This window comes from Miscanthus floridulus, chromosome 10, assembly GCF_019320115.1.
Source record: "Miscanthus floridulus cultivar M001 chromosome 10, ASM1932011v1, whole genome shotgun sequence".
Classification (NCBI taxonomy): domain Eukaryota; kingdom Viridiplantae; phylum Streptophyta; class Magnoliopsida; order Poales; family Poaceae; genus Miscanthus; species Miscanthus floridulus.
Genome location: NC_089589.1, coordinates 11,132,286 through 11,204,374, shown reverse-complemented (window position 1 = coordinate 11,204,374; position 72,089 = coordinate 11,132,286). Strand labels below are relative to the sequence as shown.

The following is a 72,089-nucleotide window of genomic DNA, read 5'->3' as shown; positions in this document are numbered from 1 at the left end:
GCTCATCATCTTTTGTAGAATAGTCAACAGCAAGCAATGCATCTTCTTGTGCATTTGTAGTTGTACCATGGATACCTTCCTCAGTTGATAGTTCCCTCATCCTCTGCCTAGTCATTCTAGTGGTTTGCTCTTGTCCAACAGGTGGCATGACTCTCTTTGAGCCTCTTGTTCTGACAGTATTCCTGATGGTATTTTTTGACAAAATGCTCCTCTGCATGGCCTACATAATACAAGGAAAAAGTTACAACCAGCAACCTGCAAAGCCTCATTAGGCAAAAAAACAAGCAGAATTTGCTAATAACCTCCTCATCTTCACAGTCCTCACTCTCCTGACCTGTATACAGCGATCCAGAAACTTCATTGTCTTCACCCTTTCTCTCCACAGATGTATTGTTCACTATGGGCACTAATGTCTTGATACCAAGCCTCTCCAGCTCTCGGTTGTTTTTCATTATTTCTTCATTCCTTGAGCGCTCATATTCAGTAATAGGCGCCTCTGCAAAAATCATTTGAGAATAGTTAGAAGGTTGGAATTTAATGAGATTATATGCCTCTGTAAAACCCAAGAGCCTACATATATGCTGCTGCTGGACAGGCTCTAGAATCTTTGTTGCTGCTGCTGGATTACAGAGATAAGCTAACTGTATGCTGTTGCTGCTGCTAACTGAGATATAATTGCTTATACAACTCTCTGTGGGAACGGTAGTGCCTTATTTGATTGAATTCAATGTGCAGAGACGCTGCAGCGAATTCGTGAGAGGACCAGGATCGCAATGCAGGACCCCAAGGTGAAGTCATGTAAGAATTATTGTTATTGTTTACGTGGTCTGCTGTATTTACTATATTGTCACATGCTGATTGCTTATTGTTAGCTGTGTGTTTGAGCTCACTACCTCATAAGCTTAGCATTGTACGCTAATTCAGACAAATCTTCCCTCCTTAAAAAGATGTTACCAAGCCTCATGCTAGTCCTTTTACTAGGAAATGGTGCCTCTTCCTGGCACTGTATAATGTTAGTCTAGGCCTTGTAGCCGCGACTGCTTGGTTGACTGAAGAAATACATTGAAACTTCCAAAAAAAATAAGAGTAATGTTTCTACATGCACATATGATTAACATATGCTTGACTTGTTGAATCTTTGTGCACCAAAATTAAACTTTTTGAATGGGAGGAGATTACGAGCACAGCTGTGGAACTGGGGACTGCCCAGCAATTGTTCTGTCAGTGATCTGATGGTGAATTATGGGGGCCAAGTCATTTTACAGTACATACTAGAATTGGACAAGTTAACTGGAGCAATTGTTCTGGCTAGCTAAAGCCACAGTACCAAAATTCAGAGATAGCAGATAAGTCTAATTGGTATTGCTGAGTCCCAGTGATATGGCTAGTACTAACTGGGCAAGGCTTGGCTTAGTTTGGCACGCGTGGGGGAATGGGGGTTGGGGGGGGGGGGGGTATGAGAGGAAGTTGGCTGAGAGGGGTTTATCCGTTAGATTCAGACTACAAGCCACATAAGTGATATCTGAAAATATGATACAAACCAAGATGCACAAAAAAGGAATTAGCTAGAAATAGAACAAACTGTGATTAAGCACCAGGAATAGAAACATGATTTTTAATCAATGCAAAATTTTGACATGTTTAAAAAGTTGATAATGGGAACATCCAATCCATCAGTGAAGATAGCGAGTTTCTTTCAAACTACACACTACAGTGATCTTCATACTGCTAAGCTGAAAATGCTTGGTGCTAATATAGGTACCAATTTTAAAGGTGATCCATTATATAGATATCAGAAACAAAAAGTTCCAGCCTCCCAATCATACTTATTTAACACAGCTAGTGCATCTCAGCCCCTAGTAGAATATTGTAGCCCTCACTTGTAGCCATACAGATTAAACAAATAGCTGTACAAATAGCACTCACTTGTACCCATACAGATTAAAAAAATACAAATAAAAAGACCACACTCGCAATTGTATGGACTACATTTACAATTTAACAAGAGGATACACGGGCAAAAGGGGACTATTGAATAACAAAATCATTTGATTGGGAATTTTCTAGCAATTCTTCAGTGATAAGGTCTTAAGACAAATAAAGTGTTGAGTTGTGATCCAAATTCAGTTATGTATAAGATAAAGGCTAACTTCTGCCGGAGCGAAGCGAGGCCCGTCACCGGGAGGCTTGGGACGAAGCGAAGCGGAGGCTGAAGTTAGCCCATCATGTGTTCCCTACTGCACCTAGGGACGCCTGGGGGGTGCGGGGGGCGGAGCCCCCCGTGGTACGGATCGTCGCCTATTAGGGTTTTCCATCTCTATATTGCCTATCGTTTATAACATAAAGATGGTAGATGATGAACCTTTCCCATTGTTTTCCTCATACATGGTGAGCAGATTCACTACGCTAAAAGTAGAGGCAAACCTAGAACTGGGGGATTCACTTAAATCCCACAAAAAAATCAGAGAAAAAAAATGAAAGGGTACTACCACTACGGCACTACACAAGTTCACGCAACAAGCAACTGAAAATCCTAACAGTAAGTCAAAAATTTCAATAGATTTTCAGGAGTTTGTTTACCTCTTAGTTGCTGGCTGCTTGCTCCAACCTTCCGACCAGGAGACATGGTGCTCCCACCTTTCGAAGTGGCGCGTGGAGTGGGGGGAGGGGGTCATGGCTACTGGCGGGGGAGCGAGGGGGGTCGCACCTTTTGACAGACGGTGCCTGTTGCTTGAGTAGGCGTGAGGAGTGGGGGCGGCGCCTGCTGGGGAGCGACGCCCGCTCGGGTCAGGCGGAGTGAGGGGGCAGCGCCGTGCTGCGTCGGGGTCAGGCGGGCGGGCGGAGTGAGGGGCGGCGATTTAGATTTGGGAGAAATAGGAAGCATGTGGCGCCGGCGGGATAGAAATAGACGGCGGCAGGAGAAAATTTTGGGACAATTTTCACCGGGAGAAAGAGGGAGCGCATGGCGTCGGCGGGAGAAGAATGGTGGCCGGCGGATGAATTTTTTGCGCTCGGCGTCGGCGGATGAATTTTTTGCTCCCGGAGTCGGCGGGAGAAGATGCAAGCGTAGTAGCGGCGGATGGTTTTTTTTGCTTTGGGATCCAGAGAGCTAGGGTTTAGTGAGACTGCTGGGCCTAATGGGCTGTTTTTTAGAACATACAAAAATTAAAGGTTTATTAAGCTGCTGGGCCTAATGGGCTCTTTTTTAGAACAGAAAAAAATTAAGGATGGAAAAGAAAAAATATTGAAATCTCATAGCCGCGAGTAAGTCGCCTATTTTTCACGCCAAAAGTACACGCGTATGGCTGACAGGATTTGAACCTCCAACTTGCAACCTCACGTGTAGCACCCCTAATCACTCCACCTCAAAGTCATTTGAGACTAAATAGATGATATTTTTCTTTAGTAGTCTAGATATTGTTGATCTCATCGAGATATAGAACATTTGGTTTTAGTCGTTTCTCCATCCAATGTTGTTTGGATAATTCAAGAAAATTGTAATTCAAAATATTATATGTGAAGTTGAGCTTATCATGTTAAAATTCAAATCATAAGTTGCGACGGTTGTCTATTAGCATGTCATGACAAATTGCAACTCGTCGTAATATCGAAACCCTTTGGTTTACGACGATTGCTTCTAGATCTTAGTGACGGACATATAATTGTTGTCGTAAAATCATACTCCCACCAAATAACGTCGTAAAACAAAAATGACTTAGCGACAAATTTAGCTGTCGTCACGAGAAAATCGTCTTAGAAGGTCATACTTCTTGTAGTGCTACTTACAACCGGCAGTGATGTACCCCAATCACCGTCGGTTTCTAATTAGAACCGACAGTGATGAGGTCTGGTATAAAAGCCCGCCCCCGCGCCAAATGTTCCCAGCCCCGCGCTCCTCTTCTTCGACGCCGACGCCCGTGCACCGCCCCACGCCAGAGCACCCGTCCACCTCCCCCACGCCGCCGTTCCCAGCCCCGCGCTCCTCTTCTTCGACGCCGAGGCCCATGCACCGCCCCATGTTGGAGCACCCGTCCACCGCCCCCCGCGCCGCCGTTCCCAGCCCCGCGCTCCTCTTCTTCGACGCCGACGCCCGTGCACCGCCCCACGCCGGAGCACTCCCCACGCTGTCCACCGCCCGACGCCGAAGCACCGCCGAGGCCTTCAGGAGCGCGCGCGGACAGCTGCTTTCCCACCCCCATGGTGAGTGCGTGGCTCACTGCCCGCTAAGTGTTAGATGAAATGCCCCACGGTTGTTGTCTTCCCAATAGCAGCCGATTCCTATTCGATTGAGTTACATGCTGTTACTCATTGGTTTAGCTATCCTTATATGTACATGTTGTTACATAAACCAGTTAGTTTTTCCCTGAAAAGATTATGCTACATATTGATTTGTTGAGGACCTAGTAATCATGGCCCTAAACTGTTTAAGAACCATTGGTGTTATTTGCATGTTGTCGCAACAAATTATTCCCTCGAGTCACAGCTAAGTGATCTTTTGCGCTGTGTGCAGTCTAAGTATTTAAACATTAATCATCAACACCTCTTGACATAGTTAGATTGAATATGTGACAATGACATGAGCATTTCTGTCTCGAATAGTAGTTGCATAATGTTAAGGGCTCTCTCTCTCTATCTATACACAAACTACTGACCATCATACGAAGATGCATGCATGCATCTCATCTCTATATCAAGTGCACTGAATTCTGTGCTAAAAGACATACGCACCAAATATGGCGGTTGCTAACAATGCCGGTTGCCTCGCCGTGTTGCTCGTCGTCGCTGCCACCTTCATGGCACAGCCACAGGCAGAGGCTCCTTCTCCGTCCCCTGCAGCCGCAGCGGGAGCAGGCGGCGCTGCTGCTTCCCCCGCGGCGCTTGAATTCCTCCGGCAACGCTGTAACCCTGGCCCTAGAATCATGGAAGAGAAGTACGTGGGCTACTGCTACGACTCCCTCCTCCCGCGCGCCGGGTCCTTCAACTGCAGCCGCCTCAGGGTCGTCGGCGCGGCCGTCGAGGTCTTGGTCGCCAACTTCCGGTCCCTGCTCGCGGAGCTGCGGCGGCTCAAGAGCACGAGCGGCGGCGGCGGCGCGGCGTACAAGCTGGGCGAGTGCATCGACCTCGCCTCGGCGATGTCTGGCGAGAAGGTGCCGCCGGATCCGTACCTGGCCCGGGTCAGGAGCCTCGCCGCCTCGGGCGACGACGGCGCGGTGCAGACTCTGATCTGTGGCTGGAGGAGGACGTACGTGTTCACGAGGTACGAGCGCTGCGAGACGGACGTGGAGAAGATCCCCAATGTGAGGACGCTGCTGCCCACGATGGCACTCATGAACTCCTCCATAGAAACGCGCTTTGGTCTCGTCGAAGGCTACGAGCAATAGTTTTGATGCATGGCGGATGATCCACGCCTCTACGTTCTCCGATGATCCCGCCGATCCCAATCGTGTCGCATTCATGCACGGTTCAAAGTCGACACAACTCACAGCATTTTTTTTTACTGCATCTTCGTTCCGGCGCCCTCGTTGAACAAGGATAGAGTACTGGTGTCAAATAAATTTGCGGACAAAGTTTGAATTCGAGTACCTTTATATTTGTAAATGGATAGTATATTGGATGGCGATTGGAGGGGAGGACGTGCTGGGGCTGTCGAACGCAGTTTTTTTTACCACTACAAGAGCAAGGCTAATAATACAGCTGTAAAGTTCTTTGTAGCCTTTTCTTAGCCCACTCATATAGTAGTTAACTCTTTACAGTTAATACATGGTCCACTTGTCTCTCTCACAGACTTTCTTGGTTCTTGTGCCCAAACCAGCTGTAAGCTTACAGTCCACTTCTCCTCTCTTTCCTCCCCTCTCTCCTCCACCTTAGCATTTAGTCCGCTTACAGCCTACTATTATACTTGCTCTTAGGGCATGTGCTCTTATGCTGTGGACATCCGGTGATTATCTATGAGCGGCCATGGAGCTTAACCCAGGCATTTGATTGGTTGCTTTTTTGCAGTGGGGCTCGCTTGGTTGCAGGCTTCTGCAGTCGTGGGTCCCACACGGTCAACTATAGGGTCTCACTAGTTTGTGCCAGGCAAGGCGAAGTTGACCATGGTGGGTCCTAGCATAATAATAAAGATAAAGGAGCTGTTTGGTTCGGTGGTTTTGCGGGGTGATCTGATCACAGCGCGAACAAATTACGTTACTTTTTGTTTGTTTAATGTTTAACGTGACCGGTTGCCAGCCGCGCTTTCACAAACTCATTCCCGCTCGATTTGGACGGTTAAGGGTTCCGGTTCCAGTTCCAGCAGTGAACGATTGCTCAACCAAACAAAATAAGTACGGTTCAAAATTATCTTTATTTAATTCCGCAAAAAAATGATATGATTTGATATGATTAATATATCTTAGAAAAATCATATCTTTTTTGTGGTATTAAATAAAGATAATTTTTATATGAAAATTGTAGACCTTGACGAGATCTACAGCTTTCTAGTTTTGAGTTTTCCCATTTGAAGTCTTTAAGATACTAAAAAAAATTTAATGACATATTTAGATCTAAGGAGTATTTTTGACTTTTCACAACTACAGTTTGACACCGTTAGATCCTAATCTGACGGCAGTGGCATGGAGAGGAAAAAAAATTGAAGCAGTGGCGCTGAACTTTTTCAGTGACTTATAGGGAATTCCAATCTTTTTTAATGACTCACAAGGAATTCCCTCTTTGTCGACACAACTCTGAACCAGTGGTGGACGCAGCCGAAAAATATACGTGGGGTGGAGAGACAACAAACTTAACAATAATAAAAAAATTTGTAGTCATGTGCCATATTTATATTGGAAACATATAATTAGAGCAAAGGCAAGTACTTAATTGGCATAGATAAAGCCATAAAGATGGACTAGTGCTACCTCTCTCAATGAAAAATAAACAATATTTGTGCTAAATAATAAAAAAATTAGTATATCAAATAGAATAAAATAGCAATCTAGCGTCTGGCCAATTAAAAGAACACAATTTTTTTTAGCAAAATTAAAAGAACAGAAGTGCCGAGCAGGCCTGCACAGGAGGAGTGGGCATCCGTGTGATGAGCACTAGGCCTGTTGGGCGCGTCCGACATGGGCCAGCAGCCTAACGCTGGCCTGGCCCACGTTTTGGCAGTTCTGGGAAGCCCAAAACAATAAACAGCACTCGTCTTCAACCTCTGTCTGGCGGCTGAGGATCGTCGCAGGATTTCGACCCAGCGACCTGAGCGCGAGGGGAATAGGGGGTGCTCGCGCCGGCGGCCCGGCGCCTACCTGGGGCGGCCGCCCCACCTCGCTGTTAAGGATCTGTACGAGCCAGCCCGAGCCCAACCAGGACTCATCGGCCCACCGCCCTTTTCGCTCCGCCGTGCGACGGTGCCCAGCCCTGAGCCCGAGTTGGGAGGGAGAGCGAGATGCCGCACCGAGCGCGCCCGATGACGGGGCTGCTGGTGTTCATGGGCGTCAACCTCGCGCTCTTCAACACCATCACTCCCGTCTACGACTTCGTCTGCTACCTCCCCTACTGGGAACGAAGGGTACCAGACGAGCCCCACCCTTTCTCCTCATTCCTCACCCTCCCCCATCGCAAAGCTCAGTGCTTTGGGCTTTAGCCTTTAATCCTCCTTTACTTTACTAGTCGCAATACTGATACTCTCCCCGAGCAATGCTTGCTGCCACGGCTTTAATTGGCCGCACTCGCCAATCCATGTTGTATGGGGGCGTGTGCGTCATCTGTTTGCAGGAATGTCTGTGTGGCCAGGGGGACTGTGCCTTTGCAGCCTTTTCCCTGGATTAGGATTAACATTACCTTGCGTTTCTTAATTGCAGACCAAGAATATTTGTGTTGATTTAACTGGATTTGTGGTCTTGTGTTCTGTTTCCGGTTGTAAATGTGTGTCACCAACTGTTTGCTGAAATGCCTAGCTTGGGATGAAAATGATACTATCCATAGTTTGCACGTTATTGGAAGCTATAGCTCTGTAGATTTCAAGGATCATACTTCAGGAGTTCTTGTGATATTTGTATCAGAATTCAGAACAGTACCATTTTGTGGACACCTTTGTTCATCTGTGTACTCATTTCTTTGATTTGATATACGCATGTTATAAATTCAGTCATTTAACTTCGTGTGCAACTATATAGAGAGAACGCCGCCGAAGGGAACTTGAAGCTCTGCAAGCAAAGGGTTCTCTAGAAACTACTAACTGAATTCTCCTAGGTAAGAACAAGCGGCCCAGTTCCTCTGTTCCATATTTTTATTCATTCTGCCACATGCAAGAAACATGATCTCGTGAAATAATTCAACTCAGAACCTCTTCCCTGCCACCATATATACCATTATTTTTGCCACTGGTTGTCTCAAGTATCAAGATGTTCCTTATACAATCTGTGGAAGTGTTCAATGCAATAGCTACTTTTTTATGTAGAGAAACATTCCCGCATTGTATCTTGTGATGATTCTTGATCTGTCTGGACCATTCTAATTTTCTCAACTTTATTGATATGTTGACATCATTGTGTGTTCTGTCATATGGTTTACCTTATCAGTAGATCTTGTTGCATGTTGTTCATTCAAATGTGTCATCTTTTTTTGTGCAAGGACAATGATTGAGAATAATAGATGCCAGCTGTAGGCTTATGAAATATGCACTTGCTGAATCACCATCCTATTGTTCTGTCTCTAGCACTAGGACATCATGCTTCTGTTTGGTGCAGGACTTCCTGACTGATTAGCACGCATCATGCACTGGTCCATGTCTTTCTCAGTTCCTAAGTATGCAGAGCATTCAAATCCCCTGCAATCAATAGCACAATATACACAACCATCCATGAACTAATTCACAAAAGTAACTCCATTGCATTTGTGGATAGATGTACAAATTTGCTTGTTTGAGCTGCTATACACATTACACATTTGCTGCTTCACTATAGGACTACGTCTCGCCTCTTCTTGTTCATTGGCTCGGCACCAGCTGTCCCTTTCCTCATCATTGCCACAAACTCTGAATAATCTATCCTTCCATCCTACATGTGCAAAAGTAAACTTAAGTCTTCTGATTTAATAAGAAAGTAAAAACACATATGCTCAGTATGAGGAACAATTAGTCATGACAAATTAGTCATTTGATGCAGTGTATTCTATTTTTGTAACACCGCCACCTCACAAATTGATATGATGCTGTGGTTTCTAGTCTATTATGTCAACTAAAATTTACATAATGTTTGTTCCTTACATTGTCAGAGTCGGCATCTGAGATGACCTCTTTGATTTTGTCGGCGTCATACAACCCTTGCTCCTTCAAGGCGTGCTCAAGCTCTTCTTTAGTAATGTACCTGTGTGAGATAAATGAATTATAAGTGTTCTTATATGATATATGTCGTCCAGAATTCAGGTATCCGCTGTATCATTTTAACGTTCAACTTACCCACTGTTATCCTTGTCGAAATACTGGAATGCTGTGTAAAGGTGCTCTTCTCGATCCAATTTGTTCATGTGCACTGTTGCGGTGACAAACTCGTCATAGTCAATTAACCCGTTGCCATCAGCATCAGCCTGGAATTTATATAAAACATTTCAAAAGGGATATTTTGAGATTACCTCTTCACTTTGAAATGAATCACATTTTTTTAAAGGAAAATTGTAATCTGAAAACTCACTGCTTCCATTAGTTGCTCCATTTCACTGTCTGACAGCTTCGGTCCATGCTTTGCCAACCCGTGTTTGAGCTCGTCAAGCGTAATGGTCCCACTATTATCCTTGTCAATGTTCTTGAACATCTCCTTAAGTCCTGTGATCTCCTCTTCGGATAGGCACCCAGCTATGATCTACATTAGTTCGTCAAAGGGCACAATGAAAATTTTGCCTTGTATATAAGCATTGTTCAGAAGTTCTATATGTGGAGCTCTTATCAGATATGTACCCTCAATGCCGCTTTCTTGAACTGGTTCATTGCCCTGAACTGCTTGAGCCTGCCGAGAACAACATTGTCAAGCGGTGTATCAGGTGCATCGCCATCTTCTTTGATCCATGGGTGATCTACAAGTTTTTCAAATCCGTGTGTTGAGGCCAGCCACATTGAATATATATCCATATGCGCTAGCTGCTCATGAACAACATATGACGGTAACGATTTGGCTACTTACTGAGGACCTGGAACGCCGTAAGCCGCTCCTTGGGGTTGATGTTGAGCATCTTCTTGACGAGATCCTTGGCTCCCGGCGAGATGTGCGGCCATGGCTCACTGGAGAGGTCAAGCTGCCCTCGCAGGATGGCAGTGAAGATGCCGTTCTCGTTCTCTGCCAATGCAACGCGAGAGTAGAGCTTAGCTGAGAAACCATGTATCAGATAGATGAAAGGTGATCGCAATCTTCTCGACGACGGAGACCTGCCCAGAAGGGAGGCACGCCGGCGAGGAAGATGTAGAGCATGACGCCGACGCTCCAGATGTCGGCCTCCGGGCCGTACTTCCTCTTGAGCACCTCGGGCGCGATGTAGTAGGCGCTGCCGACGATGTCCCTGAGCAGCTCGCCTTCCTTGAAGAAGACGGAGAGGCCGAAGTCGGTGGCCTTGAGCGGCGCGTCCTCGTCCTTGCTGAGCAGCAGGAAGTTCTCGGGCTTGATAGTCCCGGTGCATCACCCCCATGGCGTGGCAGCCGTGCACGATCTGCACGATGGTGCGCAGCAGCGCCGCGGCGCCGCGCTCCGTGTACTGCCCCTTGGCGATGATGCGGTCGAAGAGCTCGCCGCCGGCGCAGAGCTCCATGACCAGGTGCACGCTCTGCTTGTCCTCGTACGCGCCCCGGAGGCCTACGACGTTGGACTGGCCGGAGAGGTGGTGCATGATCTGCACCTCCCGCCGCACGTCGTCCACGTCCTCCTTGGTCGCCAGCTTCCGCTTCGCGATCGTCTTGCACGCCAGCTTCTCGCCGCTCGCCTTGTGCGTGCACAGGTGCGTCACGCCGAACTGCCCGCGCCCGAGCTCCTTCCCCATCGAGTAGGTCGCGCGCACGTCCTCCATGGGGCGGCCCAGCACCGTGCCCACGGCCGCCGTCGCCGCCGCCGGAGGTTTGCTGCCGGTGCTGGCCCTTGCGCCGGTGGGCGAGGCCGGCTTCGTCGTGCCTCCTCCACCACCACCAGGCGCCGCGGACGACGACGACGGCCGATCGTTGTTCGCGGACGCGCCGCGGCTTGGCGCCTGCGCCTTTGGTGCCGCCTCGGCGGCGGCGCCGGCCTCTCCGGCGCCCTTGGAGCAGCACTGGCCCATGGCTGTGGCCGGGAACGCGTGCTGCCGCCTGCTCCGACGGAGGGCAGGCAGCCACGGACATGAACGGCGAGGGATGGAGAGAGGGAGGGAGCGCGAGGCAGAGGAATTTTTGCCTAGTTTGGAGATGCATGGTTTTGGTTGATTTTTCGTCTCGGGACTAAAAAAAAAGTTTTGAGTTTTTGAAGGGTAGGGAGGGAATGGCGGGAAAGAGAGAGCGCGCGGTAGGGTGTCTCGTGACAGATATAGCTGCTTGCTGTTTCTGGCAAAACTGATCAAGAGCACAGCACTTTCAAAGTGTTTGTAGGTGTCAGCAGAAACAACTTAGAGTATTTGCAAACATCAGGACTAAAAGTCAAACAGAAGTTTCTGCAATTTTTTACAAGTTGCTGCAATTTGTCATTGGTAGACTGAAATCTGAATTCGTCCTAAAATCTCCTCTTCCACTAATACTCATCTCTGTCAAATACAGATGGTACTCCTCTCATTTACAATAGAAATTCCATTTTTCTGCATTAGATGTGATGCATTTCTCCTGAACTTCATGGCGAAGAGCTAAAACAAGCCCTTCCATGATTGTCGTGTGGATGTATATTAGATTATTAGGAGTCCTGAGTGCTGAGAACATCTGCAGACATCTCTTCAGTTGGTCCTGCTGTTGTAGGTCACTGCAGATTTCAAGAATGCCTGACACCTGTTAGGAATTCTCTAGTGCAGAATGTAATTGTTTCTCCGCAACAGTCACGTTGGACAGGGTTCTCTTGAAGCTGTTTACAGGTCCTCTGGATGCATTTTTGCCATAGACACCTGAAATTTCCATTAGCTGATGGTTACCAAATAAGCAGCCACAAGACAAAACTGGATGGACTGTAACCATTCCAAAATATTCTTGAACTAAAATACTATGTATGTTAAATTGATGTTACCAACGATCCATACATACCAAGTGCGTCTTTCATCAAGTTTGAACGGCCAAAATCTCCATTTCTTACACACTTCTCCATCAATATGAATAGAAATATTTTAGTCCAGTGTTCATGGTGGAATTCCAGTCCATTCAACCCAAATCCAACACCGGCACCTATGGCTTTGACAAATGCTTCTTTGAGGCACCAACACATATAGAAGAACACAGTAATGTACATTATGAATTTGAAGTAACACTGCACATCATCATTAACATTGATTTTGGCTCAACAAGTTAATGACCCCGTTCGCTTCGCTGAAAAAACAAGCCGAAACACTGTTCTGGCTGATTTGTTGTGAGAGAAAAACACTGTTCCGGCTGAAAAAACAAGCTGAAAAAGACGGATTATAAGAGAAGCGAACAGGGCCAATGTGAAAATATGAATTGGCAACAATTATTTTATTTAATCATGTCCGTCAAGATTCAAGCTCGAGACCTCTAACATGTATTGACGCTGAGCGGTTTATTCCAAAAGTCTAAAATGATAAAAAAAAGGTGGACAATTCACTTACTTAACAGTTAGTAATCTCAACCAAAAATCAGAATGGCATCATGCTTATCACTGAAACTACGGCTTAAAGTTTTTATAAATACAGGACTTACTTTGTTTTTTAAGATAGGAAAAATTGAGGTTTCGTTTGACTTTTCTGCTGTACTTCAGGTAGAATGAGGAGCTCTGGAAGAGGCACACTTTATTGGCAAAACCGCAAATCCAAATTTCAAGTCACATACGGCTCAACTCATTCTAAAATTGGGACGACTCGGACGTCCGGCCCGATGACACATCAGGACGCAGCTCGAGGCCATCCGATTCGAATAACAGGAGCCAGTCCGATATCAGCGCATAACAGACGGCGAGCGGAGGGAAGCGGGAGAGGGGCCTAAGGCCGGCGCTGGTGAGGCCACCCCTGAGTCGCCCGTTGGGGACGCTCGGGGGATGCGAGGGTTCGTCTCCTTGTGTGGTTTTGGAATCTTTCTGCCACCGGGTTTTATAGTTAAGATTTGTTTGGTCCATTCAGATTGCGCATTCTCTTATGCACTAGCTATATGGCACTCTTTTTTCTAAGACACCATATTTAGGTTCTCTGTTTGGTTCTTTACCTTAGCTCGCGTACCTCGCCATAGCCCAACGCGCCTAGCTTCAGCTATTGTTTTGCTCGTTACCCGAGTTACGGCGCGCCAAACTTTGCCTTAGACTGTCTTCAATGAAGAGACCCAAACCCAAAATTGGTCCGGCACAGTACTTTGCCTAGCCGAATCCATCGTCCAACAGCAGACCCAAAGACCCGACGCATTTTGCCTGCTCGCCCAAACGCTACGCAAAAAAGCGTCTCCTCTTTCCTCGCTACGCAAATCGCCGAGCTCGCTACGTAAATGATACATAATTAATATCATTAGATAGATCATTGAATCTTTTTTATAATAAATTTATATGATACAAATGTTGCTAATATTTTCTATAAATCTAGTGAAACTTATCGACACGTAAATTATAGCGATAAATATTTAGAGACAGAAGGAGGACCTCCCAATTGACAAAAGTTTGTTTGGGGACACATCAATCTATCTGATCAATAATGACTCGGTCTCCCAACTGACAAAAGTTTACAATTCGCAGCAAAGGGTAAAAAGAAAGAAAGACAAAAGTTTAGGGGACACATCAGTCTCTCTCATCACTCAGGTCACTCAATCTCCACGTCCGTCTCATGACTCATGAGGCTCCCAGTCGCAGGGAAGATTCCATCCAGCACGCGATTACATTAGCAAAAATGCAAAATTCATTCTAACATTTGGTGTTCTTTTGTTTGTACACTCTCCGTACCAAAATAAATGAGTAAAAAAAAATGACTAGATCCGTCACTCACTCTGCTTCCATTAGGTCCGTCGTTCCTCGCTCCCTGTCCCATTTGTCTATCGTCTTGTTCCTCACTCTCACTCTTGTCGCTTTGAGTTTTTTTTTAAACAAACCGGCAAGAGAGCAGGCCGCTTCGCTTTGAGTTTGGAGCTACAGAACATTTGTTACCACCGCATCACTCATGTTATGGCTTAGCCAACAGAGCGTGTTCGTATCACAAAACGCCTGCCGCCGTGTGTCTTGCCTTTCACTTTTTTTTTAAACTCACAATATGTGTACACATAGTCACTTATTTAAGTTGAGTCAATCTCTCCGGTTAGTTTGCCTAAATGGGATTGATTTTTATTGCGCTAGCATTTACTCCCACATCGTGTAGTTCTAGAAAATTTGAAGTTTTAAGAATGAAAGATTATCCCAAAAAATTGATGTTTTAACACTTGGACACTATATTGGGAAAGAGTAACTCCAGTAGGGCATCCACTTAAACTCCTATAGCTAAACATGGATGCCAACTAAAAAAACAGGTCCAGCACGCGCTGGCCGATGCCCCGCTGCTCCGCCGCACGCTGTGGAGAACTGTGACCCGCTCGTCTCCCTTGCGTCCTGGTCTCCTGGCCACTCGTCTCCCGTGTATGTGTGGTGGATGAGGGGAAAACAGATTTGAGCCAGTGACGAGTGGGTCCCCGATGTCATTGTCTGCCGATTTCGATTTGGGGGCCTTTGTTTGCGTGGTGCTATTGGAGTGGAAGCAAAATTTTGGACACCTAAAAGTAGAAATAGCACCAAAATAAAAAGTAGGTGTCCCTGCTCAAGTTGCTCTCGTGTCAACTTGATATTGCGGCTTGCATGCCTACATGCATTCCTTTTAATTATCGACTTGCTGAGCACTAGAATTCATAAACACTCAATTAAATCCAAAATAACTAGCTCATTGTTATTGTCACAGGTAATGAATTATACTACATTTCATTGCAACAACAGACAGGCATGTTTAATCTTTTTTAGTATGGGTGGAGTACACGTCATCGGATTTGCCTATACAATATCACTGCGACGTATGGAACTGCAGCCTTCAGAGAGAAAGCTAGCTGAGAGAGAAAGCAAGGCAAGATGGCCGGCGGTGAGGGCGAGGGCGAGGCTGCGGCGCCGTTTTTTGAGACGAAGCCCCTGGTGTACTTCGACGGGTGCCCCGGTTGCGCCATGGAGATGAGGAAAGGCGACGATTAATGCATCATGATTTACAAGCATGTGTAGCCATTATTGGGAGTCCAATTAAGAGCTAAAACAGCACCCAAGACTAGCAATTTGTTGCCACAATTGTAATTTATGATTGGTGCAATGCATTTGTTATGTATGAGATGGATGGAGCAACATTGCACAAAACAAAGTATATCAGGAAAAACTAAAAGGGCAGAAAAAACGAAAAATAACATTAGTATTATTCTATTTTGTGTATGTAACATTTGATTTTTTTTTGTGACAAAAATGAAAGCATGGTAATATGTTGATGTTGTTTGTGCATAGCTTTTCTTTTACGATACAAATGTACATCAATACAACTTTTTTGCAGTTGATGTGACTGCTGATTTGATAACTGAAAATAACCATAGCATTAGTGCTAGTTCATCAAAACTTTTCAAACTTACTAGATTATTTAGTTAAGTAGTGCAAGTTAACTATTACAACTTCTAGCATGGAAAATCAAAGGCCCTAAGCTCCCATTTCTGTAACTGGAATGATACATTTTTTTAACTATTCATGATGAACAAGGCAAAGAGTTTCTATGTTTGTAATGTTGTTATATATTAGGAAAAAGAATTCCAAGGACATACTCATAAATCTTTTCATCTGGTCTTCTTGTGGTAGATTATTGTAGATATGGAGAATGCTAATTACTCTTGTAATGTACAACTTGCTCCAGTGTCCACAAAGTGAAAGTTTCCTCTGGAATAGGCAGCACAATATGTAATTCGTCCTCCACATTGACCAGATAGAACAATTTTTTTGTGGCTTCTTACTATATCCTTTAGATGACCTTTTGCTAGATATAGGTGCCTACAACATCCATTGGTTATGGTGATTAAATAAGCTTCACAAGACCACAAATGGTATGGTGTTGTCCATTCTCTCTGTGTCACAAACAAAAATTTGGGTTGACAAAAAAATACCTTTTTTGCAAACATAGTTGAATCCTAAATCTGCTCTTTCTCATAATCAAGTTACCCCAAATGGCCCACCCAAAATTTTGGGTTTAGACAAATATATAGATCATCACCACCAACTCCCCGCTCTACATAAGTCCTAGGGCTAAGGAGAAGAGGACTTTAACCATTTACTCTCTTGCCCACTTCTCTCTCAAACCTTCCCTTCTCTAACTTCGATGACGAGAGATGGAAGGGAGAGCTAAGCAGAGGAATTTTTGCATAGTTTGGATATGGTTTTGGTTGGTTTGTAAAAGAAATGTTTTCGGGTTCAAGGGTGGCAAGACTGATCAACTGTACTTCATTATGAGCAGACTGAATTCATCCTAAAATAAACCTCCACTTTCACTCATATTCCTGTGTCAAATCTCTAGATGGTATTGCTCTCATTTACAAGAGAAATTCCCTTTTTTTGTCGACGTATGGCACGCCAATGTCTATCCCCATGGCACTACATGGCTGCAGGAATGGAGAGTAGGCCTACAAGGCGCTCCCAAGCCAATAGAAAGACCTTCTGCTCCTGGTATGGTCTTCTGTCATAGAAAACCAAAGGCTATAACGCCACTTTCTGTAATAGAAGTGATGCATCTTCTGTAAACTTCATGATGAAGCTGTAAAACAAGCCCTTCCATGATTGACATGTGGCTGTATATTAGATTATTAGGAGCCTGGAGTGCTGGGAACATATTCAGACATCTATTCATATGGTCCTGCTGTTGTAGGTCAATGTAGCTTTCAAGAATGCCTGATACATGTTAGCCTGTTACTCCTGTGATTGTGTAAGTTCTTCCACTGTCCGCAAAGTGAAAGCTTCTTCTGGACTATCTAGTGCAGAAGATAACTGTTTCTCTGCAATAGTCACACAGGACAATGTTTTCTTGAAGGTGTTTATAGCATCCTCTGGATCCCCTTTTGCTATAGATGCCTGCAATTTCCATTAGTGGATGGTTAGTAAATAAGCAGCCACAAGAAAACTGGATACTGTACCCATTCTCTACGCTTGAAATATACTTTTAGAACTAGATTACTGTGTGTGTGAAGTTGATGTTACTAATAACAATTCATACATACCAAGTGTGTTTCATCAAGTTTGAAAAGCCAGAATCTCCATTTCTTAGACACTTCTCCATCAATACAAATACAAATGTTAGTCCAGCCTTCATGGTGGAATTCCAGTCGATGAAACCCAAACCCAACGCCAGCACCTACTGCTTTAACAAATGCTTCTTTCAGACACCAATACCTATAAAGAACAGAGTAATGTACATACTGAATATGAAGTAACAATGCACATCATCATTAACATTGACATGATTTTCAAACAATAAGCTAATAAAACTCATCCGAAAATCAGAATGGCATCATGCTTAGCACTGAAAGTACAGGTATACATTTTTTTTTAAACAGAGAACTATTGCTTTAAAGATGGGGGGAAAAGGTTTCTTTCAACTTTTCTGATGTAGTTCAGATAACTGAATGAGGAGCTGTGCAAGAGGTACACTTTATTGGCAAAAAACGCAAATCCAAATTTGAAGCCACAGGTAGCTCAACTGATTTGCAACATCAGGAATATTTCAGCTAGTTATGAAGAAATTTTAAAAATAGTACAGTACTTTGTCGTTATAGATATGGCATAGATGATTTCCCGGATCCACAGATATATGTTTAGCTCCCAACATATATGAGGAAATATACCGTGACTGAACTGCGGATTCTGTGAATGCATATGCCATCTACCAATAAATTCCTGAACAAACATTGTACCTGTAGAACTCTGTCAGCACGTCCCTGGGAGTGCCAGCACCAACGATGCAGTTCCACTCATGGTCAGTAAGGTACGAAGAGAAGTTGCTGACGAACTCGGCAGCGGTTTCTCCCTGGGGCTCAGAAACAGACACAATGTCAAGGCCAACAAGGCAAAGTGGTTCCGATACAATGCCAACGTAGTCCCCCTGGTGCGAGGTGCTGAAGTTGAAATTCGGGAAGTCTGAACAATTATTCTGCTGCAAGATGAATCAATCCAGTAGTAGGTCAGTGGCAGGATGCAACTGAGCAGACAAAAACCTGCAGGGGTGATGCCGATTGCATATATATACGATGGAATTAAGGAGAATTTGACAGATAGTGCATACAAGGTAAGGTTTCCCCTCGGCTGTGCGGCGTATGTTGATCTGGTGGAACGAGATGCGGAGAAGATGGTGCACGAGCGAGTACTGCAGCAGACGACTGACGAGCGCCCGCTTCCTGTCGTCCTCTCTCACGAACCTGCAAGCGCACGCCTGAAACGAGCTCAATTCGATGTCAAGCTAACTGCACCGTGTGCAAATTAGTGGCGCGAACAACAGTGAGGTTGTGAAGCTCCCATCATCAGAGGAGGTGAGGACGGACAACTTATGGGGGCAGCAGGTACGGTACCTGGCGATGGCGGGGCGCTCGTGCGGCGGGAGGAGGGCGGCTGCAGCGTCGAACTGGTCGGGGGAAGGCCGCCAGCTGCTGATGTCGACAAGCCACCGCCGCACCCCGCTCTCCTCCTCCGTCATCCCCCAACCCCAGGACCGGCCCAGAGCGGAAGAGTCGTGGAAGGGGAGGAGCCGAGGAGGCGGGGGAACCGATGGAGTCTACGACGGCGACGGCGCCCGCGGCCGGCCTGCTGCTAGATCGGTCTCCGGCCGGAGGACCTCCTGTCAGGCTTCGCCGGCCCGGACCGCGCCGCCGTAGTCTCGCCGGCCTTCCGCGCCGCGGGCGACGCCGTGTGGTCCCGTCTCCTGCCGCGCAACCTGCCCCCGCTCGCCGACGGTAAGCTCCCCGCCGACCCGCAGTCCAAGAAGGCGCTCTTGAGCCCCCGCCTCGCCGGAGTCCGTCGCCGGAAGGACGAGTGTTTTTTTTTTTCGATTGCGGAAGGGCGGCGAGTGTCACGAGGGATCGGACGCGGAGGGGCAAAACGGACTTTTTGTGTTTGTTGCCATGGTAGTTAGTGTTGGTAGTACGTGATATCCGCGCGTTGCTGTGGGGGAATCATAGACATAGCTGGGCAACGGGCCGGCCTGGCCCGGCACGGCACGGGTCCAGGCCAAGCATGGCCCGCAGGTGGTCGTGCCGGCATGGCACGTCGTGCCTCCCAGGCCGTGCTGAACCGGGCGACAGGCCTGGTCAACGGCCTAGGCAATTTTTCGAGGCGGGCTGGTCTGAAAAGCCCGAGCGTCTTAGTAGGTCGTGCCGGCCCAGCAGCCCGACGAGAGGGGAACGGAGGCGTCGTCGTCGCCTCCAAGCCGGGCGCGGGTGGCGAAGGGGCGGCCCTGCAAGAGGAGTCGGCGTCGCCGCGGCAGAGCGCAAGCCCGTAGACGGTGTCGGGGACCTCGCTAATGGTGGTCGTTGCGAAGAGCTTCCCGGACGAGGAGGCGTTCATGGGGAGCGTGGCGGTGAGCCGCTGGATCTGTTCCCGCAGGCGTGGGCGTGAAGACGAGGAAGAGGAGGGGTGCGGGTGCGGCCGCGCGACGGCGTGGGGGAGAGGAGGGGTGCGGCCGTGCGGGCGTGGGGGAGAGGAGGACTGCGTGGGGCGGCGAGGAGGGGGAGGGGAAGGGAGTTAGGGTTCGGGGCCGGGGGTGGGAGCGTGGGGGCGTGGGGCTGCGCAAGGGAGAGCCAGCCCGTGGCCGTGGCGTGCGGCTCCGCTTATATATGAGGACTGAGGAGGGGGGAGGCGGTAAGCCTGGGCAAAATACCCGATACCCATTACCCGTAGCCGAATTACCCGAACCCGGACCCGAATTACCCGAACCCGAGGTACCCGATACCAAATTCGGATAGCGATTTTGATTACCCGAAATTAGTTTGGGTAATTCGGGTAATATCCCCCGGTACCCAAACTACCCGAACTACCCAAAGATTTGTTTTTGTCTTTGTATTTATCATATGTTGTTAGCTGAACCATTTAACTTATCACTTTATTAGAATATAATTCTCTCTATTTGAATGAGTGACTGTAATATATTATTCACTACAAATTGCTATTGAAATTCTATACAAATTGCTGCTGAAATTATGTATAGATCGCTACTGAAATTTAGTGTAGTTTGTTGTTTTCTGTAAATTTGGGTATATCGGGTAATACCCGAACCCGAATTATCGGGTACCCGAATTTGCGGGTAGTGTTTTTTCGAGGGTAATATCGGGTAGCAATTTTCATTACCCGAATTTTGAATTACCCAAATTACCCAACCCGAAAAAATCGGGTAACCCGAACGCCCAGGCTTAGGAGGCGGGGACAGTGGGCTGGGTCGGCCGCGCTGGGCCGCGGGGAGGGGAGGTGGAGTAAGGAGGGGGAGGGGGGTGGCCGGGCCGTGCCGTGCCAGCCCACGGGCCTGAGCAGCGACCCAGGCACGGCCTGCACTCTCGGGTCGGGCCAACCCGGGCCCGCATGTCACCGGGTCGTGCCGTGCTCGTGTCGGGCTAAAAAAGCGGGCTTCGTGCCGTGCCGTCGTGCCTCGGGCTGCATGCCCAGCTATAATCATAGTGTTATAAAGGAGAACATGATTTATGGTGCTTGAAACTTTATATGCAGTATCCATCATGATAGCATAGAGAAGAGCGGTAGAATTAAGGAGAAATTTCAAATAAACAATGGATAATAATGTGAAATAAATTGAGAAAATAATATCTTGGTTCACTTTTTTTAAATCATTCTAAAAAGTTCATCCCAGTTTAATTACAAAACAAAATGTGTTATGTTCAGAGATTCACATGTGGCATTGACATCACAATTGTGTGTACTGATAGACATGACAATAAATTGTAAGAGCTTTTGAGATACTAACTATTGGGAATCTGTGAATGTCTATGTTGCCAGCATTGAAACACTGAACTTGGTGCAATGATAAATTCTAATGGCATCTTCGGTAAGTAATTGTTCTTCTGTACATGCAGAGGGAAATACCCCATTGTGAAATAATCCTTAGCTTCTTCTGATTTTGGCATAAAATATCTAGTCACGAAAGACCATGGTCCATCTTCACTAACTGAGAAATCCGGACAAAACATCTTCAATTGAATTATTGAAAATGGTTAGTTATCTCATGATTAAAGAAAAGATGTATGTGACATAAGAAAAAAGATCCAAATACCCCCGCGAAGCTGTAACTCTTGTAGGAGATGAGGAAAAGGTAGTGTATGAAAGTTTTTCAAGTGCAAGAATTAGAACCATGGCAATCACCTGCTAGAGCTTATCTAGTGCAAGTAGAACCATCGGCATCACCTGGTGAAGTTTATCAGGTCAGGGTCAGAAAAATCTTTCACGGACTGACCTGATAAGCTGGAAATTGCACAAATGAGAATAAAAATTGTACCACCTAAATATGAAAGCAAGAATTATAGAAATCTAAATTACTAATGACTGACACTGATAAGGAACTCCATGTAGACCTGCTAGCAAGATATCACTGAGGGCACTCGCAATGGTTGGCTCATAAGCTAGCTCTAAGCATTTCTTTTATATTTTAATAGAAGAGAGAAAAGTTGGCTCTTGATAAGAGCTAGACTCGTACACATATTATAAGAACGTGTGAGAGTATTATGTAGGTCTAATTATACTATAAGTCATTATTAAAAACTAATATTATTAGAGAGGTCGGCTTAGAGTTAGCGGCTGGCTTTTACTGTTGCAGGTGCCGTGAGTAGGTCGTGAATATCACCTGTGCTAGTTTGGTGCAGCTAGCGATCTAGCCTTCTGCAGGTTTCAGGATGGCTACGTAAGAGACAGAACAAATGACTAATGAACATGCCTTGCCGAATTGTCATTGAGAAGGTTCAGAAATAAGGGAGGGGACCTCTGTACGTGGAGAAGATGGACAGACGGAGGGAGACCGATGGGTAGATATGAAAACGGATCGGATACGGACGGATATCATCAATATTATATTTGTTTTCATATTTCTGTCTGGATTTGGATTCGAATACGGATAGTGTCAACTATATCGGATATAATACGATTGAATATCGACATCATAAATATGCGATTTGAGTATTCGGATACGGATACGGTATCAGATGTTAGATATCCGGACTCAGATACGGACAAATCTCAACCCCTCTAAACGGATTCGGTTTCAAATATGGTAGAAAAATATCCGTACCGTTTTCATCCCTAGGCGATGGGCAGAAACGCAGAAATGACTGTTCAGTTTTTAGATGCTTCAGTCACGTGCATTTATGGCCAGTGTGGGGCGGTAGTAAAAGCCAACATGCAACAGCATCAAGGTGAACAGAAAGAGGTGCGCTCACGGTCCAGACCGTCTTCAGCGGTTCCCCGATAGCCCAATCCTTATAAAACTATCATATATTAGGACTATACTTTTTTCTTACTCCAACCCTAATACCTCTTTTCTTTTTTTTTTGACCACTAATATTTTTCTCATCTCCCCTCAAAGGAAAGGGAGATACAACTCCTCCAATACCATGGGGATCATCTCAACTATCACTTTTCAGTCATATTTTCTCTTACACTGCTGTGGGATTCACATTTCATATAGATATTGGGGGAGACATATTGGGGTACTACTGCAGCAACTCCCCCAATATTAACAAAAGATGATATTTGGTTTCCCCAATACATGTATATTGGGGAACGGCTAGAGATACGTCTAAGGGTTGCGGTGGTGGAACCCCTAGATGACGTGGCTTCACAAAATCGTAGAAAAATAGGTTAGTGGGTACTCCTATTTAGGTATAGTAGATACATATTATTATATTAACTAGATGCATGCCCGTGTCATAAGTTTATGTCTACGCCTACAACGATGTACGTGGTAGCAGCTTAGACAAACTTATCTAGAAATTTATAAATCTAATTATATAAAAAATATATAAAGCATGTTTAAATTTTTTTATCATCTATACTATGACCCTGTTCGCTTCGCTGAAAAAACAAGTCGAAATACTGTTCCAGCTAATTATTATAAGAGAAAAATACTGTTTCGTGTTGTCTTGGACTGCTGCTTCCACGTATTGGAGATGTGCTTCGGGGTGATTACAAAATCATCACCTCCCACTTCTCTCAACGTCTGTCTTGCAGCCTGGATCGGCATGGCTGGCTAGGGCCTTCCCCGGGGCACGGTGCAACATGGCCTCTCTCTTGACCCGTTTACATGACGCGGTGGCTTGCTCGCCCACGCGTTCGGTCGAAACTAGCAGCGGTGAGGCGGGCCCGTCCATGCGCACGATGGCAGGAGGCGGCGCGCGCGCAGTGGTGACGCACTTGACTTCCGGAGGAGCTCTTGCTTGCGTGTTTCATCACTCGAAGGAGCGGAGCAGCTGAATGGTCTTAACGGCGAGAGGAGCATAGTGTTAAAAAATTCTACAACACTTAGTAAAAATGTTAGATAAGTAAACTGATGAAGAGTGTCACGCTAGCCTAATAAAAATGCAAATCACTTATCATAATTCTAGTGACTATGATCTCTAAGCACACAAAGGTTATGTTCGGCTTACCCCTATATTCAGCTTGTTCGGCATCTTTTTTCAGCCGGAACAGTGTTTTTCTCTCACAACAATTCAACCGGAACAGTGTTTTTCAGCCAGTTCAGCCAAGTTTCAGACCAGCGAATAGGGCCAAAGCATATGTCACTACACTAAGTTAGTGTGCTCTCAAAGACTAACTAAAGAGCCATACTAATCACTAGACCTGACGCAAGCTTGCTCTCAAAACTAATTACACTAAAGAGCGAAACAACACTAGAAATGTAAATAAAAGAGAGGGGATGTGATGGTTATACCACCGTATCGAGGAATTGAGCCAATCACAATATGATCACAATCAATCACAATGAATACCAAAAAAATCATCGGACAACGATGATATAAGATTTTCTACCGAGGTTCACTTGCTTGCCGGTAAGCTAGTCCTCGTTGTGGCGATTCACTCTCTTGGAGGTTCACGCGCTAATTGGCATCACACGCTAAACCCGCAACCGGGTGCCGCACAACCAACACAAGATGAGGATCACACAAGCCACAAGCAATCCATTAGAGTACCTTTCGGCTCTCCGCCGGAGAAAGGTCAAGAACCCCTCATAATCACCACGATCGGAGCCGAAGACAATCACCAACCTCCGCTCGACGATTCTCGTTGTCCTAAACTGTCTAGGTGGCGGCAACTACCAAGAGTAACAAACGAATCCCGCAGTGAATCATGAACATCAAGTGTCCTCTAGATGCAATCACTCAAGCAATGCACTTGGATTCACTCCCAATCTCACAAAGATGATGAATCAATGATAAAGATGAGTGGGAGGGCTTTTACTAAGCTCACAAGGTTGCTATGTCAATGCAAATGGCCAAGAGAGTGAGCTTGAGCCGGCCAAGGGGCTTAAATAGAGGCTCCAACTAAATAGAACCGTTGGCCCCCTGCACCTCAATGTCCACGGGGTGACCGGACGTGCCGATCAAGATGACCGGACGCGTGGCACCCCAGCGTCCGTTAATGGATCAACGTCCACGTGTCCCTGTTTAAACCACGGCCGCCCGATCTCCATAGGTCGAAAACTCCCGCGCGATCACTTGAGTTTCGATTGGACGCGCCGATGACCATCCTGATTCTCCCGCGCTGCGTTAGGTCAACAGAACCGCGTGTGCCACCAACAGATGATCGGACGGGCCGATCAACTCCTCCTCCTAGCGTCAGGTCAACTCCAGAGAGGTTCTAGAGTGCCCAAATGACGATCGGACGTGTTAGATGCAGCTCGACCGGACCCTGCCCAGCGTCCGATCAGTTCTCATGTGCTCATCAAATTTCGCGCCCGACGTCAGCGTACGTCACCTATGACCGGACGTAGGCCCTACGCGTCCGGTCACAATCACTGTGCTGCGTCCGATCGGTTTCTAGACACAGCCTGAGTGTGCTACTCCTTTTTATAATTGACCAGACGCACATTGCTGAGTTCGGTCAACTCATAGGCCGAGTTCGGTCACTGAATTTCAGTAACAATCACCTCCTTCACTTCATCAACTTCTCCACCTTTGCTCAAATGTGCCAACCACCAAGTGTATCACCTTGTGCACATGTGTTAGTATATTTTCACAAATATTTTCAAGGGTGTTAGCTCTCCACTAGATCTAAATGCATATGCAATGAGTTAGAGCATCTAGTGGCACTTTGATAACCGCATTTTGATACGAGTTTCACCCCTCTTAATAGTACGACTATCGATCCTAAATGTGATCACACTCGATAAGTGTCTCGATTCACCAAATCAAAAAGCTCCTATCAAATTTCACCTTTGCCTTGAGCTTTTTGTTTTTCTCTTTCTTCTTTTCCAAGCCGAGCACTTGATCACCATGGCCTCTCCACCATCATCATGATCTTCACCATTGCTCCACCACTTAGAATAGTGCTACCTATCTCATAATCACTTTGATAAACTAGGTTAGCACATAGGGTTTCATCAATTCACCAAAATCAAACTAGAGATTTCAATCTCTCTCTTTTTGGTAATTGATGACAACCCTTTCACAAAGATATGAATTGAAATTCATTTGAATCCATGTTGCTTGCCCAAATATATTTACCATATGTAAAAGGATATGGACAAGTTCCATAAACCCCATTGGTAGCATTTGCTTCCTCTATATATGTGCTAAGAGTTTGGATTGAAGCTTGCACATATACTTAGATAGGAAATATAGAAGTCAATGTCTACCAAATGATGCTAAGGTATAAGAGATGGACCTTTGAAGTGTGATACCAATCGGAGTGCACCAAATATACTATCCTTAGCACCATTAGTAACTAGACATACACAAAACTAGAATATCCGGTGAGATCAACATTAGAAGCAATGGTCTAGTTTTCACAATATAAACACAAGTATAGTTACACAACCTATGCATGCTAGCTTATCATTTCATCATTCAAACCTACAACTAGCATACACCACACAAGCATGGAATTTAAATTTAAAACTTATGCCATGCAAGCATACATATGAAATGCACATCCAGATGCATCAATCAAGTTTATGAGCTTGCTCCCCCTACTTGTGTGCTCAAAATTTTAATTGGTCCATTTCCTTTGTCATATTTCTCTCCCTTAGTGATTACTTCTCCCCCTATCATTTATATCTTTGTTCTTCTCCTCCTTTGTCATCAATGATCACAAAGGTTCAATTTTAGATAGGTTAAGATAATCAATGTCAATCAATGGGGTGAGGATCATTTTTCCAAATTTGGTCCAATCTAGAACACTTGCCAAAGATATTTTAGTCGGTTTGATCCAAGGACAAGCTTCTTTACACCTCATTTCAAGGGTTATCTTGTACCATGTTGAGTTAAATACTTATACCTCATTTTTTAGATCAAACACTAGGTTCACAAGCCCACAAACATGTCATATGCTACCACTAGATCATGTCAAGCATAGAAGCAATAATGGTACCATACAAGCATCGAATTCATTTGTTTTTCATGAATGAGCCTATAAGACTTGAGAAATAACTAGATGCACTAAACATGTCCTTAGCAAAGGATATATGCATTCCAATCAACTTTTACCTTGGTTGCTCGAAGGAGAGGCATGTCATATAAGTGGGGGTGGGGTGCATCAACACATATTTGAGAAATTCAATATGTTCAACTCGTTTCTTAGCTTGCAAAACCTTTTCTCATCCAATGGCTTGGTGAATATGTCGGCAAGTTGATCTTTGGTGTCCATACTCTCAATGCAAATGTCCCTTTTTTGTTGATGATCTCTAATGAAATAGTGGTAGACATCAATATATTTTGTTCTTGCATGTTGAACTGGATTGTTGGTTAGCTTGATTGCACTCTCATTGTCACATAGCAATGGTACTTTCTTAAACTTGATTCCAAAGTCATTCAAGGTGGCCTTTATCCAAAGAATTTGTACATAATAACTACCGGCGGATATGTATTCGGCTTCGACGGTTGATAATGCAACTCTATTTTGCTTCTTTGATATCCATGAAACAAGTGATCTTTCCAACAATTGACATGTGCCCGAGGTGCTCTTCCTTTCAACCTTGCATGCCACATAGTCAGAGTCTGAATATCCAATAAGTTCAAACTTTGCTCCTTTGGGATACCACAAACCAACATTTTGTGTATACTTTAAGTATCTTAATATTCTCTTTGTAGCCTTCAAATGACTTTCTCTTGGTAAGGCTTGAAATCTTACACACATGCACACACTAAACATGACATCCGGCCTTAATGCAGGTCATATAGAGTAGGCTTCCAATTATAGACCGATACAACTTTTGATCCACCATGTTGCCACTTGCATCAGTATCCAAATTGTCATTTGTTACCATAGGTGTACTTATGGCCTTTGCTTCATTCATGTCCAAACTTCTTGAGCATATCTTTGATGTACTTGCCTTGACTCACAAATATACCATTCTTCAATTGCTTGATTTGCAGACCAAGGAAGTAACTTAACTCTCCAATCATGGACATCTCAAACTCATTAGCCATCATCCTCCCAAACTCTTCACAAAAATCTTGATTGGTTGATCCAAAGATAATGTCATCAACATAGATTTGCAACACAAACAAGTCTTTGCCAATATTCTTAGTGAAAATAGTGGTGTCAACCTTGCCCATCAGGAACCCTTTTAAGAGTAGAAAGTCCCTCAACCTCTCATACCATACTCTAGGTGCTTGCTTCAAGCCTTCTTCAATTTATACACATGGTTGGGCTTCTTGTCATCTTCAAAACCGAGAGGTTGCTCAACATATACTTCTTTATTGATGTAGCCATTGAGAAATGCACTCTTGACATCCATTTGATAGAGATTGATGTTGTGGGCACAAGCATAGGCTAGCAAGATTCTAATTGCTTCCAATCTAGCAACTGGGGCATATGTTTCTCCAAAGTCAAGACCTTCTACTTGAGTGTAACCTTGTGCTATCAATCTTGCTTTGTTCCTTACTACTATCCCATCTTGATCTTGCTTGTTTCTATAGATTCATTTGGTTCCAATCACATTGTATCCCTTAGGCCTCTCAACTAGTTCCCATATTTGATTTCTAGTGAAGTTATTTAATTCTTCTTGCATAGCATTCACCTAATCAACATCCATCAATGCTTCTTATATCTTCTTTGGTTCAATGGATGACAAAAATGAGAAATGCTCACAAAATGAAGCCAATCTTGATCTAGTTTGCACACCTCTAGAAATATCTCCAATTATAGTGTCCAATGGATGATCTCTTGAAATATGAGTTGGTTGGAGTATTGGAACATTGTTGCTTGCACTTGCTTGATTATTTGATTGAGATGATGTACTAGCCACTTGTTGATCTTGTACATTATTATGAGAGCCACTTGTACTAGCTTGATTTATGTCAACTTGCACATTTGAGTTAGAGAGCACTTGCACTTGATCATCTTCATCATCAATCACTTCCCTAGGCCTCAATTCACCAGCATCCATGTTCTTCATAGCATTTGAAAGTTGAATGCCTCTAAAATCATCAAGATTCTCATTCTCATCTTGGGAACCCATGGTTTCATCAAATTCAACATCATGCACCTCTTCAAGAGTACCACTTGCCAAATTCCAAACTCTATATGCTTTGCTTGTAGTGGAGTATCCAAGTAAGAATCCTTCATTACACTTCTTATCAAACTTTCCCAATCTAGTGCATTTCTTCAAGATATAGCATTTGCAACTAAAGACCTGAAAATATGCACTATTGGGCTTTCTACCATTCAAGAGCTCATAAGGTGTCTTTTCCTTCAAAGGGTGACAATAGAGATGGTTGCTACAATAGCAAGCCGTGTTGATAGGTTCGGCCTAAAAGGATTGACTCACATTGTACTCACTCATCATTGATCTTGCCATATCAATGAGTGTTCTATTCTTCCTCTCAGCAAGGCCATTTGATTGTGGAGTGTACTTGGCCGAGAATTGATGTCTAATTCCAAATTCATCACACAACTCATCAATTCTAGTGTTCTTGAACTCGCTACCATTGTCACTTCTAACTCTCTTGATGGTTGTTTCAAACTCATTGTGAATGCCCTTGACAAATGATTTGAATGTTATAAACATATCACTCTTGTCCACTAGAAAGAATACCCAAGTGTATCTAGTGTAGTCATCCACTATCACAAAGCCATATTTGTTTCCACCGATGCTAGTATATTATGTTGGCCCAAACAAGTCCATATGCAACAACTCAAATGCTTTACTAGTGCTCATTATGCTCTTCTTAGGATGGGTGTTTCCAACTTGTTTGCCGGCTTGACAAGAGCTACAAAGCTTATCCTTCTCAAACACAACATCTTTTAAGCCTCTAACCAAGTCATGCTTAACTAATCTATTCAATTGTTTCATTCAACATGACCAAGCCTTCTATGCCATAACCAACCCATGCTAGGCTTAGAGAACAAGCTTGTTGACAATTGAGCTTCACTAGTATTGAAATCAACCAAGTATAGATTCTCATATCTAAAGCCTTTGAATCTCAAGTTAGAGCCATCTACACTTATGATCTCTACATCATCTACCCCAAATATGCATTTGAATCCAAGATCACACAATTGAGCCACGGATAGCAAATTGAAGTTCAAACTCTCAACTAGCAACACATTGGATATGCTCATATCATTGGAGATTGCAATCTTAGCAAGCCCTTTGACCTTGCCTTTGCCATTGTCACCAAATGTGATACTATCGTAACCATAATTGACATTGGTGTTGATTGAGTTGAACATTCTTGCATCACCAGTCATGTGTTGAGTGCACCCACTATCAAGAACCCAATGCCTTCCTCCGACTTTATAATTTATCTACAAAAGAAGATTAATTCTTTTTAGGTAGCCAAAATTGCTTGGGTCCTTGAAGGTTAGTGTCGGTGTTTTGGATCACCGACTAGTAAATTTCTAGTTTGCGCGTCTGGCCCGGATGGTGTGCTCGGAGGACACAATGATTATACTGGTTTGGGCAAAACATCGCTACGTCCAGTCTGCTACTGCTCATGTTACCAGCACTGTTTGTAGTAGGGGTTACAGATGGGTGAGAGAGGGAGCGAATCCCAGGTCTCTGGTGGAAGGATTGAAAAGTGCTGAGAGTTTGTTCAGCTGCTCAGCCATGTGCTCATGCCTATGTCCTTGTGTTGTGTTGCGTTGTGTTCCCCTCTTATAGAGGAAGGGGAAGATGTAGGTTACATCAGAAAAAGAGAAGAGAGAGAGAGAGAAAGAGGGAGAGAATCGAGGAGAAGAAGCCCTCTGGGACCACCACATCCTTCTTCTCCTTCATGCAGGTCCTGCCGATGCTATAGATGGTGACAGGGATGGCTCCATGTTGGCCTCCTATTCACCACTGGTGCTATGCCTCGACGTCATCAGCTGGTCATGGCGTTCCATCCTATCCTAGCAGACGATGTGGTGAACCGATGTGTCTATCAGCAGCCGTACGGGATTAGGCAGCACAGCGCCCACGCACCCGTCACTGTTGGTGATGCGAACCCTCGAGCATGGCCTATTATGGCCACAGGTCATGTCAAGGCATGCCCATGCCCCTTCTGGTGTCAAAGGCTTGACCCAGGCCTAGATGCTTGGACTCATAGTGGCTGGGGATGGTACGGACCCCGTCGGGTGAGGTGGAGCTCGCGCTCGAGGGGTCGGGCGAGACGGAGCCCGTGCCTGAGGGGTCGGGTGGGACGGAGCTCATGGCCTTAGGGTCGGGCAAGACGACTCCCGTACCCTTAGGGTCAGGCAACATGGGGACCCATGCCTGAGGGGTCTAGCGAGGCAGAAATAGTCCCTTCGGTATTGGTCGAGACTAAAATACGTCCTTGATTATCTAGGCGTGTTGTCGTCCATGGTCCTCAGATCCCTTCTTTAGTTATCCCTAATACTGATACCAGACCGTAGCCCCTGAGCCTATGGAGGAGTAGGATACTCCTTCGTAGGCTTTTTTGGATGGAGGGACTTCGAGGGCTTTGATCTTCTGCTGTCCACATGGACACCTTGGTGGGTTACGATCCCTTTTTGTTGCGCCTAGACTTCTTTCGAGGGCGTGTAGCTGTGGGATTTCTTTGGGGACCGAAGAGGATTTTCGTTAATTCTGGCCCCTCTTAGGACCCGATCGATCCTGCCGTTGTCGTGCGACCGTGTATTCGGTCTCTTCACAAGCCCAATTCCCCCTGAGCCCTCACAGCATTGCGGGGGTCCAATCGAGGGGTCACCTCATCTTCCAATCGTTCTCCCTCAAGCATTTTTTCGAAAAAACAGCGGGGTTGAGTCGTGCCATGTTTTCCTCGGTGGATGAACTATGGTGCTCGGTTAGCTAGTTAATGGGCTGGTTTCAAGTGGGGCCTTGGTGTCCCATTCCTTGGGGTCCTGGCATGGGTTAGCTGGTGACCTGACTCCAGATTCCTGACGGCCAGTCCATATAGTTCTTGGATCCGTTCGTCTAGTCCCAAGGGCTCGTTGCCTTTCTTCGAGAAAAAACCATGGACTAGCGCGCTGGTCAGGACTTGAACGTGGGCTGGGATGCCCATAGCACTCGTGCGCTTGGGTATTGGCTGCTAGTGGGCCCATCCTTTTCCACCCCTCGCTCTAAAGGTTCCCTAGAGCGGTTGTGAACCCGTCAGTGGGCCAACCTTCGAACTCGTGGGCCGTAATGAGCTGTGGGAGCATTTTTAGCCCCGTATCCCTTCCTTACCTGTGACGGTTCTTAGCCCATCTATCGGGCAACCCATCATCCGGCGCGTCCTTCGAGCGAGCGGCCAGAGGTAGTGCATGCATGATCTTTGGAGGGAGGGGCGATGTGACGTGGTGCAGTGGTAGCGTAAATCTAGGTGGACGGTTCACCTCTCGCCTCATCCTGCCTTATAAATAGCGCCCCCTTCATGTTTTGGCATGCTAAACTACAACCTTGCCTTCTCTGCCTTTCTGCCACTATCGTTTGGATCTGCTGTCTTTGCTAATCCACCACCAGTGCCCTAGATCCATAGCCTTCGCATCTTCGCTGCCACCAAAAAGTCCTTGCTCCTCCATCTTCGCTTTCCATAGAGTTGTGGTACCGCTTCGACGTCACCTATGATGTCACCTACACTCAAGCGGATGGAGTGGCTGGTTCTCAGCCATGAGGAGGTGCCGATGCTGCTTGACGGTTACATCGTCTCCTTCGCACCCTTCCACTGAGCGTGGGCTCGCGATCTCCCCTCATTCGTTCTTCCGGGGGCTGCTGCACCACTATCAGGATCGAGCTACTAACACCTCAACCCAACGGGATCCAACACATCATTGCCTTCATCACGATGTGCAAGGGGCACCTAGGGATTGAGCCGCACTTTGAGTTATGGAGGTACTTCTTCGCCATCTCCCTACATAGGAAGAAGGACAGAGGTAGGGAGATCCTGATGTTGATGGAATGCGTGGGCATCCACCTCCAGGGGCAGCGAGCGGCTGAGTACATGCCCTGCCAGCTCTCCAGATCCAACAAGGGGTGGCACGCGCAGTGGTTCTACTTGAAGAACCACCCTACTATCCCCTTGCTAGACTTCACCAGGCCCTTGATCGAAGAGGCGCCGCTGACAGTGGCCATGGGGGCCACCCGACAAGGAAAAGAAGAGGATGCATGACATCCTTGAGGCTGCCGCTTCCCTAAAGAGCCGCGACCTTCATGGGGCCGGCGTCATTGGAGCATACCACGTGAGGAGGGTGGCACCGCTTATGGTGCATGCCCTCCCATTGTTCGTGATGATGCCAGTTGTGAAACTCGGTGGGACGGTGCTTGCCTTAGGGGCCGTTTCACAACAACGAGATTGTGTAGCGCATCAAGGTGGCCACAGATGAGTATGACATCGTGTTCCCAATCCTAGGAGATCCCATGATATGGCCAATGCCAGGCTTTATCAAGCTGCTAGTAGATTTGGGCTTTTGAGCCTTTGTCGCACCGCTACCGGAGCATGCGGCCGTGAGGGCATCAAACTGTGCCACAGATGAGTGGAGGAAGAAGGATAAGGATGATGAGGAGAAGAAACGGCGGGTGAAGGAGCAGGCAAAGCTGCAGCGAGGGAAGCGACGCTAAGGCTCATCGTCGGAGGAAGAAGAAGAGGAGGAGGAGGAGGAGGACGGCTCTAGGTCGCCCATCCCGTGGGATGATCTAGCCGGCAGGGATGAGGACCCACCTTCACCATAGGTGGGTCCCTTCCCGTGGCATCTTTTGGAGCAAGAGGGGGAGGACACACCCTTAGAGACAATGGGAGCAAGCCGCCCCGCTCCGTCTGGGCCTTCTATGGCGCCCCCGGAGCCAAGGGGAGCTGGCGGCTCCACCTCATCCGAGCCTCCCAAGCAAAGGGAGGGCTCAAAGTGGTAGCACAATGAGGAGTTGTAGCTGGGGTTGTGGGGGCTGGCCCTGAAACATCTGTGCCCGATGGCATCAAGGTCGGTTGAGAATTTTTCATCCTTTTGTTTCTAATGAATTTTTCACCGTGATCTGACCGCAGTGCCTTCCACAGCGTTGGAGGAGGCGGGACCCTCCTGAAGCTAGCACCAAAAAAGACTCTTGCCCTTTGGTGGGCACGCCAGGACCCATCTGGTGTCAGGCTAGAGACTAGCAAGAGCATCATCGGGGTGACCGTGGGGTCCACCAGAGAGGCGCAGTCGATGGCTAAGTCTAGTGGAGGGCAGGCAGTGGAGGGCACATCCAGGGCACCCATGGCAGGCACGGTGTAGCCAGTCGTGGCCACAACATCATAGGTGGAGACAACGCGATTGGAGCTATCGTCCGTGTAGGCGGGCGCATCTGTGGCAGGGCAGACAGGGGAGGCCACACCCGAGGTGTCCTCGATGGATGTGGCATGACCGGGCACTACCACGACATCATTGGTGGAGATGACATAGCTGGGGTTGTCATCCGTGCAGATGGCCGCACCTGTGGTGGGGCGGACAGAGGAGGCCACGCTCAGTGCATCCTTGGCGGGCGCGACGGCAGGTTAGGCTTCCTCGTCTGCGTTACCCATCCCCTATACTACTAGGGGCCCATGCTAGGGGAGTTGCTATCGTGAGAGGGATCGGCGCTGTTGAGGGTCGGTGCTGAGGCATCCTTGCCTCTGGTCTGGGTTGGTGGCAACCCGCACGCCTAGGGAGGACCCCAGATCTAGTGGGCCAACCGATGGAACCCAAGGGTGACGCTCTTTGCCCTCAATGATGTCGCAGAGGAGAGGGAGTGGGGGCACGTTCACTCGGGGGTAGGGATCACGGTCAACACCCTGACCACCACGCTGAACTCACTATAGGATGTTGTCACGCCGGTCGACCAAGAATGTCATGTTCATGTCTTTGACCTTTGTCTCTCTCCTTTGTGCCTCTCAACTCATGTCCTCTCTGTAGTCTCTCATGGACCAAGCTAGGACAAGTTCCTATTCCTTCATCACGAGAAGGATGTTTGGGACTACCTTGCCAAAGAGAAGTGGCGGCGTGAGGAACTAGAAGCACAGCTCGCTGCCGCCCATCGGGAGGTGGCTGAGCTCACCCCCGTCCACCATGAGTTGGCCGATCTTTGGATCAAGGAAGCAGAGGCTCACATTGATAACCAAGAGGTTGGGGAGAAGCTCGTGGCCCTGCTTGAGAGGACGCGCATGGACAAGGCGGAGGCCGAGCAGCTATGGAAGGAGTGGGACTACTTGCTCCAAACCATAGAGGGGGTCCGCACAGAGCGTGACCTAGCTCGTTAGGAGCGTGCTAATGCCTGGTAGCAGATCTACCTCCTAGAGGACATGCTCTGGGAAGAAAAGGACCTAAAGGTTGTGGTGGAAGCAGTGACTACCAGACCCACCATGGAGGTGAGTTAGCGCCAGGAGCAGATCCAGAATCTAGAGGCTGAGGTGACCCGGTGACATGACAAGGCGTGCAAGCTCTAGGCAGACGTGGACCGTGATCCTCTAGTTTGCCTTGTTGTCCTTTCCCTAGAACCCATGGTGAGTTTGTTGACGTGGTTGTCGTGTGACTTGGATAGGACTTGATGGCATGCTCACGGTGGAGGTGATGAAGAGCCATGGCCTAGAGAAGGAGCTCGACGAGGTGAAGGCCACCCTCCTAAAGGAGAGCGAAGAGCACGATGCCCTATGTGTCGCCATCTAGCTAGTCTACAGCGACCTTGAGCTAGCCCCGGTGTGGGCGACAAGCTCGCTCATAGTTCACATCGTCCAAATCATAGATCAAGTGCACGACATTATGAGGGGTGTGCTCTACTTTGGCGTCAATCGGTCGTTCATGATCGCTCGCTCTCACTATGAGAACATCGATCTAGCGACGATGAGCCAAGGCTTCACGCCCGGCTACTCCGACACCTAGCTGGAGGACATCGAGAAGGAGGTGGCTCCTCTAGCACATGACTTATCTGCCAAGATAGAGGATGCGATCATCCCCCCAAAAAATTAGTTAGTTAGATAAACGAAGTGGTGGTCTTGTAATAAATGAACAAGTTTTAGTTGTTTTGTTTTGGTCAAACAAACTTTTTTCTTTTTGTGTTATAAAAAGGTTACTGCATTTTGACCCTTTTCTGTTGTTAAGGCTACAAAGCTTAAGGCATGGGCGAAAGATCCTAATCATGCTGGTGAGCAAGAACGCCGTAGTTGCTGGGGTGTCGGTTCCTTGCAGTTCGACCAACTTTACTCAGTGTTCGTTTCCACAGCTGTCGCTTTTAGATCTTAACATGAGAAGGGGTAAGGCACTACAATTGTGTCTAAATAGGTATGCTCTTATCAGCCCCAAAGTGAGGCCTAGCCCCATGCCGTTGCTGGGGTCAGGTGTCACTAAGGATCGAGGACGAGATAGCGGAAAAGAACGCATTTTTGTATTTCAGAAGCACTGTTCTTAGTTTTCATGGGTACATGCAAATGCTAAGGGTAAAAATGATATAGCTGCTCGATGTTCCATGCATTGATGAAGACCTTGACATCGATGGTCTTGAGCTTGTAGGTGCCGGGTTGGAGCACTTCTGCGACGACGTATGGTCCCTCCCACGGTGGAGAGAGCTTGTGACAGTTTTTGTTGCTCTGGACGAGGCAGAGTACCAAGTACCCGACGTTGAAGGCCTGACTCCGCATCTGACGACTATGGTACCAGCGCAACACCTGCTAGTACTTAGCCAAGTGGAGTAGGGCAATGTCGTGCGCCTCATCGAGCTGCTCCATGGCATCCTCGAGGGACGCCTCGGCTCCCTGCTCATTGTATGCCCTGACCCTCGACGCTCCATAGTCAAGGTTGGTCAGGAGGATAGCCTCAGAACCATAGACCATGAAGAAGGGTGTCGGCTAGGTGTTGTCCTTAGGCTCCAGAGCACCAGAGCACCATGGGGAGCTCTGCGACCCATCATCCTCCAAACTTGTTCAAGCGGTTGAAGATCCTAGGCTTGAGGCCTTGTAGGACCATGCCTGTTCGTGCAAGGGTGCGCCATGGCAGCCCAATCGACGTGGATGTGGTATTCATCGTAGAATTGGAGGAACTTTTTCCTGGTGATCTGCATACCATTGTCCATGATAATGGAGTTTGGGACTCCAAAGTGATGGACGATATCAAGGAAGAACAGCACGGCTTGCTCGGACTTGATCATGAAGATCGATCGAGCCTCTATCCACCTTATAAACTTGTCTACGGCGATAAGCAAGTGCGTATGGCTCCTAGACGCTCTGTTTAGAGGTCCAACCATATCAAGCCCCTAGACCACGAAGGCCACATGATGGGGATCGTTTGGAGTGCTTGGGCCAGCAGGTGGGTCTATTAAGCGTAGTATTGACACCCTTCGTAGGTGCGCACAATCTGTTTAGTGTCGGCTACTACGGTCAGCCAATAGAAGCCCTGTCGAAATGCATTTTTGACCAGGGTCGTAGGTGCGGCATGGTGCCTGTAGACCACACCATAGATATCTCTCAGCAACTGCTTCCCTTGTTCGATGGAGATGGAGCGTTGTAGGATCTCGGTGTGGCTTCGCTTGTAGAGCTGCTCCTCAATAATGACAAAGGACTTGGCGCGATGCACGAGCCACCGAGCCTCTATTTTGTCCATCGGTAGCACCTCATGGAGGAGGTAACCGAGGTAAGGTGTCCTCTAGTTAGCAAGAGGGTGGGGCTTTGCCACTGGGTCTGCATCAAGCTCCATGACCTTGAGGTCAGGGGGAGCTGAGGGATGGTCAGCCCCTGTGCCTATGGTCAGTGGCCTATCACTAGTTCCTTCTGGCTCCTCATAGTGGACCGAGGTCTTGTACTGGTCGCTAGCAAAAATGCCTGTCAGCACCGGCTCACAGCTGGACGCCATCTTTACTAGCGCATCGGCTGCTTCGTTGAGCCACCTTGGGATGTGATTGAGCTCGAGACCATCAAACTTGTCCTCCAGCTGGTGGACCTCTTAGCAATACGCAACCATCTTGGTGTCGTGGTAGCTTGACTCCTTCATGACCTAGTCGATGACCAGCTAGGAGTCGCCCTGAACGTCGAGCCATTAGATGCCTAGCTCAATAGCGATGCATAGGCCGTTAATGAGTGCCTCATATTTGGCCACATTGTTGGAGGCAGGGAAGTGGATGCGGACCATGTACTTCATGCACACTTTGAGGGGTGAAATGAAGACTAGCCCCATGCCGACCCCCTTCTTCATCAGTGACCCATTGAAGTACTTCGTCTAGTACTCCTGGTCGACGGCCGCTGGTGGCATTTAGATCTCTGTCCATTCTGCCATGAACTCAGATAGGACTTGGGACTTGATGGTCATCCAAGGGGCGTACAAAATACCCTGACCCATCAACTCGAGTGCCCACTTCACAATCCTTCTTGTGGCATCCCGGTTTTGGACAACCTCGCCAAGGGGGAATGTGGGGGTATGGCCCCCAAGACATGGGCCGCACCATCGGAGGTGGCCCAGCCCACAAGATCAAGGCATGCATGGCGCTGCTCGGCGTGCAACGCAAGACATTGTATAGTACCAAATAGGATACTTTACTTGTAACCCTGCCCCTCCAGAGTATATAAGGAGAGGCAGGGGTCCTCTACTCGACATCATGTATTCAATACAATACACTAAAGACACAGGATGTAGGGTATTACGTCGATCAGACAGCCCGAACCTGTCTAAATCGCTGTCTCTGCGCCTTGTGTCACCATTTGGTTCCTGATTACGTGCATCCCCACCGACAAATCTACCATCGTGGGATACCCCTCGGTGGACTGCCGAGCATCTTTTATCGATAGTTGGCATGCCAAGTAAGGGCTCGTGTGCGCTGATCTATGGTGAACCAGATGGGATCTCAAGATCGACGCCGCTCGTGGCAACCTGACTTCCTGCGACGGCGTGCTTCAACAGCCTGACAGGCTTGATATCCCTCGGCTCAAGCGCTATCTACAACGGTGATGGGCGACATCACAGTTCTCTAGATCCAATCATAGGACAACAAACTACATGACGGCGTGACTCTCATCCTCCTCCGATCGGTCTCACTTGGCTTCGACAAACATGCCGAGCTGCATCCGCATGGGAATACAGGAATCCTACTCCGACCCGATCGGACATGCATAGGAGTCCTGCTCCAGTTTGATACGTGCACAATGATTAGTGATTACCATCGAGCCCGGCTGCCTAAAAAATAATCCTAGTCAAGCATACGTCTAGTCTACTCTACAGCACCATGAAGATCCGGCCAGAGCATCGTTCCATCATGAGGAAACAAGAATATATGGGGGCCATGCAAGATATTTAACCAAGGCAAAATTCGTACATCCATGCATGCACGACATGCTGTACGCCCGAATTGAGCCCAAGCGCCCAGACGACAAGATCTCATCGGTTAGCAAGCAAATCAACAAGGATCACCATGCATGTACGTGGGAGGAAGACCTCCGACTGCGCCTCAGCCTTGTCGGACACGGGCTTCGCCTCCCTATGTGGGGTAACTCCATCAGGCCCCGACTACGCTTGTCCGACTACAACTCTGACTCCGCGCACCTATCCGACTGCATCGAGCCGCCAAGCAAACCATCCAAGCAGCCAAGCAAGCCCCTATGCGAGCTGACTAGGTCGCCGACCAGATAACGCCATACGCCACCGATCAGACGCTCTGTCCAAAGCTAAGTCACGCTTTAATATTTTTCTAAATATTCTCCAATCTCGGTATATCGTCATAGTGTTTCTCCGAGCTGTTTTCTCCATATTTGCTCTCCAAATGATTTTTCGAACCCTCGAACAGTCATGTTGATGGTCGGACGCCTCTAGAGATGGCCCTGTCTCTGGCTCCTCCCTACACGTGCACGAGCGTCTGCCCTCTGCATTATGGGTGGCCGGTAGCGGCTCTTTAGCGATGTCTGTTCCTCCTACACGTGCATGGGCTCCGCGCTCGATGTTATGGACTATGGGCTAGCCAGGGCTGGAGACTCAGCTACACACTAACTGGTCGGGCGGTTTATATTAAACATAAATATATTTTCACGCCAACTGATGGCCGAACTGCATACGCCGTTTCATCACCATTGCTGATTTTTCTCTGGAGTTTCTTTATTTGTACATCATGTACTACCCGTTCTACATATTTATATTGCAGGATCGTCGTCCAAGTGATCGGACCACATGGTGCTCGGGCTTCTCCACCGATCAACTGGTCGGACCGCTTGGTTCATGGACTTCATCGCCGACCAGTTGATCAGACTAGTCGCCGGTCGCTTCTACTCAATGTTCACTTCACCGCCGACCAGTCGACCAGAATGTTGGTCGCTCGTGCTTCATCGCCAGTTACGTCGGTTACTCCTCGGCCCTTGGAATCTTCGTGCTGAGGACTAAGTGGGCACACTTCACCGCATGGACATTGTCAGCTACGTTGGTGCTCAGACCTCGCCGCCTATGCCGGGGACTCCTCGGTGCTCGGACCTCGCTGCCTACGCCGAGGACTCCTCGGTGCTCGGACATCACCGCCTACACCAGGGACTCCTCGGTGCTCGAACCTTGCCGCCTACACCGGGTACTCCTCGCTTCTTGGTGCTTGGTCATTGCCAGCGACACCGGGGACTCCTCGCTCCTCGGTGCTCAGACATCGCCGCCTACGCTGGAGACTCCTCGCTCCTCGGTGCTCGGTCATCGCCGCCTACGCCAGGGACTCCTCGCTCCTCGCTCCTCGATGCTCAGTCATCGCCGCCAACGCCAGGGACTCCTTGCTCCTCGGTGCTCGGTCATCGCCAGTGATGCTAGGGACTCCTCGCTCCTTGGTGCTCGGTCATCGCCGCCTACATTGGGGACTCCTCGCTCCTCGCTCCTCGGTGCTCGGTCATTGCCGCCAACGCTGGGGACTCCTCGTTCCTCGGTTCTCGGTCATCGCCAGCTACGCCGGGAGCTCCCTGGTTGGTCGGACATCGCCGGCTACGCCGAGGACTCCTCGGTGCTTGGATCTTGTTACGTCTTGTCGGTGTGCTATCAAGTTGCTCCATGCTATTCAGATCAGGGTGCTGATCTTGGGCAGCACGTCTAGGGTCTTGATACGCACATGTCAAACGACATCGGCAAGCTTTTAGACTTCTTTTTCTTTGACCCTGCTACAAGATTCATTCTTCATCTTCCAGCAGGCTCAGGGACTAAGTGGGCACACTTCACCTTGCGGTGAATGTGCTTGTTCTCATCTCGAGGCTACGCCCGGGGACTAGCTGCCTGCTTGGCTGGTCTTCTACTTTATGACCCTAGCACCACGTGACTGCGTCACCTACTGTTAGGCTCAGGGACTAACTTTGGGGGTATGGCCCCCAAGACATGGGCCGCACCATCGGAGGTGGCCCAACCCATAAGATCAAGGCGTGCACGGCGCTGCTCGGCGTGCACCACAAGACATTGTATAATACCAAATAGGATACTTTACTTGTAACCCTGCCCCTCTAGAGTATATAAGGAGAGGCAGGGGTCCTCTACTCGACATCATGTATTCAATACAATACACCAAAGGCACATGACGTAGGGTATTACGTCGATCAGACGGCCCAAACCTATCTAAATCGTTGTCTCCGCGCCTTGTGTCACCATCTGGTTCCTGATTACGCGCATCCCCACCGACAAATCTACCATCATGGGATACCCCTTGGTGGACTGCCGAGCATCTTTTATCGACAAGGAAGGATGTCATGCCACAGTCTAGGGTTTGTTTCCCTAGAGTATTTCGGGATATTGGTCAGTGGTTGGTACCACAGTGGGAAGGTGGTGCCTAAGGTCAGGGCTCGGGCTCTGGTCCTCACTGCTGTTGTAGCGTCCACTGCGATGAGGGTGGTAGCCATGGTAGGCTTCCTCTCTCTCATCGCTTCATCCATGCCTATAGGCATCCTAGGTGTTACATGCGTCATGGTGGAGGCCGAGATGCCTAGGCACCAGGGCCGCGGCGTGCCTCTCGCCGTTGCACGGTGCCTAGTGGATAGACACGTCCCTAACATGTCATCTCAAGGGCACACGTGCTGACTGGCGTCAAGCTCGTGTCGCCGAGACAGTGAGCTCTCCGCTTGCTGCACCACCGTGCGCTCGTGCAGCGTGTGGATCTTGCGATGGGCCCGATGATCCTCGGGTGTTGTGGGCTTTGAGAGTCCATGGAGCAAGGCCGCCACAGCAGTGATGTTTTGGCTTGCCTAGGCGAAGTGTGGGAGGGCTCCATCATCTTCGATGATCCTCTGGTTCACGTCACGGGCCATGGTGCTTGCACACCCACTGTGTCCATGGCGCTCGATCTCTTGCTCGAGTCTATGTGCTCCTACTCGAGTTGGAGTCATGCATCCTCGAGCTCCTAGTGCCACCCCCTTAGCTGTTCCACCCGCATGTGAGGAAGGGCCCCTGCATCTTCCTCAACCTCATTATTGAGGTCATTTGGTGGAGTAGCCTCTCCCTCATGGACGCTTTCGACGCGTCCCTCGGGGGTACCTACCATAAAACATTCTCACGAGGGGTGATGGCTCCCCCTGCTGGAGTCAGAGTTAGAGAGCGACTCTGAATCTCCCACGAGAAGGTTGTGGAAAGATTTTGTGATGTATTCGGTCATCCCCACGAACTTGTCGTTCATAGGGGATGGGTGCATGCGCTGCACCATGAGGTGGCCAATGGTCCCCGTAGCATTGAGCAGACCGAATGGGAACGCTTCTGGGGAGCCCCGGGTGAGGTGTTCCAAGGAGAGCGGTTCCCCTCTGGCGAGTTGCATCATGGCATTGGCGAAGGAGAAAGTAAGGCAGCGTAGCTCCTCTCAGGATGGTCGGGGTCCTAGGAAGGCATCGAGTTGGTGCTCTAGCCTACCGTAGTAAAAGCTGAGGAGCCGATCGCTCCCGGGGACATGGGCCTCCGGCGCGTGTAGCTATAGCTCCTCAAGCGCCTCGACGATCACATTGAGGCTGGCAGAGTAGAGAGGCTGGACGGTGGCAGGAGCCTGCGCCAACTCTCCCACCATTGTGATGATGAAGTCTAGGCTCCCAAAGCACACGTGTGCTTCCGAAACCCAGCTGACGCCATGATTAGCCATTCGAGGCCTAATGTGGATGTCGAGATGCGCAAAAATCCCCTACCTAGTGCGCCAACTATCGGTGATTCGGATCACCGGCTAGTAAGTTTCTAGTTTGTGCATCTGGCCCAGATGGTATGCTCAGAAGACACATGGATTATACTGGTTCGAGCAGAACATCCCTATGTCCAGTCTACTGCTGCTCATGTTACCGACACTATCTATAGTAGGGGTTATAGATGGGTGAGAGAGGGAGCGGATCCTAGGTCTCTGGTGGAAGGATTGAAAAGTGTTGAGAGTTTGTTCAGCTGCTCAGCCATGTGCTTGTGCCTATGTCCTTATGTTGTGTTGCATTGTGTCCCCCTCTTATAGAAGAAGGGGAAGATGCAGGTTACATCAAAAAAAGAGAAGAGAGAGAGAGAGAGAAAGAGGGAGAGAATCAACGAGAAGTTCTTTGGGATCACCGCATCCTTCTTCTCCTTCATGCGAGTCCCACCGACGTTGTAGATGGTGATGGGGACGGCTCCATGTCAGGCTCCTATTCACCACTGGTGCTATGCATCGATGTCATCCGCTGGTCGTGGCATTCCATCCCATCAAGGCAGATGGCGTGGTGAACCAACGTGCCTGTCAGCGGCCATATGGGGATTAGGCAGCACAACGCCCACACACCCATCACTGTTGGTGATGCGAACCCTCGGGCATGGCCTGTCATGGCCACGAGTCATGTCAAGGCATGCCCATGCCCCTTCTAGTGTTAGAGGCTTGACCTAGGGCCACATGCTTGGACCCATATTGGTTGGGGGTGGTACGGACCTTGTCGAGCGAGGCGAAGCCCGTGCCTGAGGGGTCAGGCAAAATAGAGCTTGAGCCTGAGGGGTCGGGCTAGATGGAGCCCGTGCCCTCAGGGTCGGGTGAGATGGCTCCCGTACCCTCGGGGTCAGGCGACATGGGGCCATGCCCAAGGGGTCTGGCATGGCAAAAACCATCCCTTTGGGGTCGATCGAGACTGGAATACATCCTTGATTATCTAGGTGAGTTGTCATTCGTGGTCCTCGGATCCCTTCTTCGGGTATCCCTAATACTGATACCCGATGGTTAGTGACCAAGCTCTTTGGCACCCATATAGCTTTCTTCTTTGAGCTCATCCATGGTGCACCAATGAACTTAGCCTTCACACCATTTGTACCCTTAGTCAGCACATAGAAAGAATCAAGGTTAATTGAGGATACATTAGCATTCTTGTTGTTGGCCTTACACTCATGCTCTTTATGACCAACTTGCTTGCAACTAGTGCAAAACGACCATTGTTCTTTACAAAACTAGTCTTGTGTGGAGCAAAGGCTGCCTTGCCTTTCTTGGGGGTATAGTCCAATCCCTCTTTGTAGAGAGAAGCTCTTTGGCTACCCAAGGACCCACGAAAAAATAGCGCGCTATTTCGGCGCTATAGCGGCCTAGAGGACTTGGCGCGACGATATTACTCATATTCGCGCTATGCGCGCTATTGCCGCTATATCGCGCTATAGCGCCGCTAAACTGCTTTAGCGCCATAGCGCCGCTAAATGGCCGCTATTGCTGTTTCTCTGGCTGACCCAAAAAAAACGCGGCCCGGTCAGATATAGCCCACTAAGGGCCCGATTCAGGGAAACATACACGAGCCAAAAGTGCTGGAACCCTAGTCCATCGTCAGTTCCTCACCCTGGCCACTCGACCCGACCTCCTGGGCGACGGCGGCCGCTGGGCGACCGCGCCCTCCACCCGAACTCTCGACCTCCACCCTCCGCGTCCGGCGTCCGCCCTCCCACTCCGGCCGCCCTCCCACTCCGCCCTCCCACGCTGGGAGACGGCCGCAGCCTGGGCGACGGCGGGAGCCAGGGCCACGGCGGCAGGCTGGGCGACGGCGGCAGGCTGGGCGCACTCCTTCAAGTGTCAACAATGACTGAGCCAAGCGAAATCAATCGAAGTCTTGATGGTAGTGCGCCAACAATAGGTAATTTCTTCTCCCCTGTTCTTCTCCCCTGTTCTTTGGTGATGGAGATGCATATGCTAGATGCTTACCTTTGGTTGTGTCATCAGTCATCACTGTGTTATGGAGATGTGTTTGATACTTTGATTTACTACTTGATTAGTTCATTTAGGAACATGGCATGTTCTATTGCCCTCCATGATTGTATCTCTCTGAATAGTCTAATTAGGAGAGCTCAGGTTTTTTATATATGAATATGATGTTGAAAAATGAAAACTAAAATGAAATTTGTTACTGTACTTACTGGCAGATGATTACTGAGTACTTCTGGAATGCATGATTCTACTTCTAAGATTTGAATTTTTCTACCATACATTTTGCTACTGTATGTTTGTCATTCCCACAGAGTAACTGAACTTTGGAAAAGTATGGCTATCAGTTTATTACTTTATTTACTGATTGAAATGTGGTGTCCACTTATTAATTATCAGTTATCATCACAATGAGACAATGAGCAAGCACTTATTAATTCTGTTCTGTCCACTTTGTAGGCTTATCTAGCACTGCATCCACAGGCAACCAATCAAATGAAGCATCTGACCCAGCTTGGAAGCACTGCACAATGCCAGATGTGAACAAGAAAGGTTCTCTCAAGTGCAACTACTGTGACAACACTTATCATGGTGGAATAACTAGAATCAAGTACCACCTTGGTAAAGTTCCTAAATGTGGTGTTGCAAAGTGTACTAAAGTTCCATCTGATGTGCAAAAAGAAATGGTTAAGTTGCTATCAAAGAAGATGGATAACAAGCAAAGGAAGAGTAAGGAGAAAGAAGATGATAGAGCTGAAGTTGATTTGAGCCATTCTGAAGGAGAGGAACAGAGTGATGAAGAACTCAATTCAGTTATTGTGTTGAAGAAGGTGAGTGGCAAAGGTGCTTCTTCAGGTCCTATTGATAAGTTCTGTAAACTGACACCAGAAGAAATAGTGGCTGCAAGGAAGGGCAAATCTGTTGTTGCTGATAAGGTTCAATCCAAGCTGTCAACTGAAAAAAGGGAAGAGAAGAGGGACAGAGCATGTGAGTACATCTGTCAGTTTTTTTATGAAGCTAGTATCCCACACAACGCTGTTACACTACCTAGCTTTGATCTTATGCTTGAGGCTATTGGAGACTTTGGCAGAAACTTGAGAGGGCCAACTCCATATGAGATGAGTGGGAAATTCTTACAAAAAAGGAAGAGGAAAGTGCAGGATTTATTGAAGTCTCACCAAGAGTCTTGGGAGCTAAATGGATGCTCAGTTATGACAGATGCTTGGACAGACAAGAGAGGTAGAGGTGTGATGAATTTGGTAGTTCATAGTGCGTATGGAGTTTGTTTTCTTGATTCAGTGGATTGCTCAGCTGTGAAGAAAGATGGCAGATACATTTTTGAACTGGTTGCTAAATGTATTGAGGAAATAGGGGTGCAAAATGTAGTTCAAGTTGTGACTGACAATGCAAGACCAAATGAGGCAGCAGCAAGTTTGTTGAAAGCAAAGCACCCCTCTATTTTCTGGAATGGTTGTGCTGCCCATACCATTGATCTAATGCTGGAAGACATAGGAAAGATGCCAAGAGTGGCAGCAACAATTAGCAAAGCAAAGTGCTTGACTGTTTTTCTGTATGGCCATACTAGAGTTTTGAACCTGATGAGGAAGTATCTTTCTAGAGATTTGGTGAGGTGTGGTGTCACAAGGTTTGCTACAGCTTATCTGAACTTGAAGAGCTTGCTAGAAAACAAGAAGCAATTGCAGAGGCTTTTTAGGGAAGATGACCTCAGTGAACTAGGCTACCTAAAGAGTGTCAAAGGGAAGAAAGCAAACAAGATTGTGAGGTCTGAAACTTTCTGGAAAGGAGTTGAGACTGCTGTTAATTACTTTGAGCCATTAGCTACTGTGTTGAGGAGAATGGACAGTGATGTGCCAGCAATGGGGTTCTTGTATGGGTATCTACTAGAGCCTAAGAATGAGATCTCTAAGAGGTTTAACAATGACAGTAAAAAGTTTGAGGAAGTTTTTCACTTCATTGACAAAAGGTGGGACAGTAAGCTGAAGACACCTTTACATAGGGCTGGTTACTACTTGAACCCTTTCTATTATTATCAAAACAAGAAGGATATAGAGGAGAATGAATCATTTAGAGATGGTGTAATAACTTGCATTACAAAGCTTGTTCCAAATGAAGACACTCAGGACAAGATTATAGAAGAGCTTCAAAAGTTTCAGGATGCTGAAGGATCCTTTGGCAAAGACATTGCTAAAAGGCAGTGCAAAAATATTCATTTTGATCCAGGTATGAAAAATTATCCTCTGGCAAATAAATTTCTTATATACTGTTTTCTCTTGGCAAATAATTTACATTGTCCTCTGTTTTCCACTTTTTTGTAATTTAGCTAAGTGGTGGCTGAATCATGGAAGTAGTGCACCAAACCTCAGAAAGTTAGCTGCTAGAATTCTAAGTTTGACATGCAGTTCATCAGCTTGTGAGAGATGCTGGAGTTCATTTGAACAAGTATGAATCTGACATTCTGACTTACTGATTCCTATGTTCATTTGTGCAATTATTCAATCCTGTTTTGTTATTGAATTTTCAAATAATGGCATCAAACCTATGCAGGTCCACACAAAGAGACGCAACAGGCTGCTTCATGACAGAATGAGGGATCTTGTGTTTGTCAAGTTCAACTCAAAACTGAGGCAAAAGAAGGACAACAAGGACAGAGATCCCCTTGAGAAACCTGTTCGTGATGCTTTAGAAGATGAAGACAATGAGTGGATCACTGGCATTGAGCCAACAGAAGTAGATCTAGAGCAGGAAGGAGAAATTGGAGCATCATCACAGGGAGTTGCAGCTGCACCTCAAGGACAAGAAAAAAGAAAGGGAGGTAACCAGACCAGGAAGAGGAAGAGGTTCATCCCTACTACTGATGAGGATGATGAGTTATCTGGTTCATCTTCTGATGGAGAAAATGACATTGATATGGCATCTGATTCTAGTTTTGCTTCTGAGGCTGAATGATGTGGATGTGCCGATGTGGCGATGTGATGTGGTTATGCTTATGCACTTATGGTCTTATGCTTTAGCCTTTATGGCTGTTTGCCTGTTTGACTATTTATCAGGACTTAATAGTTATGCCTGTTTGAACCTTATGGATGTTTGATGTGGTTTAAGCACTTATGCTTAAGCCGTTATGGCTGTTTGAACCTTATGGATGTGGTTTTGCTGTTTATGGCTTTATATGCCTTTTTGGACTAGTATGAAACTATGAATATGTTGCCTGTTTGCTCTTATAAAGTTATGATTGTCATATGATTATCAGTTTAGAAGATGCTTATGAGTTTATCATATGTTGCCTGGCTGTATATAAATAGCGCGCTATAGCAGTCGCTATAGCGCCGCTATAGTGTGCTCAGCCATCTGACGCTACTGTGTTTGGCTGCCGCTATAGCGGGGCTATAGCGCCGCTATAGCGTGCGCTATAGCGCCGATAGCGTCCGGGACAGGCTCCCGCTAAATTCTATAGCCCGCGATTTTTTTCTTTGCCAAGGACATAAGCAAGCGGTCCTCACCACCATAGGCTTTGCCTAAGGTGCGAGTGAGCTCATTAACCTCCTTCTTGAGAGTCTCATTCTCAACCATTAGTGAGGCATCACAAGTGAAACCATCACTACTAGATGAGGTAGAAGTGGAAGTGCTACAATGAGGAGAATGTATGCTTTGATGCCCTTCACCACTTGAGTGCCCTCAAATGTTTCCTCCAACTTCTTCCAATCCTCATGAGCCATCTCACTGTTCTTGATTTGCTCAAATGTCTTCTCATCAAGAGCATCATGAATTGCACTAAGAGCTATGTCATTGTTTTGGAGCAATATTTCTTCTACAGCGGTGGGAGCCTCCTGATTGGCAATCTCAATCTTGGTCTCCACGACCTTTCAAACCTTCCTATTGATTGACTTGATATATGTTGTTATCTTAACCTTCCAATAAGGATAGTTGGAGCCATTGAATTGGGGTGGCTTCTTGGTGTTGTTGATTTGAGCCATTTTGACACCAAAGGTTGTTAAGCCTCAAATCACGGTGACCATGGCTCCGATACTACTTGAAAGGTCCTAATGGCTAGAGGGGTGGTGAATAGCCTATTGGAAATTTCTACAACAACAGTTAGTAAATATGTTAGACAATTAAATGGCGAAGCAAGTGTTGCACTAGCCTACTAAAAATGCAAGCCACCTATCATAATTCAAGTGACTATGATCTCTAAGCACACAAAGGCTATGTCACTACACTAAGTTAGTGTGCTCGCAAAGACTAACTAAAGAGCCACACTAACCACTAGACCCGACACAAGCTTGCTCTCAAAACTAATTACACTAAAGAACGAAGCAACACTAGAAATATAAATACAAGAGAGGGGATGTGATGGTTATACTGCCGTGTTGAGGAATTGAGCCAATCACAATATGATCACAATCAATCACAGTGAATACCAACAAATCCTCGGACAATGATGACACAAGGTTTTTTACCAAGGTTCACTTGCTTGCCGGCAAGCTAGTCCTCATTGTGGCAATTCACTCACTTGGAGATTCATGCGCTAATTGGCATCACACGCCAAACCCACAACCGGTTGCCGCACAATCAACATAAGATGAGGATCACACAAGCCACGAGCAATCCACTAGAGTACCTTTCGGCTCTCCTACCGAGGAAAGGTCAAGAACCCCTCACAATCACCATGATCGGAGCCGGAGACAATCACCAACCTCCACTCGATGATCCTCGCTGCCCCAAGCCATCTAGGTGGTGACAACCACCAAGAGTAACAAGCGAATCCCATAGTGAATCATGAACACCAAGTGCCTCTAGATGCAATCACTCAAGCAATGCACTTGGATTTACTCCCAATCTCACAAAGATGATGAATCAATGATGGAGATGAGTGGGAGGGCTTTGACTAAGCTCACAAGGTTGCTATGTCAATGCGAATGGCCAAGAGAGTGAGCTTGAGCCAGCCAAGGGGCATAAATAGAGGCTCCCATGAAATAGAGCCGTTGGCCCCCTATGCCTCACTGTCCATGGGGCGATCGGACACGCCGATCAAGATGACTGGACGCATGGCACCCCAGTGTCTGGTCATGGATCAACGTCCACATGTCCCCATTTAAACCACGACCGCCTGATCTCCATTAGTCGAAAACTCCCATGTGATCACTTGAGTTTAGATTGGACACGCTGACGACTGTCCTGATTCTCCCGCGCTGCGTCAGGTCAACAGAACCACGTGCGCCACCAACAGATGACCAACCGGGCCGATCAACTCGGCCTCCCAGTGTCAGGACAACTCTAGAGAAGTTCTAGAGCGCCCAAACGATGATCGGACGCATTAGATGCACCTCGACTGGACCCAGCCCAGCGTCCGGTCAGTTCTCCTCCTCTGCTTGTCAAGTTTCGCGCCCGACGTCAGCGTACGTCACCTATGACCAGACGTAAGCCCTGCGCGTCTGGTCACAATCACTGTGTTGGGTTCGGTCTGTTTCCAGACATAGCCCGAGCACGCTACTCCTTTTTATAATTGACTGGACGCACACTGCTAAGTTTGGTCAACTCATAGGCTGAGTTTGGTCACTGAATTTTAGTGACAATCACCTCCTTCACTTCACCAACTTCTCCACCCTTGCTCAAATGTGCCAACCACTGAGTGTATCACCTTGTGCACGTGTGTTAGCATATTTTCACAAACATTTTCAAGGGTGTTCACTCTCCACTAGATCTAAATGCATATGCAATGAGTTAGAGCATCTAGTGGCACTTTGATAACCGCATTTCGATACGAGTTTCACCCCTCTTAATAGTATGACTATCGATCCTAAATGTGATCACACTCGCTAAGTGTCTCGATCACCAAACCAAAAAGCTCCTATCAAGTTTCACCTTGGCCTTGAGCTTTTTGTTATTCTCTTTCATCTTTTCCAAGCTGAGCACTTGATCACCATGGCCTCTCCACCATCATTATGATCTTCACCATTGCTCCACCACTTGTAATAGTGCTACTGTTTACATCAAAATTTGGAAGAAGAATCGTAGGGACTTGAAAGCTCCCAAGATCATGTCATCAAGGAATCAATCGCTGTGCAGGACAGGTATCAGCTGATTCGAATGCAACACTGGAATTAGCTTTCTTCAGATAGTGCCAGCGGATAATGACAAAGGCTACGATCGATGCCGAGACAAGGCATGTTGGACTCTACAAAAAGGGAAAGATTAGAGTCCAAGTTATCTTAAATTAGGAATGTTTTCTCTAGGGCCAAAAAAATTGTGATGAGTCATGCTTAGATAGGAATCATGCGTAGGTCCCGAGTATAAATATCAAACCCCGGCTATTGTAAAGAACACACAATCAATCAAATACAAGTTCCTTACTTTTTTTAGCTCCGGCCACCCCTTAGGAGTAGGAGTAGAGTAGATCTCGATGAGTTCTTCAGTGAGTACGACTGCATCGATCCGGTCGACCTCCACTACTTGTCTATAAGTACTGTCATGGCTTATACTTCTGTTTCGTATGGCTGCATCGATCCGGTCGACCTCCACTGTGACTCTAGTATAAGCTAGTTATCGACTCTTGTCTAGTTCAAGTAAGGCTGCATCGATCCGGTCGACCTCCACTACTCGAACTAGATTAAGGTCAAGTTATCGGTTCTATCTAAGGGTGGCGTTCCTTCGGATAGATTCATTAAGTTACCGATATTGCTTATTGCTTCCATTATTTATTTAATTACAGCAATATCATTTCAGCCCGATTGGGATTGATCTAGATCGGCCTTATATCCTATTTAACCCATCATTTCTTAATCTAAATCTGATCTAATCTGTGCTTTAAATGATGAGTTATGTTTTATCGGCTGTTTTATATCAATCTTGATCGTGCATAGTGTGCGGTTAAGGCATGTCTGGTCTTGAGTAGATCTATAGGCTAGCGAAAACCTTTCCATGGCCCGCTATCATGGCCTATGTGATTCTGCCTCACACCCCACTGTTAGCACCGTGGAGTGGGGATCGTTATTTGGTAGATCTGTTCCTGATAGGGCATGACCTTAACTATAGCACTATGCCTAAATCGGTTGTTTTAGCCGATATTGAGTGCTTTCATGAATAGTTCACTGTCACGAGACCTATTGAAGTAAAGATAGGTTTAAAGATATGTTAGCCTCGTAATCTTATTATTATATTACAGCCTGTATGATTCTGCCTCATGCCCCACTGGTATCAGTAATAAGTTAGGGTCGTCGAGTCTATTGTTGTTTCTACGGGCTGCATGATTCTGCCTCATGCCCCACTGGTCATAGCGATAGATGAGATCTAATATGTTCATTAGATTTATCTTTATTAAATGGTTGAATGATGATGAACTATTTCTTTTATATAAAAAGGGGTTCGGTTACTTACAGTCATTGGCTTAGCATAAACTTATTATTGTTAACATCTTATTGCCATTGACTAATATTTTTCTAAATAATGATATTCATCTGAACGATAACCTATTCTTCTTACACAACCCCACGAGTTTTAACTAGTTTATTCTTATGAATATGCTGGAATTGAACTATTTAGTCGATCTCCTTTTATATCGGCTCTCAGAGCCGTACATTCGGGACTGTCTGGCAACACCGGCACGTTCCACCCTAAATTACTGATAAACTTTCTCTCCTTGTCAATTGCAGAGGTCAAATTGACTGGCATGTCTCGAGGAGGAGTGCACAGGATCGACCATCCCTACGCTGAAGCTAGGTGGATCTCCAGCTTCATCGAGCGGACCCTTCCGGCTTGCTCGTGTGCCCTCGGCACGGGACAAAATTTCATGCCGACACACGTTCTTGGCACTGCTCGGTGGGACCCCACAATCGTCATGGCGGTTCACAACAACAACGACATCCTTATGGTACATTGTGAAGATCTACCTGATGGAGATAAATATGTCATCGGCAAAGCTATAGAAGAATTTCAGAACAAGTGTTTGTTGTCCTACACCAAAACACGTGACAACACAATTGTTCAGAAATATCCACTACCAAGAGTTCTATTACATGGGCAGACAGATACAATTGAAGACGAAGACAGACGTTTCTTTATGGAAATTGTAAACAAATCTGTTCGTGATGCCATATCAGGCCATAATGAAGCTTTCTTGGACACATTCCACAACGCCATGAAAGAGGCAATTCATGGGTTTCTAGTTGGTCAAGTTGGGCTGGCCTGTTACAACATTCCACATCCAGTCGACCTAAGGGACTAATCAAGTTGGTACCTAGCCTTTAAGAAGCAGCACCAGCTGGTAATGATGATGTCCAGACAGTTCATGGTTCATCTGAACAAGCTTAGGGTACTACTACGAATCAGACACAGTATAATCCTGGACCATCAGTGCAGCATGTGCAATAGCCGGCGGGGCAAGGTAGAACTAGGTGATTAATTTTGGCACATCGGGCCACATACCATTGTTGGCTCAAAAAATAGCACCATCAATTCAAAGGATCCGTAGCGATATAGATCCTCATGTTTATAATTAGAGACTTCAAGCAGCAAACCAGCAAAGGATCTAGCAGATAGAGATTCCACAAGGGTATCATTATGGCATAGATTATAACACCCTCCACATGATTCTGAATCTAGGGTATCAAGGCACATGAGATTTCAATCCATAGATGGGTCAGCAAGTGTAGAGAAATCCAAATTCACATGCTGACGAGTTGTTGCTAAAGGTGGCCGAGATGATGAAGAATCAGTTCGGTCTAAAGCCAAAAGGGCAGACCTTTTCGTACAAACACCCATATCTAGAATGGTATGATTTGGTCGCTCTTCCTGCAAATTATAGGCTTCTAGAGTTTGCTAAGTTTCACTGGCTAAGATAGTACAAGCACAATAGAACATGTCAGTCGGTATCTTACATAATTGGGCGAGGCATCGGTTGAGGAGGCCCATCAAGTTTGTTTCTTCTCCCTTACACTATCAGGACCTAGCCTTCACTTAGTTTTCATCATTGCCAGTCAACTCCATTACCAATTGGACTGACCTGGAAAAGAAATTTCATACATATTTTTATACTGGGACTGGAGAAAAGAAGATTACCTGATCTGACAACTATAAGGCAGAAGACTAATGAACCAGGCACTGAGTTTCTTCAGAGGTTCCGAGAGACTAGGAACTTAGGCTTCTCATTAAACTTGGCTGATGAACAGCTAGCTGCTTTAGCCGTTCAAGGAATGCTGCCAATGTGGAAAGAAAAACTACTGGGACAAGAATTTGACAACTTGGGTCAATTGGCTCAACAAGTGGCATGCGCTCAATAGCCAATTCCAGAGTATACGCAGAGATACGCGATTTCAGAGGAGTACCACTGTGGCTGAAGCTTATAATCCATACTCAGTTGATGACAGCTATGAAGATGAAGAAGAAGAGGTTGCTGTGGCTGAATGGAATTGGGGCAAAAAGATAGTAATGGTGCCAAATCCTTGGGGAAGAGGAGTCGAGGAGAGCTATGATTTTGATGTCATGAAATCAGACAAGCTCTTCAATTTCTTGCTTGAGAAGGGACAAATCAAGTTGCCCGATAATCATATTATGTTGCCCCCTAATCAGTTGAAGAATAAGAAGTTCTACAAGTTCCATAACGCTACTTCTCATTCCACTAATGAATGCAGAATCTTTCGATAGCATATACAGAGGGCTATTCAGCAAGGAAGGCTCAAGTTTGATACGCCTCGAAAAATAAAAGTTGATGATAATCCTTTCCCTAGGAGATCAAAACATGGTTGATGCTAGACTACTCAAAGGAAAGACTAAGGTCCTAACATCAACCAAATCAAGGGAAGCTAGAACAGTCGATCCCGAAATGCAAATATCGGCTGACGAATACAAGAGAAATTAAAAGACGTCTGTGATAAGCAAAAGAGCCGATTTGAGTGGGGAGAAACATCAAAAGAAGGGGCGACAAAGCCATGAGTTACATCTCGAATTCTGTTGAATAAATGGCAGCGGTAGAAGAAAAAGGATTATCAGTGTTGATTAGAAAAGCAAGAATACCAGCGTCAATAAGAAAAAGAGAGGTATGAAAGAAAGAAAGCTAAATTGCATTGGAATTGCCCTTTCTTCAGACATTGCTAGAACGATGGTTTAAAGTTGCCTACCAGGAATAGTTGTCCAGAGTGCAGCGATCAGTATTGGGAGTTTAGGTAATCTCAAGCCAACCGCCGGTCTATCCATGCTCAAGATGCGTATCATCACAATAACATGGATCGACGCTTAAAAAATGGAAGTGTTCATAATCGGCTTGAAAAAAGAGTTGTTGATCAAGACTGGGCTGATTATGAAGAAGATGGCAACGAGAGAGAATATGTTTGGTAGGAAGGCCAATGGTGTCCGGGAGGTTTTATGAGAAGCCAGAAGAGAAGGGTGCAATGCCTAAGGAATAGAGAGTTGGAACAGGCTCAGGCATTCAGTAAACCTCAAGTATGGCATGCTAAGCAAACATCCGATAGAAGGCATCCATCAGTTAATATTCAAATGGCTTTTCTATTGCCATTAGAGTTTAGAGCTCCAACAGATCAAGAAGTTTATCTAGATTTCAATGAATCAGAGTATGAAGAGATAGTTGCCAAGTTGACAGTTATACAATAAGCAAAATTTGATAAATCAGTCAAGCATCGGCACTTAAAAGCTTTATATGTGAAATGTTTGGTTGATGGGAAGCCGATGAACAAGATGTTGGTAGACGGAGGTGCTTCTGTCAATCTCATGGCTTACATCACCTTTCAGTAAACTTGGCAAGGGACCAGGAGATCTGATGGAGACTGACATGATGCTTAAGGATTTTGGAGGTAATGCAGTCTAAGTCCTGGGGGGCAATAAACGTCGAACTAACAATCGGGAGTAAGACTCTGCTCACTACATTCTTCATCATCGATGGAAAAGGGTCATACAGTTTGCTCCTTGGTCATGATTGGATCCATGTGAACTACTAGTGTACCATTGACCATGCATTAGTGTTTGATTCAATGTCATGGAAATGATGTCGAACTGGTTCACGCTGATGAATCTGTGAGCATCGCAACAGCCTGATCCAGTCTTCTAGGAACTAGGAGATTTTGAATGCTTTTCTGGCAAGTTATGGGAAGGAGGCTTCATTAAAATCAGCAATGAAAGCCAACGGCCGATGCAAGCAATTGGCTCTGAGAGTTTGTTTTAGTAAATAGTCACGGCTTCACGTCGGCCATTGGATTAAGGAAGAATAAGCACTGGTCCTAGAGATGGGCTTTAGCCGACGTGTGTGAACGCTAAGTCAAATCATAAGTGATTGATCTATTAAAGGAAGTTCTATTTCGTTTAATGAGATGCTTGACCTGGGTTGATCGATCATTTAACCTTTGGTATGAAAAGTTCTGCGGCAAAAATATTTAAAGGGATGTTGTCCTAGCATTTGATCAACACTTGATAGCCGATTCATTTAGTCATCGCTCTAATAGCCAGTACCAGAAAGGTATCGCCTCTAGTTCAAAAATGAAAAGTCTTCAAAGACATAAAAGCCGATACTGATATGTATCGCCTCTAGAGCAAGAAATAAAAATAGAGACAGTCATACACAAGGACATTGCACTAAGACACATTCATGAAAGAACAGGAGTCTTTGTTCATTGGTTTACCCTAAGTACAAATTAATCGAAGACCTTGTTCACTACATCCTGAGTAGATGTAATGTCCACAACGGCCTCCATGGCAACGACGAATTCTTCGAGTAGGTCCTTATGTTCCTCAAGGCCATCACCCATCAGGAAGCCAGCCTCCATGGTGTGGAGGTCATACCTGGTCTAGACTTGCACCGCGGTCAGCGCCACCGACGCGCCATGATGAACTCCGTGGAGGGCGATCTCTTGAACATGGGCCGGGATGTCTTGGAGACAAGCGTTGATGAGGGAACCCCGAGTGTTGATGGCATCTGTGGCCACATTCGCCGCTAGATCGAGAGACTCCGACTGCACCGTTAGGGCTGGCGATCACAGAAAACTATCAAGATAAAGACGGTGGAAATCAGAATAGAAGCATTCATGGAACTCATCTTACCTGCCACCATGGCGTCAGACTCAGCCAGCCATGCTTGAATGGCACTGGCCTCGTCTTTAGCCGCATTAAGGGCCACTTGGAAGACCCCTAGATGGATCTCAAGCTAGCCGTTTTTCTGAATCACCTCGGAATAGCGGTCTTTGACCGCCCTCCATTCTTGGAAGAAGTGCCGGGCATCGTCGCAGTTATACGAGTTGGAAGAATCCAACGATGAAGCCAACATGGAAGATGAAGCATCAGAGGGCTTGCCATCCCTAGGGAGGGGACAAAGACTGTCATTCACGATAAACCTATAGGCGAGTCAGAACAGTTCATCGTCATAAATAGGAAATGACAATCTCACCTCATGTGTCAGAGACGCTGGTTCATCGGCATGTTCTCCTCCGGGATCTCCTTCGCTGCGTGCTTGCCTCGGTTGTCCTCACCGGCCATGAAGGATGATTGGATCTATGGAAGGGAGAAAGAAAACCGCTATGGGGTTTTGGCAGGCAGAGGAGTGCAAAGGAACAGTTGCGAGTGGAGATGTGTTCGGGGCCGAAGCCCTCGGCTGGTATTTGAAGACACAAAGTGAAGAGGCGGATGCCTCAGGACGCGCAAAAGGCAACCGCAATTAATAGAAGGCGAAGCGCCACTTCACCAATGCCAAAGAGAATACGACGCTGGGTGATTAAGGACAATGTTCACATCAGAGGAGTTCGGAGATTTTGCTGCCAGTACGGGAATCAAGCTACTAAATTCTTCTCATTACTACGCTCAGGCTAATGGCCAGGAAGAAGTGTTCAATCAGATTATGATTAAGCTAATCAAGATAAGATTGAGGAGCAGCCAATCCTTCCTTGAGAAGTTCAGACTAGATCGAGGCGTGTTATGTTGCAAAATGATTTATCAGCCGAAGTCTACTAAGAATCTTATGATAGATGACTTAGAGGACTTGAGTTACCTTCGGCTGCGTGCTCTTGAAAATATTGAGGCCAATAAACTAAGGGTTGCAAAATATTACAATAAAAGAGTCAAGAATAAGCAATTTTCTGAAGGAGATTTGGTCTAGAAAGTAAAATTGCCGACCGGGTCAAAGGATAGCAAGTTTGGTAAATGGTCACCTAATTGGGAAAGGACCTTATCGGATCAAACATTGTGCGCCTGGTAATGCTTATATTTTGGAAACACTGAGAGGAGAAGAAGAATTCGGTAGAGCAATCAATGGGAAATATTTAAAGAAATATTACCCTAGCGTTTGGATTAATACTTGACAACCAATTTGCTCAGTCGTTGGCTCTAATAGCCGATACCAGAAGGGTATCACCTCTAGTGCAAAAATAAACCCGAAGGGGTGAAAGCCGGTACAATGTGTATCGCCTATAGGAGCAAAGCAAACACGGACAAAGTGATGGATATAGTATGAAGTACGAAGCATAAGAAAAATCACTCAAGACAGAAAATTGTTTGCTGATATCACCTATTACAAGCTACGGGCCTGGAAAACACTTTGCTTACTATATCATTAGCCTAGGTATTGAAAGCTATAGAGTTGGCAGCGTTGAAGAAATCATCGACTAGGCGCTCATGATCCCCAGGGCATTCAGTGGCTGGAAAACCATGGGGAATAAGCCAAAGATTGTGGCCAGAGTAGGCTTGTGCAGCAGCCAACGCCATAGCAGCACCATGACGAACGCCATGAAGAGCGACCTCCCTGACATAGTTTAGGACGTCATGGAAGTGAACCACCGGAACAACGCCCCTAGCATTGACAAATCCTGCCATGTGATCCGCAGCTGATCGAAGGCTTTCCAGTTGAGCTGACAAGTCTAAAAGGATTCAAAGGGGAGATGATCAGAATCCTGAAGATGAAATTGAGAGTAAGCAAAGGTTATGATAGATATCTCACCCATGATTCTGGCCTCGGCTTTGGCCAACCTATCCTCCACCAAACCGGCCTCGGGAGGCGATCGGCATCGAACCATGGCTAGAGTCGATTCAGCGAGGGAGAGACATTCAGCGAGACCCAGGCTGTGTCGATCGATGGAGGCAAGCAGATCGTCATTCTCAATCCGCCTCCTCGGATAGCAGGGGAGCTGGCGAAGAGCTGTTGACAAAGAAAACCCCAGAGGCTGAGCGAAGTTGGCCCTATGCCCCGAGACAGTGGGCACATCACGAGTTGCACCCTCTTGACGATGGAAGCATTGGTGCGACGATGTAGATCCATTGAGGGCCTCCTCAGCAGATCTCTTGATGTTCTCCATGATCTCAAACTTATGGGAAAATATGAACTACACTAAAAGACGCAAAAGATTTGAGACAAAGCGGGTTGTTTTTTGATCCACAGCCGTGGCCCGTATATATAGCCTGTGAAGATGTGAAGATAGATTTCGCCGGAGGTATGGAATTGAAGTCAGATACGGAAATAGATCGACACTCTGACAATTCAAGGGACGGATAAGGAAGAAATAACAGACTCGAACTTATTGCTTCCCATAACCACAAAATATCGTAGGGACAGATACGAAAGGATTACATTGACCAGTGATCAACCCACCAAGGCTTCTTTGGATTGAAGGGAGTCTGGGTCCCCACAAGGCCGAATGTCATCATGAACCAAGTCACATCGGCCTATTGATAAAATTATGCCAGGAGAAGGGGAAAGGCCGCCCGCCTAACAGATGCCCAGCTGATTTCTCGGTGACTGGGAAACTGTGGGAAGGAAGCTTGTGGCTTTCCCGATGGGTGTTTGACGGAGTAAATAAGGGGAAGGTGTCCACACATTTTAGCCCTTGCAAACACTAGAACAACTCTACGAGCACTGGAGAGAAGACTCAGATGATATCATAAGAATTCTTCTAGCCACAGTAGCTGATCCTCTTGCTCGACAAGGCACTAGAATGAGCGACATAATTACCCTATGCACAAGAATTCTTCTAACCGCTCAAGGTTTTCATAGCAAAAGGATAAACCATGGAGGGTCCGGCGTAGTCAGAAGCACTCGAGGGGGTAGATGAAAGAGAAACATAACTGAATTGTTGAGTTGCTCTCGCCAGGGTCGGATAGACATTTTATAGCTGGCCTGGAAAGATGAATCCAAGTGCCCATGAAGCAATGATACTCTTGTAAAAGTTTTGAAGCATGGGCTCATGAGCTGACATAGACGGCGACAAACAGTAGACCCCAGATCAAAGATTCTCTACCCGTGACTGCGAACCAATCGGGGAATACAGACGTGATAATTTTAGAATAAAATTATTTTTATTCCAAAATTGGGGGCATGTGTTTACACCAAAATTTGGAAGAAGAATCGTAGAGACTTAAAAGCTCCCAAGATCATGTCATCAAGGAATCAATCGCGTGCAGGATGATATCAGCTGATTCAAATATAACACTGGAATCGGCTTTCTTCAGATAGCGCCAGCGGATAACGACAGAGGCTACGATCGGCATCGAGATAAGGCATGTTGGACTCTACAAAAAGAGGAAAGATTAGAGTCTAAGTTATCTTAAATTAGGAATGTTTTCTCTAGGGCCAAAAAATTATGATGAGTCGTGCTTAGATAGAAATCATGCGTAGGTCCCTGGGTATAAATATCAAACCCCGGCTATTGTAAAGGACACACAATCAATCAAATACAAGTTACTTACTTTTTTCGGCTCCGGCCACCCCTTAGGAGTAGGAGTAGAGTAGATTTCGACGAGTTCTTCAGCGAGTACGGCTGCATCGATCTGGTCAACCTCCACTGCTTGTCTGTAAGTACCGTCATGGCTTATACTTCTGTTCGTACGGCTACATCGATCCAGGTCGACCTTCACTGTGACTCTGGTATAAGCTAGTTATCGACTCTTGTCTAGTTCAAGTAAGGCTGTATCGATGTGGTCAACCTCCACTGCTCGAACTAGATTAAGATCAAGTTATCGGCTCTATCTAAGGGTGGCGTTCCTTCGGATAGATTCATTAAGTTACCGATATTGCTTATTGCTTCAATTATTTATTTAATTACAGCAATATCATTTCGCCCGATTGTGATTGATCTAGATTGGCCTTATATCCTGTTTAACCCATCGTTTGTTAACCTAAATCTGATCTAATATGCACTTTAAACGATGAGTTATGTTTTATCGGCTGTTTTATGTCAATCTTGATCGTGCATAGTGTGCGGTTAAGGCATGTCTGGTCTTGAGTAGATCCATTGGCTAGCAAAAACCTTTCTATGGCCCGTTATCACGGCCTGTGTGATTCTTCCTCACACCCCCACTGTTAGCACCGTAGAGTGGGGATCGTTATTTGGTAGATCTGTTCCCTGATAGGGCATGACCTTAATTGTGCGCTATGTCTTGAATCAGCTGTTTTAGCCGATATCGAGTGCTTTTATGAATAGTTTACATCACGAGACCGTTGAAGTAAAGATAGATCGAAAGATGATACACAGTGGACAATTCGGTGTAGTAGGCTCGGCTGCATGCGCGTGCTACAGCGACTATGGTGAAGGCGACGTGGCCGCCAGCCCCACCGTACCGGCGGCACCACGGCTGCTCCTGCAGCGACCTGCGTGGCATGTTCCTGAGGTAGTCAAGGACACCCCTCACCTGACCATCACGTGGTAGCGCTGCATTTGCTGCGTGATGGATGGCCTCAGCTCCTCCAGTGGCGACGATGTCGTCGGCGCGGCGTGGGAATTAAATAAATTGAGGTGGCCCTGATTCATGTTCCGGCTTCGCACGGCAGAAGCACCTCTCGGACTTTCACTTCCATTTCAAGGAAGCAGCTGCGGATGGAGTCGGCGGAGGCAGAAGCCTCTCATCCTGACGCGGACTCCACAGACGATGGCCGACGTAGAAGTCTGTTTCGGAAAACGAGAAATTGCGAGCAGTCCTGGTTTTTTTTGGTGTGGACGGCTGGGTCGCCTTGATGGGGTTTGCCAGCATGGTTAATCCGGGTCGAGCGGTGTTAAGGCTGGGCGGACACAGACGATAACCATATACGTATTTTTTAGTGTAGAGAAGAGAAGAGATTAAACTGATGAGCCCAGCCCGTACCTGCCTTTTGAATTTATATAAATTAAATATGTGAGACTGCTGACCGTCCCGACGAGGCTGCTGAGTGCTGATAGTTTCCTATGCGAAATCGCGAACTCTGTAGAGTTGGCTCCGACGTGGACTCTGCTCTGCAGAACTGAGCGCTGATTTTGGATTTGAGACTCGGCGTGGCCGTGCGGAACGGTGGCCGGATAATGTACGTATTTGGTTAGATAGTATACGTATTTGGTACGGGTTTTTTAGTCTTTGTGACCGAATAGTATACGTTTTTTGTATCACCAGGTAGATGATTACTCTAGAGTTTTTTTAGGTGTAGAGATATATATTATATTAATTACCATAAGTGAAAATGCATTATACACTAGTGCTAGCTGTCTCTAAATTTTAGCTCTCAAACTTTGTTTTTCATTTCTAGGTTCCTAAACTTATGCCTAAACTTATGCCGGGTTCTAACATGGGTCCAAACGGGATTTGACCTACTCCATACTTTGATGTGGTAGGATGACTCAGCACTAACGTGGATTTGACATTATGGGTCTAATACTTAAATTTGCATGATGGTGTCATCCCAAACTTCCAACATTTGGTATCGAGGTCCCCAAACTTATTAAACGGGTCTTATGAGGTACCTAAACTTACACGTCTAGGTACATGTCGAGCGAACCGTTCTCGGACCCCTGTGTTGCTCTCCCGAGCGTCTCGGGCGGCGCTCCCCTCCCCCGCCGCCAGAGGCCGCCCTTCCCGACTCCTCGCCCTCACTGCCGCCGGAGCAGGCTGCCAGAAGCCCGCGCAGCTACAAGGATGGCGACAGCGAGGCCAATCTCTTCCTCCCATCTCTTTCCCTGTGGATGGCGGCCATGGCGCAATGGCCGGCGGCGGCTTGCTCTAGCGACCCACCGCCGAACTGGTGCCCCCATCGCCAGATCCGGCGGCCCTATGGCCAGATCTAGCGGGGCCCAAGGTGGCGTCTACTGGCGACATGAAGGTGGTGGTGGATGGGCACCACGGGCCTTGGCGACTGCCTGTGCGCGGCGTTGGTCGACGTGAGCCAAGCCGCGCGTGAGCTCATCCGTCATTCCAGCGATGTAATCGGCCTGCCCCGCGACGTCGACCTAGGCTACGACAATGCTGTGTTCCTCGCCGTGGCTGTCGAGCCCTCGTTGCTGCCCCTTGGGCGCGGCGATAGTGGTGGCGGCTCCGGGTCCGGCACCCTGGCGGCCTGATCCGACACTCCCGGGGACAGATCCTGTGCTCTAGAGCTAGTAGCGCTAGCAATGGGGACGGAGGCTAGTATCGGCTTCGGGGATGGCGGCTGGCTCCAGCGTCGGCGATGGCACCTGGCAGCTGGCAGCAGGAGCGTGGTTGGCTTCACTGGTTGGATGGCGGCTAGCACAAGCAAGTATAGGCTTTGGCAACTGCTGCGCACGGGGTTGAGGTGCCATGGCGAAAGCTATGTCCATTGGACCGATGGCAACGGCGCAGTCGGGCGCCGTATTCTTCCTTGGAAGCGTCCATCGATCGGCCCTCTCCCCTTTGCAGTGGCGTGCTTTCCTGGGTGTAAAACCTTGACCTTCTGGTCAGGCGACGGGGGCGCCGTTAGCGTCATGTCCCTCCTTAGAGGCGTTGTTATGGAAGCTCGTGCCTGTCAGTCTGTGATAGCCGCCATCGTTGTGGCGAGGAAGGTGGAGGCCTAGCTGAGGATTCAAGATTCTAGTGTCCACTGCACCGGATGGTGGTCAAGAGGATGGCGTTAGCGCAACAATTAGAGGGTTTCACATCTATTTGGCAGTTTGGTGAGTTGTGACCACTGAAGTTGGTGAGGATGCCGGTGTGGTAGTCGCCCACGGAGTTGGCGAGGAGGCTGACATGGGAGGTGGTGGACAACAGACTTGTGTTGCCGAGGTGACCTGTGTGGTGTGGCAGCGGGTGGTCCCGCTCAGCAGGTGGCTGTTTCGGCGTAAGGAGGCTCCTGACTAATGGCCGGAGGTCTGAAAGCTCTAGTTTGGTTTTGGTGAATTGACTGAAACCCTTAGTGCTAACCTAGTTTATCAAAGTGATTATGAGATAGGTGGCACATTCCAAGTGATGAAGCAAGTGGTGATGATCATGATGATGTTGTGACCATGGTGTTGATCAAGTGCTTGGACATGGAAAAGAAGAAAGAGAAAAACAAAAAGCTCAAGGCAAAGGTGAAACTTGATAAAAGGTTTTTGGTTTGGTGATTGTGGAGGATATACCCCCTGGTACCCACAAGACAAGACATGGGCCGCGCTATCAAAGGTGGCCTAGCCCATAAGATCAAGGCGTGCACCGCAAGACTACATGAAGATGTGATTTATTGTATAATACCAAATATGATATTTTCCTTGTAACCCTACCCCTCCAGAGTATATAAGGAGAGGCAGGGGTCCCCTAGATGAGATATCAAATATGATACACAATCAATACAAAATAACAGAGCACAGGTTGTAGAGTTTTATGTCATGTTAATGACCTAAACCTATATAAATCTTGTGTCTTGTGTCTCTGTTACCATCTGGTTTCCTATTACACGCACCTCCACCGATTCATCTACTACCGCGGCTATACCACTCGGTAGACTGCTGACCAGATTTCATCAATAGTGGTGCGCCAGATAGGGGGTGTGCGTACTGATTCCATGGCGAACCAGATAACGTACCTCAAGATCAACACCATCCACGGCGGCTCATTGGCCTAAAGCAGGGGATCTCGCTAGCCCTCATCAACAACTCGCCGTGGATGACCACCAACTGTTGCATCAGCTCCAACTCCCTGCGCTACATCGAGATCAACCGCATAGATCGACTCGACAAAGAAGGGCACGATGACCTCGACAATCCACAACCAGGATGCATTTCACCCGCCGGCTGATCCAGCTAGACTACGCTTTCTGGCTTGCAACTCGCCACTGACGCCGATCCGTCTGGTTGTTGCAGAACACGAAGTAGCGTTGCCAAACGTCCAGGATGTTGGGCCTCTTCTCCGTTCAGATGCGATTCACCTCAAGCCAGTGCCTAATCTCACTTGGCCCCACGCTAGACGACTTCGGGTCCTGCATCCTAGATAGCAGCATCAAGCAAGGCGTCTGCTCCTCCTCGATGGGACGCACCTCACCTACAAGCTAGCTAGCGTGCAGCCTCCAGCGTAGCTGGGTTAGCTGTCCATGCCTCGATGGGTCAGCTACATCTGCGCAGGAATCCTACTCTGACTCGGCCGAGCATGCATGGGAGTCCTATCCTGACTCAATGGTGCATACGTGATGGCTACTGCTCGTCACCGTATCCATCAATGCCAACCGATCTACATGCAAGCCAATAGCAAGCAAGCAAGAAGGACACACGATCTACGCCACCATGCAAGCTAGCTTTCACGTAGCTCAGACATGCAAGGGGATTAACTTGCATATACATGCATCATTGCCTTCGCGATCGCGTGCATGGCTACTACTTGGTGCTGTTCAACACATACAGCGCCACGGTCGTCGAAGCAATTCAAGATCAATTCTTCTACGCAGCAAGTCGCCCGACCACATCGAGCCACCAAGCGAGCCGCTAAGCAAGCCGTCTGAGCCATCAAGCAAACCGCCCAAGTCTAAGCGACATAAGGACGGCGTCACCCGGACTACTTACTCCGACCACCTACCGCGTCGCAAGTGGTGATCACCGCGATGAACGGCGCAACGATGACTGCGACCACCACCATGACGACAGGCTAGAAAGCTCTAGGGCCGGGCAATTTCGTCAACGCCTGACCAGACAACGTCATATGCCATCGATCAGACTTTATGACTAAAGATAAGTACCCTTCCTATATCTGCATTTAAAGTTTTCACCATGATGTCTCCATTTTGTTTCTCCATGATTATTCTCCAAACGTCGTTGCTCGAGGGCCTATATCTGCATTCTAGGATGATGTTGCTCGTGCTTCCCACTCGGATCGCCACCCACGTCATGATAATGATCGCCACGAAGAACGGCGTTATAAAGATCACGACAGGCGCTACGATGATCGCGAACGCCATCATAATGATCGGTCAGAGGGATAGAGGGCTGCACAGCCACGTCGCCGCTGATCAGAAAACTTCATCAACAATGTAGAGCAGCCACGCGCTAAGCGCAATTTCAATGCTGCCTACGAAAAGCTCCTTGACGGTCCTTGAGACGTTCTACAAAAGATATGTACCTTTTTATGTATATATGCATTTCAATAATGCTTTTATCTGTAGTGTTTTCTCCATTTGTTTTCTATAATTTTTCTCCCTTTACTTATTTCTCCATGCTAAACATCTTTAAGATGACGCATACTATCGCCACTCAAATCGGACTGCGCCCTCGCCTCGGTCGAACATGTTCATGGGCTTCACCTCCCTACATGGATTGATTCTGTCGGGCTTTGATTACACCCATTTGCTTACGACTCCGCGTAGCCATCCGAGCTATCAAGCGAGCCGTCCGAGCTGTCAAGCAAATCGTCCAAACTGTCAAGCGAGCCGCTAAGCGAGCTGACCGGACTACTCATTCCAATTGCTTGCTGCATCCCAATGATCGCCTGTGAAGAACGGTGTTATAACGACCACGACCGCCATCATGACAATAGGCCAGAAAGCTTGAGGGCCGGGCAATTTCATCGCCGCCGACCAGTCATGTTCTCATTTGTGTTATCTAGTCCTCGACTTAGCACCTAAACATGCACGAGCAGTAGCGCCATGCGTCATGAGCGGGAGGCAGTGGCTCCTCGGTGATGCCCATATTCCTAAGCATGCACAAGAATCTTGGGATAGAATGCCCCACACAACTTGTCGGTATAGTGCTAAGTGCTAAGCACTCTCCAATGATCTCCATGTTCTCCAATATTCTCCATGCTCTCCAATTTCTCCACGGTATAGTGCTAAGCACTCTCCAATTTCTCCACGGTTTAAGTGCTAAGCACTCTCCATTTTTTCTCCATTTTTAAGTGCTAAGCACTCTCCAAATTTGGCCATGGTCAAGTGCTAAGCACTCTCCTATGTTCTCCACGGCATAGTGCTAAGCACTCTCCAATTTTGCCCTGATATAGTGCTAAGCACTCTCCAAATTTCATCATGGTCAAGTGCTAAACACTCTCCAAATTTCACCATGGTCAAGTACTAAGCACTCTCCATGTTCACCATGGTATAGTGCTAAGCACTCTCCAATTTCTCCAACGGTAAACTGCTAAGCACTCTCCATGTTAGCCATGGTATAGTGCTAAGCACTCTTCATGTTCTCCACGGCATAGTGCTAAGCACTCTCCAAATTTCGCCATGGTCAAGTGCTAAGCACTCTCCAAATTTCGCCACGGTATAGTGCTAAGCACTCTCCATGTTCGCCACAGTCTTGATACGCACATGGCAGATGACGTCGGCAACCTTTTAGACTTATTTTCTTTGACCCTGCTACAAGATTCATTCTTCATCTTTCAGTGGGCTCAGGGACTAAGTGGCTATACTTCACTTGACGGTGAATGTAGTGCTTATTTCTTGATTTACGCTCCTTATTGACTAAGTCACGGATGATAATCATCCGATCTCGAATAGAGTCTAATTGTCTAGACTTCATCTGAGGTAAATAATTTTTAAAATTAATCTTGAGCCCCTTGCATCCTTTTGGCAAGCCTTACTTGGCTAAGTCCGAGGTCTCCTAACCAGTTAAACTGGTCGGCTTCAACTTCCACTGCTTGGATCACCAGCTAAACTAGTCAGCTTCATGTCAAACTGCTCAGACTTGTTCAAGACAGCATTGCTCAAATGATACAAGGCGCTCGGGGACTAGCTGTGGGGGATATACCCCCCAATACCCACAAGACAAGACATGGGCCGCACCATTAAAGGTGGCCCAGCCTATAAGATCAAGGCGTGCGCCGCAAGACTACATGAAGATGTGATTTATTGTATAATACCAAATATGATATTTTCCTTGTAACCCTACCCCTCCAGAGTATATAAGGAGAAGCAGGGGTCCCCTAGACGAGATATCGAATCTGATATACAATCAATACAAAATAACATAGCACATGATGTAGGGTTTTATGTCATGCTGACGGCCTGAACCTGTATAAATCTTGTGTCTTGTGTCTCTGTTACCATCCGGTTCTTATTACACGCACCTCCACCGATTCATCTACTACCGTGGGTATACCCCTCAGTAGACTGCCGACTAGATTTTGTCGACATTGGTCGAGACACTTAGCGAGTGTGATCACATTTAGGATCAATAGCCGTACTATTAAGAGGAGTGAAACTCATATCGAAATGCGGTTATCAAAGTGCCACTTGATGTCTAACTCACTGCATATGTGTTTAGATCTAGTGGAGTGCTAACACCCTTGAAAATGTTTGTGAAAATATGCTAACACACGTGCACAAGGTGTTACACTTGGTGGTTGGCACATTTGAGCAAGGGTGTAGAAGTTGGAGAAGTGTTTCTCAGTGAAAAACACTGACCGGACGCAGTGTTCATTGTGACTAGACTAGGGGTTTGGTGCGTCCGGTCAATGCAACAGAGAAGGGCGCGATGTTCGTTTTTTGACCGAATGCTGGCGCGAAGTGGTGAACTAACACGCTGTGGTCGCGTCCGGTTGATGGTGATGTATGATGACGTAAGCAGCTGAGTGAGCGCGGTGAAGACCTAACGCGGTGGCGCGTTTGGTCACGTGCACCTACCACGTCAGGTCATTGTTTTGGCACTCTAGGAGCTCTCTATACTTGACCTAACGCTAGGGCGCTATTTGGAACTGCACGTCCGGTCATGCCATGGGTGCGCGAGCGCATGAGCGAGCTGGACTGTGATCGGTGCGTCCGGTCTCCTCTAGGCGCATCCGATCATCACTTAATGTGAGCGCGGGTTCTTGTTGACCATTGAGGATCAGTGGAGGATGTTGAATGCGAGCGCCACATGGCTTGCATCATGCGACTGGACACTGGGCGTCGCGCGTCCGGTCATCCCGACCGGCGCGTTCGGTCGTGTCGTGAAGGCTAACTATAGAGAGCCAATGGCTCTCTTTCGTGGGGGCTCCTATTTAAGCCCCATGGCCGGCTCAAGCTCACTCTCTTAGCCATTTGCATTGACATAGCAACCTTGTGAGCTTATTTAGAGCCCTCCCACTCATCTCCATCATTGATTCATCATCTTTATGAGATTGAGAGAGAATCCAAGTGCATTGCTTGAGTGATTGCATCTAGAGGCACTTGGTGTTCGTGTTTCCCTATGGGATTCGCTTGTTTCTCTTGGTGGTTGCCACCACCTAGACAGCTTGGAGTAGTGAGGATCATTGAGCAGAGGAAGGTGATTGTCGCCGGCTCTGATATTGGTGATTGTGAGGGGTTCTTGACCTTTCGCCGACGGAGAGCCAAAAGGTACTCTAGTGGATTGCTCATGGCTTGTGTGATCCTCATCTTGTGTTGGTTGTGTGGCACCCGGTTGTGGGTTTGGTGTGTGATGCCAATTAGCGCGTGAACCTCCAAGTGAGTGAATCATCACAACGAGGACTAGCTTACCGGCAAGCAAGTGAACCTTGGTAAAAAATCTTGCGTCACCTTGTCTGAGGATTTCATTGGTTATCTTGTGATTGATTGATTGGCTCATTTTGTGATTGGCTCATACCTCGACACATCGGTATAATCATCGCCATCCTCTCTTGTATTACATTCCTAGTGTGTAAGCTAAGCTCTTTAGTGTAATTAGTTTTGAGAGCTAGCTTGCGTCGGTTCTAGTGGTTAGTGAGGCTCTTTAATTAGTCTTTGAGAGCTCACTAACTTAGTGTAGTGACATAGTCATTGTGTGGATAGAAATTATAGATACTAGAATTTTGGTAAGTAGCTTGCATTTTTAGTAGATTAGCGCAATATTCGCTTCGCCTCATATTTGTCTAACCACTTTGTTTAGTGTTGTTGTAGAATTTTTTATATGCTATTCACCCCTTCTAGCCATTAGGACCTTTCAAGTGGTATTAGAGCCGTGGTCACCATGATTTGAGGCTTAACAACATCCGGTGTCAAAATGGCTCAAATCAACAACACCAAGAAGCCACCCCAATTTGATGGCTCCAACTATCCTTATTGGAAGGCTAAGATGACAACTTACATCAAGTCAATCAATAGAAAGGTGTGGAAGGTGGTGAAAACCAAAATTGAGATTGCTAATGAGGAGGCTCCCACCACCGCCGAAGAAGTGCTACTCCAAAACAATGATATTGCTCTTAGTGCCATTCATGATGCCTTGGATGAGAGAAAATTTGAGCAAAACAAGAACATTAAGAGGACTTATGAGGCTTGGAAGAAGTTGGAGGAGTCATTTGATGGCACTCAAGCCATGAAGGGTGCAAAGGCATACATTCTCAAGGGCACTCAAGATGAAGGAAGATGAGAGTGTGCTGGAGATGTTCCATAGGCTTCAAGTGCTTGTCAATGATCTCAAAGCACTTGGAAAAGAGGTGAAGGACAAGGACTTCTCTCAGAAGTTCTTAAGATGCTTACCCTCAAGATTTGGCACATTGGTCACTATTCTAGTGAGGAGTGATTTGGACACCATGACACCAAACCAAGTGTTGGGAGATGTGATGACCGATGACACCTATAGAGATGATGATGAAAAGGAAGAAAAGAAGGAGAAGAAAGATGACAACAAGGATAAGAAGAAGAAGAGTGTGGCATTGAAGGCCACATCATCCAAGGGCAAGGTAAAGCAAGAATCATCAAGTGAAGATGAAGACTTGAGCGTTGATGAGATGGATGATGAGAAGATGGTTCTCTTTGTCAAGAGATTTGGCAAGTTCATGGTGAAGAAGGGCTACCATGCTAGAATAAAAAAGTCTTCATCCAAGAACAAGGAAGAGTCAAGAAGGTGATTCAAGTGTGGAAGGAAGGATCATCTTGTTGCTCAATGCCCATACAATAGCAACAGTGATGATGATGACAAGAAGAGCAAGAAGAAGGACAAGAAGAAAAAGAAAGAGAAGAAGGACAAGATGACCTTCAAGAAGAAGAAGGGTGGTTCATATGTGGTCACTTGGGATAGTGATGCTTCCTCAAGTGATGACGATGATAGTGATGATGACAAGACCACCAAGAAGAAGGCTCTTGAAAGCATTGCTATCAATGAGAAGCCTTCTCTCTTCGACACTTCATCATGCTTTGTAGCTAAGGCCACTAAGGTACAAACTTATGATGATGGATGTGATGAGGAACATGATAATGAAAGTGAAAGTGAAAGTGATGATGATGAACCAACTAAAGATGAACTGCTTGACATGTTAGATGATGCTAAGGAGCATTTTGACATTAAGAGAAGGAAATGCAAAGACTTGTGTAAGAAACTAAAAGCCCTTAAGCAAGCCTTTGATGAGCTCAATGCATCTCATGAGAGGCTAGAGGAAGCCCATGAGAAGCTTGGCAAAGCTTGAGAAAGCTCATTCCTCTCTACTTAATGAGCAAAGTGTGAAAGAGCATGTTGAAACATGTGATGTAGGCTTAACGTGTGATATAATTGATGAATCATTCTATAATCCTATCATTGTTGCTCCCACTAACCCTTCTTGTAGCACTTCCACTTCTACCTCATCTAGTAGTGATGGTTTCACTTGTGATTCCTCACTAATGGTTGAGAATGAGACCCTCAAGAAGGAGGTTAATGAGCTCACTCGCGCCTTAGGCAAAGCCTATGGTGGTGAGGACCACTTGCTTATGTGCTTGGGTAGCCAAAGAGCTTCTCACTACAAAGAGGAATTGGGCTATTCCTCCAAGAAAGACAAGGTGGCCTTTGCTCCTCATAAGACTAGTTTTATGAAGAACAATAGTCAGTTTTGCACTAGTTGCAAGCAAGTTGGTCATGCACATCAAAAGTGCATGAAAAAGAAGTCTCAAGCCAATGTATCCTCAATCAAGCTTGATTCTTTCTATGTGCTTACTAAGGGTGCAAATGATGTGAAGGCTAAGTTCATTGGTGCACCATGGATGGGCTCAAGGAAGAAAGCCATTTGGGTGCCAAAGAGCTTGGTCACTAACCTTCAAGGACCCAAGCAAGTTTGGGTACCTAAAAAGAATTGATCTTCTTTTGTAGGTCAATTACAAAGCCGGAGGAAGGCATTGGGTTCTTGATAACGGGTGCACTCAACACATGACTGGTGATGCAAGAATGTTCAACTCAATCAATACCAATGGCAAT

At 46.9% G+C, this 72,089-nt stretch overlaps 2 protein-coding genes and 1 pseudogene across 3 annotated transcripts; 1 reads left to right on the top strand and 2 right to left on the bottom strand.

The window, feature by feature from the left end:
- Nucleotides 1–8,235: 8,235 nt before the first annotated feature.
- On the bottom strand, nt 8,236–11,335 carry LOC136487646 (calcium-dependent protein kinase 25-like; annotated as a pseudogene).
- A 4,011-nt stretch (nt 11,336–15,346) lies between these two features.
- On the bottom strand, nt 15,347–18,972 carry LOC136487645 (uncharacterized). 2 transcript variants are annotated; one of them, XR_010767319.1, is made up of 6 exons: nt 18,710–18,972; nt 18,427–18,559; nt 18,059–18,297; nt 17,366–17,537; nt 16,262–17,219; nt 15,348–16,148 (listed from the first exon to the last, which is right to left on the bottom strand). XR_010767319.1 is itself a non-coding variant. In XM_066484745.1 (5 exons), the coding sequence occupies exons 1-5, from the start codon at nt 18,832–18,834 to the stop codon at nt 17,058–17,060; spliced, it is 831 nt and encodes a 276-aa protein (XP_066340842.1). In that variant the 5' UTR covers nt 18,835–18,972; the 3' UTR covers nt 15,347–17,057. The 2 variants fall into 2 exon arrangements, 1 of the variants encoding a protein (XP_066340842.1); XM_066484745.1 differs by having other exon boundaries at nt 15,347–17,219.
- Nucleotides 18,973–34,117: 15,145 nt separating this feature from the next.
- On the top strand, nt 34,118–47,778 carry LOC136488004 (uncharacterized). Its single transcript, XM_066485066.1, has 5 exons — nt 34,118–34,251; nt 44,370–44,743; nt 45,271–47,052; nt 47,153–47,271; nt 47,377–47,778. The coding sequence occupies exons 1-5, from the start codon at nt 34,118–34,120 to the stop codon at nt 47,776–47,778; spliced, it is 2,811 nt and encodes a 936-aa protein (XP_066341163.1).
- The last annotated feature ends 24,311 nt before the right edge of the window (nt 47,779–72,089 follow it).

Excerpts from the sequence above, each read along its gene's own strand:
- LOC136487645 (XM_066484745.1), bottom strand. The coding sequence starts at position 18,834 with ATGACGGAGGAGGAGAGCGGGGTGCGGCGGTGGCTTGTCGACATCAGC. Across the intron at positions 18,560-18,709 it reads GAGCGCCCCGCCATCGCCAG|GTTCGTGAGAGAGGACGACA; the intron begins GTACCGTACCTG and ends GTGCGCTTGCAG. Across the intron at positions 17,538-18,058 it reads GTGCTGACAGAGTTCTACAG|GTATTGGTGTCTGAAAGAAG; the intron begins GTACAATGTTTG and ends TGTTCTTTATAG.
- LOC136488004 (XM_066485066.1), top strand. The coding sequence starts at position 34,118 with ATGACCGGGCACTACCACGACATCATTGGTGGAGATGACATAGCTGGG. Across the intron at positions 44,744-45,270 it reads TGGTAGTGCGCCAACAATAG|GCTTATCTAGCACTGCATCC; the intron begins GTAATTTCTTCT and ends TCCACTTTGTAG. Across the intron at positions 47,053-47,152 it reads AAATATTCATTTTGATCCAG|CTAAGTGGTGGCTGAATCAT; the intron begins GTATGAAAAATT and ends TTTGTAATTTAG.